The sequence below is a fragment of the Microcebus murinus genome, chromosome X, assembly GCF_040939455.1.
Source record: "Microcebus murinus isolate Inina chromosome X, M.murinus_Inina_mat1.0, whole genome shotgun sequence".
NCBI classification, from domain to species: Eukaryota; Metazoa; Chordata; class Mammalia; order Primates; family Cheirogaleidae; genus Microcebus; species Microcebus murinus.
Genome location: NC_134136.1, coordinates 122,015,689 through 122,069,357, shown reverse-complemented (window position 1 = coordinate 122,069,357; position 53,669 = coordinate 122,015,689). Strand labels below are relative to the sequence as shown.

At 48.1% G+C, this 53,669-nt stretch overlaps 3 protein-coding genes across 10 annotated transcripts; all 3 read right to left on the bottom strand.

Moving 5' to 3' along the window:
• Positions 1-2,655: 2,655 nt before the first annotated feature.
• EBP (EBP cholestenol delta-isomerase) lies at positions 2,656-7,407 on the bottom strand. Its single transcript, XM_012738094.3, has 5 exons — positions 7,296-7,407; positions 6,016-6,374; positions 4,018-4,054; positions 3,758-3,888; positions 2,656-3,141 (listed from the first exon to the last, which is right to left on the bottom strand). Exons 2-5 carry the CDS (start codon positions 6,314-6,316, stop codon positions 2,918-2,920), a joined length of 693 nt encoding a protein of 230 aa, XP_012593548.1. The 5' UTR covers positions 6,317-6,374; positions 7,296-7,407; the 3' UTR covers positions 2,656-2,917.
• A 1,303-nt stretch (positions 7,408-8,710) lies between these two features.
• Positions 8,711-21,025, bottom strand: PORCN (porcupine O-acyltransferase). Of its 8 annotated transcripts, XM_012738066.2 has the most exons (15): positions 20,879-21,025; positions 20,029-20,201; positions 18,574-18,766; positions 18,137-18,180; positions 17,565-17,746; positions 17,354-17,484; positions 17,221-17,238; positions 15,962-15,976; positions 15,738-15,863; positions 15,478-15,578; positions 13,990-14,066; positions 13,843-13,906; positions 13,664-13,749; positions 12,515-12,625; positions 8,712-9,298 (listed from the first exon to the last, which is right to left on the bottom strand). In XM_012738066.2, the coding sequence occupies exons 2-15, from the start codon at positions 20,162-20,164 to the stop codon at positions 9,197-9,199; spliced, it is 1,386 nt and encodes a 461-aa protein (XP_012593520.1). In that variant the 5' UTR covers positions 20,165-20,201; positions 20,879-21,025; the 3' UTR covers positions 8,712-9,196. The 8 variants fall into 8 exon arrangements, with proteins under 8 accessions (XP_075855423.1, XP_012593520.1, XP_075855422.1 ...); XM_075999307.1 differs by lacking the exon at positions 20,879-21,025 and having other exon boundaries at positions 20,029-20,435; XM_012738069.2 differs by lacking the exon at positions 20,879-21,025 and having other exon boundaries at positions 8,873-9,298; positions 18,574-18,695; positions 20,029-20,738.
• A 22,625-nt stretch (positions 21,026-43,650) lies between these two features.
• On the bottom strand, positions 43,651-49,276 carry FTSJ1 (FtsJ RNA 2'-O-methyltransferase 1). Its single transcript, XM_012738176.3, has 5 exons — positions 46,810-49,276; positions 46,470-46,539; positions 46,293-46,383; positions 45,888-45,966; positions 43,651-44,118 (listed from the first exon to the last, which is right to left on the bottom strand). Exons 1-5 carry the CDS (start codon positions 46,814-46,816, stop codon positions 44,042-44,044), a joined length of 324 nt encoding a protein of 107 aa, XP_012593630.3. The 5' UTR covers positions 46,817-49,276; the 3' UTR covers positions 43,651-44,041.
• Positions 49,277-53,669: the final 4,393 nt, after the last annotated feature.

The following is a 53,669-nucleotide window of genomic DNA, read 5'->3' as shown; positions in this document are numbered from 1 at the left end:
CAGCCTCACAAGCAGCTGGGACTACAGGCATGTGCCACCATGCCTGGCTAATTTTTTCTTTCCTTTTTTTTAAACTTTTTTTTCTTTATCTTTTTAGTTTTCTTTTTTTTTCTTCTTACTTTTTCAAGCTCCCCAGGAAATCGGCTAATTTTTTCTATGTATTTTTAGTTGGCCAATTAATTTCTTTCTATTTTTAGTAGAGACGGGTCTCCCTCTTGAACTCCTGACCTTGAGCGATCCTCCTGCCTTGCCTCGGCCTCCCAGTGTGCTAGGATTACAGGCATGAGCCACTGTGCCAGGCCAGGAAAATTCTTGGCCTATCCAATATTGCAAAAGCTGAAAGTGTGTTCTGGAGAGAACACTAAGGGTGTGGCTGGATAATCACTCTCTAAGGAAGGTCATGGGCGTGACCCATTGATTTAATCAGCCACCTCAGTAGAAACCAGGAATAGAGGTGGCATAATTTTTAGATGGGACAAAATAAAGAAAGGCTGTCAGATTTCTGGGATTCAACAGGACAGGACAGAAAAATCTTTCTGGCTGTGAACATGCACTGTCATTTATGAAAAAGGAAGAGTGATCCCAAAGGGGGGACTGTCTCCTCCTTAGTTCTAGAGAGCGGGGACACCTCCTCAGTTTCAGTGAGCCAGACTGCCACTCAGGGCAGAGAGAGCAACACTAACTCCCAGGAGAGCCTGGAAAGTCCCCCCCCCCAGTAGGCCCAGAGGACACAGTATCTGGCTAAAGGGGATTATTCTCAAGCCTTAATAATCTAATGGAATTTGCCCTGTTATGTTTCAAACTTACTTGGGACTTATAATCCCTTTCTTTTTAACAATTTCTCCTTCTTGGAATGGGAATATCTATCTTATGCTGTCCCATCATCACTGAATTTTGGAAGGAGATAACTTATCTGGTTTCACAGATTCACAACTAGAGAGGTGTTTTTTTTCTCTCAGGATGAATCATACTTTGAGTCTCACCCACACTTTTGATTCAGATGATACTTGTTTTTCTTTTTTGAAACAGAGTGTCACTCTGTTGCTCAGGCTAGAGTGCCATGGTGTCAGCCTATCTCACAGCAACCTCAAACTCCTGGGCTCAAGCGATTCTCCTGCCTCAGCCTCCTGAGTAGTTGGGACTACAGGTATGTGCCACCATGCCCAGCTAATATTTTCTATATATTTTTAGTTGGCTAATTAATTTCTTTCTATTTTTAGTAGAGACGGGGTCTCACTCTTCTTGCTCAGGCTGATCTAGAACTCCTGACCTTGAGTGATCCACACACCTCGGCCTCTAAGAGTGCTAGGATTACAGGTGTGAGCCACCGCACCCAGCCTCTTTTTTTTTTTTGACAGAGTCTTGATCTGTTGCCTAGGCTAGAGTGCCATGGTGTCAGCCTAGCTCACAGCAACCTCAAACTCCTGGGCTCAAGCAATCCTGCCTCAGCCTCCCGAGTAGCTGGGACTATAGGCGTATGCCACCACACCTGGCTAATTTTTGTATTTTTAATAGAGATGGGTCTTGCTCTTGCTCAGGCTTATCTTGAACTCCTGACCTTGAGGGAGCCTTCTGCCTTGGACTCCCAGAGTGCTAGGATTATAGGCGTGAGCCACTGAGCCTGGCCAAGATGATATTTAGATGAGATTTGGGACTTAAAGTTAATGCTGCACTGGGTTAAGAATTTTGGGCTGCTGGGATGGGGGTGAATGTATTTTGCACATAAGGACATAGGCCAGGCGTGGTGGCTCATGCCTGTAATCCTAGCACTCTGGGAGGCTGAGGCGGGTGGATCAGCTCAAGAGTTTGAGAACAGCCTGAGCAAGAGGAAGACCCTGTCTCTACTAAAAATATAAATAAATTAGCTGGACAACTAAAAATGTATATAGAAAAACCTAGCCGGGCATGGTGGCTCATGCCCGTAGTCCCAGCTACTTGGGAGGCTGAGGCAGGAGGATCGCTTGAGCCCAGGAGTTCAAGGTTGCTGTGAGCTAGGCTGATACCATGGCACTCTAGCCCAGGCAACAGAATGAGACTGTCTCAAAAAATAAAAAAAAAACAACAAATAAATAATAAATGAATGAATGAAGGACATGAAGTATTGCAGACCATAAGGCAGAATGTTATGGACTGAATTGTGTCTTCCTTGAATTCAAATTCATCCCTTAGTACCACAAAATGTGACTCCAAATGGAGATAGGGCCTTTAAAGGGGTGATTAAGTTAAAATGAGCCTGGTAGGGTGGGCCCTAATCCAATCTGACTGGTGTCCTTATAAGAGGAAATTTGGATACACAGAGATATCCGGAGCATGAATGTATAGCCTCTACCATACAGGAAAGACCATGTGAGGACACAGCGAGAAGGCAGTGACCTGCAAGCCATGGAGAGAGGCCTCAAAAGAAACCAAACCTGCTGGTACTTTGATGTTGGACTTCTAGCTTCCAGAACTGTGAGAAAATACATTTCTGTTTTTTAAGTCCTCCAATCCGTGGCATTTTGTTACAGCAGCCCAAGAAAAGACAAAAAGACTGTGGGGTCAGTGATAGGGTCTATGTGGTGACTTATAGCGTCTATGGTTTGTGAGGTCAGGGATAGGGGTCTGTGGGTCAGTTTTAGGGCATCTCTGGAGTTAGTAATTAAAAATCTCTCAGTGTTAGAATCAAGATCTTTTATTTCCTGATTTTAAAAGTTGCCACCATCATGAACCTCTTATACCTTTGTGTCCCAATGTCTCCTGGCAGTAGCTTCACACAGCCCCTTTCTTCCCCATCTCTGGCCCTTTCTGTGCCCACCTATCAGCTGGATTTTAACAGATCAATTATATTTGTCCCTCCAACCTGTGGAAGCAGTACCGGACCCTTCTGGCAGCTGGAGAGCTCCTGACTGGCCAGTGTTGGAGACTGGTCCACAGCTCCTTAGTTCTGCTTGCTCTTGGCTTTTGTGGCCTTGGCGTCCAGCACACACTGGGCATGTGTGAACTGCTTCACAGAATCGAGCACAAGGACTCCAGGAACCACCAGCCACAGTGCATTCAAGAAGACAAAGTAAAACCAGAAGTAGAGGGGGTGGCCTAGCTCCCCATGCTGGAATCCATCGCGGTACTCCGTCAGGAAGTAGAGTACGTCCCCGTACATCTGGCCTATAGGAGGTTGGAGGGGAAGAAAAAGCCCCTGTGAAGACCGGGAAGCTATCTCAAACTCTCTATTCCAAGGCATTTTCCAAGTCATAACTCAAGATCTCAGAGCTTAGGATCCCAAATGCAGAGAGCTAAGCATTCTGAAATCACAGAGCTGAAAATCTGAGAAATCAGAAAAGTGAGAATTCCAGAAATCAGAGAGCTGAGAATCTCTGAACTCAGGAGAGCTCATACCTTTAGAATTCAAGGAATTTTAAAATCCTAGAATTCAAGATAGGCTAGGGCTCTGGGACTACAGAGAACTCATATTTCTAGAACTACAGAAAGCTAATAATTTAGCAACACAAGAAGACTGACTGTCAGATAAAGGGATCTCAGAATCCTGATCCTGGAGGATGCAGGGCTTCTTGCCATCAAGGGCACCTCGTGTAACCTTTATAGGAGACTTTGTGATGGAGAAGGAGGAGCAATGGACCTTTCCTGTTTGAGAGCACAGGCTCAGAGAGGGGCACCAGAACCTCAGGGAATCTGTCAATTGAGATCCCACCTGCAGGAATACACCTGTATCTGTGGATCCCCCATCAATCCTTATAGTACCCAGCATAGGCCCTCTCCTCACCCATAGAGACCACGAACTGTAGGACAAAGCGGAGTGGTTGGTGGCGGAGAAAGGCAATCACCACCCACAGGCTGAGTGGTCCCCACAGGAAAGCCGTGACAGTCTCCATGCATACCGTGAAGTTGTCAGCCCTGCAGGAGAAAGGATGAAGGGACACTGGAGTCAGTGTGCTCTGCCCACAGGGTACCACATTAGTGCTCCCTGACTCACCACTCCCACCAAACCGACGCAGGTCTCCATTGACAGAGGCAAACACTTACAGGATGTATCGGCTGTCTCCCTTGGCATACTCTTTCCCTAGAGAAAACAAGAGAGATATATGAAGAATAAAGGGAGGAAAAGGAACTCACATTTGTGAGAGCTGGGCACTTCTGTAAGAAGACAGACTTCATAACCTCCCCGTGCCTCAGTTTCCTCACCTGTGAAATGGGGTGGCAGTTAGGATTGTAGAGGTTAGTATATAAAAAACAAGATACCGTATGCAAGCCTGACAGAACAGTGTTGCTGTGATTGTTTAGTACTCAAGAAATGTTTGTGGCATAAAGGAAGCAGGTGTAGATGATGAAGTGAAGTAGCCGGTGAGTGACAGAGTGTGAGTGAGTGCATGCAGGTGAACAGATGAGTGAATGAAAGTGTGAGCAGAGAATCAATAAGAAAAAGATCACCCAATATAAAAATAGGCAGGAGACTTGAACAGGTTCTTTAAAGAGAATTTCCAAATGGCCAATAAACGTATGAAAGGTGCTCAAACGTTCATTAGGCACTAAGAAAAACAAATTAAAATCATAATGAAATATTACTCACATCCACTAGAATGACTAAAATTGAAGAAATACCCAACCATACCAACTGTTGGTGAGGACGTGGAAGAACCAGAACTCTCCTATACTGTTGGTGGGAATGAAAAATCGTACAACTATTTTTGAAAACAGTTTGGTAGTTTTTCATAAAGTTATACACACATCTACCATAAGACCCAGACATTATATTCCTACATATTTACCCAAGAGAAATGAAAGCAAATGTCCACACAAAGACTTGTATTAAAATGTTCATAGCAGCATTACTCATGAAGCCAAAAAGGAATACTGTTTACAGTAGTAGAAGATTAGGGGAAAATGCCCAGCAGTACTAGATAAGTCAAATAATTCGCTAATATCTATGCTTTTTATGAACTGATGGACTGATTTCGTTAAAAAAAAAGCAAAGTTCCGAAGTATATATAGCATCTTAGCATTCATGTAAAATGAGAGAAATAAAAATAATGATAATAACAACAGTAAACAATTACATGACATCTATTGTTGGCCAAATTCTAAGTACCTTATGTATGCTGGGTTTTACAATTATTCCCCTTTCACAATTGAGCAAACTGAGGCTTATGTGTGTAATTTTTGTGTAAATAAACTTTGGAAGGAAACATAAACAATTATTAACAGTAGTTAATATTGTTTAGGGAAACTTGGTGGATAGAAGACAGATTTTCACTGCACATCTCTTTATTTTTTTGAGACAGTCTCAGTCTGTTGCCCGGGCTAGAGTGCCGTGGCGTCAACCTAGCTCATAGTAACCTCAAACTCCTGGGCTCAAGCAATCCTTTTGCCTCAGCCTCCGGAGTGGCTGGGACTACAGGCATGTGCCACCATGCCCGGCTAATTTTTTCTATACATTTTTAGTTGTTCAGCTAATTTCTTTTTTTTTTTTTTTTTTGAGACAGAGTCTCACTCTGTTGCCCAGGCTAGAGTGCCATGGCGTCAGCCTAGCTCACAGCAACCTCAAACTCCTGGGCTCAAGCGATCGATCCTCCTGCCTCAGCCTCCCAAGTACCTGGGACTACAGGCACGTGCCACCATGCCCGGCTAATTTTTTCTATATATCTTTAGTTGACCAATTAATTTCTTTCTATTTTTAGTAGAAACGGGGTCTCGCTCTTGTTCAGGCTGGTTTCGAACTCCTGACCTTAAGCGATCCTCCTGCCTCAGCCTCCCAGAGTGCTAGGATTACAGGTGTGAGCCACTGCGCCCAGCCTGCACATCATTTTAAATGTTTTTTTTTAAATTATTTTTTATTTTTATTTTTGACCTACATTGTGAACAAATCTTTAAATGGTTTGACCCATGTGAAATATATACACAACAAAAAAGTTAAATGAATTTTAAAAATAAATTAACGGAAGAATTGGTGGGTGGGTAAACATCCAAGCCAATCCCTGCCCAGAAAATTCCCTCCCACAGTACATGAAAAACTTCAGGACTCACAGAGTTGGGATAAGAAGGCTTGGTCTCCTAGAAGGTCCTTGTGGTAGAGACTGAACCAGCCCTCAATAACCAGGTGAATGAACCCACATACGGCAAACCAGCACAGGGACAGTCGCCGCCAAGTCCCCAGTGGGACAACTGCAGCACGACCAGACAACAGCCACGTGGTCACGACTAAGACCCCAGAGGCAGAGAAGAGGCCAGCCACCAGATGCCAGCCGGGGTGTTCATTAGGCACAAAGCTGTCCAGTTTTAGATGCCGAGGCCAGTATGGGTGCAAGGGGCCGGCGTCGGTGGTCATGTCTTTGCGGGCTGACGACTGCGTGTGGATAGGGAGGAAGAAAAAGGAACAGAAAAACCTGTACAAATATAAAGCACAGAATGAGGTAATAAAATCAAATCCAAATAGTTTTACTACCATAAGAAATGTAAGCGGACTGAATTTACCAGTAAACAGACTGTAAGACTGGATTGAAAATAATCTAAACATATGCTGTTTTACGAACATGATGACAAATATAAGGCCATAGAAAGACTGAAAGCTTGCTCCAACTCTATGGGAGCTGTATTGTGATGTGGTAGAAACAGGAAACAGGCCTGGTCCCAGCCCTCAGGGATCATGGTATGGTGAAGGACTCAGGGGAACGTGAGGCTTGATCCCAGACCTCAGAGGTCAAAGTCTGGTGAAGACCAGGCCTGCCCCATCCTTCATGGGTCACAGTCTGGTGAGACAGACGTGATCACCAAACTTGTTCCAGCACTCAGGGGTCACGGTTTGGCAGGAGACACAGGAACCAGGTGTGGTCCCACTGCAGGGGTGTCTTGCACCATTCAACGGAAAATTATTCCCTTCCCGGTAGTCTTGAAAACTGCAGTTGGGGGACGGGGAAGAGAAGACTAAACAGAACTACAACCCTTAGGCCCAGCGTTTAGAAAGCCAGAGCCTCCCCGCAATAACGTAAAATGCAGACAACCTGCTGGATAGATGAAGCAATCTGAAGGCAGGTGTCTAGCTTGCGGCGCTAAAGAAGGAAAGGAAGGGCAAATACAAAGATCACCAATCAGAACTAGAACCCTCCAGTCCAGCTGCCCAATGAAAAGGCGGATCTTTTGCCGTCTGGTCAATTGCGCGGTAACGGGGGTGGGGGGAGAGCTTGGGGGTGTCTCACGCAGGCACAGGGTGGGGTGGTGTGGGCGAGGGTCTCCCACAGGCACGCTAACGACTGGCTGTCTAGCCGCGTAGAGCCAGTGGAGAGGCAGGCCAGGAAGAGGGCACTCACTCAGTCGTGCAGTCGCAGCAGCGTCTCCCACAGGCTCCTGGCTCCCTCTAGGCTGGCTCCCCTGCTTCTTAACATGCCCAGCTCTGGCTCATATCCTCAGGGGTTCTGAGTGGGCCAATGGAGAAACAAAGGAGGCGGCCAGTGCCGCTGCCAACCAATAAGTGCTCTTTTTGCGCCGCCGGCTCCGCCCTCACGCGTGGTGCCATTTTTGCTGTTGGCTGAGACCGAGCCAGAGATGGAATGTGGGCGGGGACAGAGGTGGAATGTAGGCGGGGACGGACCAAGGTTGGTGGGCGTTTTTGGCCTGTAGCCAATCTCCAAGGTTGTAGCCAATGGAGCCTCGGTTTCAATTTCCCAATCTCTTTATCAGTAACTCACAACGGGGGAATCATTAATTAAGGTTCGTATTCTCTTCGTCTGATAGTGAAATCAGCGTTGCATTGTGTCCTCACCCAATCAATTTCCAGACCAACCTTCGATGCAAGAAACTTAATATTACAGGCAGATGACATCCTGTACACTGTAAACCCTAACCTACACCCGCCTTTTAAGCCCATCAGTACTCAGAACTTCTCAGTCCTAATAGCAGCGGTGATCTTCACCACTCCGGACCTCAAGTCAGAAGAACCAATCAGAACACAGGCCCTCGGCCCCGCGCGGTGGCTCAGGCCTGTAATCCTAGCACTCTGGGAGGCTGAGGCAGGCGGATCCCTTGAGCTCAGGAGTTAGAGACCAGCCAGAGCAAGAGTGAGACCCGTCTCTACTAAAAATAGAAAAATTAGGCCGGGCATGTCAGTTCGTGCCTGTAATCCTAGCACTCTGGGATGACGAGGCAGGAAGATTGCTTGAGCTCAAGAGTTCAAGACCAGCCCGAGCAATAGCGAGACCCCGGCTCTACTAAAAATAGAAAGAAATTATCTGGCCAACTAAAAATATATAGAAAAAATTAGCCGGGCATAGTGGTGCATGCCTGTAGTCCCAGCTACTCAGGAGGCTGAGGCAGGAGAATCTCTTGAGCCCAAGAGTCTGAGGTTGCTGTGAGCTAGGCTGACGCTATGGCACTCTAGCCCAGGCAACAGAGCAAGGTTGTCTGAAAAAAAAAAAAAAATCCCAGGCCCTCAGTCCTGCTGGCCAGTTGTCATGGAGACCCTAAATCTGCCGATGCTGATCCTAAAGAGCCAACCAGTACTCCATAACCCTTAATAAGTGGACACCCAGACCGAGCAATTAATCAGAATCCAAACCCATCCCAGACCTCTCATCCAATTAGAACCCACAATCCTACCTCTCTGACCCAGTCAGAACAGCCAATCAGAAAGGGATCGTTCAGTTTCCCTGCCAGTTTGTATCAGGCCTCCCCCCACCCCATTTCCAACTATGCAATCTGTCCCAGCCCCACTCAAATCAAGCAGGACCAGGACCCTGCCATTTTCAGGCTCATCATCTAATCATGAACAATCATAATTTAACATGAACCAATCACACTCTGCTCCCTCTTCATGGTTTCCACCTTCTAAACCTTTATCCATGTTGTACCCCCTTCCTCACTCACTCCTATTCCCCTATGACCAGTGAAGAAAGAGTCTATTATATATTTCCTACTTTTATTTGACAATAACAAACTGTATATAAAAAGGAAGAAGGAAGGCAAGGAGGCCCTGGATCTCCCCCTCTCTGCTTCCCCAAGCATCCCCCACCCCAGCAGGGACCAACCCCTTCTCGCCTTGTGGTTGGGTGGGGATTGACAGGCATGGAAATGGTGTGTGTGTGTGAGTGTGTGTGTTGGAGTGTCAAGGATGAAGAAGGTTCAAGGAGTAGAGAGAGGGCCTTCCCTCATTCCCCATCAGAGCTGGCACCCTGAGAGGGGTCTTGAGGGAGTTGTGAGGGTCTACAGATGTGCCTCAGCCTATGAGACGATAGAAGATCCAGCATCCAAACGTGACCCAGTGACTGGCCCAGCTGAGCTCTGACCACTTGTGGACAGTGTATGCCATGCCGTATCCCTGTGGGAGAGAAAGAGGTGATGGTCTTTCTCAGCAAGGAAGAAGAGGGTCTCAGGAAAACCCATCCTTTGCTCAAGGACATTTCTGTGACTGCATGGTAACCCTAGGGAGGCCCTATAGAAAGGCCTGAGTACTTATGAAAGGTGACCAGATATCGTTTTTGTTTTCTTCTTTAAAAATCATTTTAAAATCAGAACAAGACAGTCCTACTCTCTGCCCTGTAATCTCCCTTATATATAAAGACTTCCTAGAAATCAATTTTTTTAAAGATAAAAATTGCCAAAGGAAGAGAGTAGGCCATTCCCACTAAAGGAAAAACAAATAGCTCTTAAACGTATAAAAATAGGCTCACTCGTAATCTTCCTCTTATTGAACTGGCAAGCATATCCAGGAAGTTTGAGAGGCACTCTGTGTTAGTGGGGCAACAGGCAAGTTCGCACACTGCTGGTGGGAGGCCAAAAAGGTAACTACTCCATTGAGAACTGAGACTATCAGGAATAGATCCTACAAATCTGTCTGCACCTGTGTGGATCCACATGGGTATGAGAATTCTTGCTGCAGTATCATTTGCAATAGGAAAGGATTGGAACTCACCTGAGTGTCCACCAATAAGGGACAAATTAAACTGTGTCAGATCCTCACAGTGGAAAAAAATGAATGAGGACACTTTATATACTGATGTGGAAGATTTTTAAGAATTGTAGAACAATGTCATTCGTGTGTTACCTTTGGGGTAAAATCTAGGGAGATGGGTTCAAAATACATTTTTATATTTGTTCGATATGATTAAATTTTGAAAGGATGTTTTTATAAAATGAATAAAAGTGATTACCTATAAGAGGGAAGAGGGTAGAGCATGGGTGCTCTATCCTGAATGTCGTGAATACTGTTTTTGGCCATATGATATGCATTAACTACTTCAAACTAGCTTAATAAAAATAAAACAAAAACTTTATTTAAAAAGAAGTGGCTGGCCAGGCGTGGTGGTTCATGCCTGTAATCCTAGCACTCTGGGAGGCCGAGACGGGTGGATCGCTCAGGGTCAGGAGTTCGAAACCAGCCTGAGCAAGAGCGAGACCCCGTCTCTACTAAAAATAGAAAGAAATTAATTGGCCAACTAAAATATGTAGAAAAAGTTAGCCGGGCATGGTGGCACATGCCTGTAGTCCCAGGTACTTGGGAGGCTGAGGCAGAAGGATTGCTTGAGCCCAGGAGTTTGAGGTTGCTGTGAGCTAGGCTGATGTCACGGCACTCTAGCCCAGGCAACAGAGTGAGACTCTGTCTCAAAAAAAAAAAAAAAAAAAAGAAAGAAAGAAAGAAAGAAAAAGAAGCAGCCAAGCATGGTGGCTCAGGCCTGTAATCCCAGCACTTTGGGAGGTAGGTTGGAGTGTGAGGATCGCTTAAAGCCAGGGGTTCAAGACCAGCCTGGGCAACATAGTGAGACCCTGCCCCTGTCTCTAAAAAACATTAAGAAAATTAGCTGGGTGTGGTGGTGCATGCCTGCACTCCCAGCTACTTGGGAGGCTGAACCAGAAGGATCTTTCTCTCTCTTTTTTTGCGACAGAGTCTCGCTCTGTTTCCCTGGGCTAGAGTGCTGTGGCGTCAGCCTTGCTCACAGCAACCTCAAACTCCTGGGCTCAAGCGATCCTCCTGCCTCAACCTCCTAAGTAGCTGGGACTACAAGTGTCTGCCACCACGCCCAGCTAATTTTTTCTATTCTTACTTGTCTGGCTAATTTCTTTCTATTTTTAGTAGAGATGGGCTCTCACTCTTCCTGAGGCTGGTCTTGAACTCCTGAGGATCTCTTGAGCCCAAGAGTTCAAGGTTACAGTGAGCTATTATTGCACCACCACACTCCAGCCTGGGCCAGAGCGAGACTTTCTATTCTTTTTCTTTTGAGATAGAGTCTCGTTCTGTTTCCTGGGCTAGAGTGCCATGGCATCAGCCTGGCTCACAGCAAGCTCAAAGTCCTGGGCTCAAGCGATCCTTCTGCCTCAGCCTCCCGAGTAGCTGGGACTACAGGTGCTCACCACAACACCTGGCTAATTTTTTTATTTTTATTTTTAGTAGAGATGGGGTCTCAGTCTTGCTCAGGCTGGTCTTGAACTCCTGAGCTCAAGCTATCCCCTCCTGCCTTGGCCTCCTAGAGTGCTAGGATTACAGGCGTGAGCCACCGCACCTGGCCTGAAACTCTCTTTCTAAAAACAACAAGAACAACAAAATGAAGCTAAACCCTGAATTTTGCTCACTCAAACTGAATAAAAATTAAAAATTGCTTTTAATGTCAAAACCACAAAGTTTTGTTTTTAATTAAACATGAAAAACCTAACTAAAAGAGAAGCAAAAACTTGGATTCTGCAATGGCTATAGGAAAAAACATCATTTAAAAAATTATTCTTAATTTAAGAAGGAGTAAAATCTGGAATTTGCATACTTAGCATGAACAAAAATAGCATATAACATTTAAAATAAATTTTTTTTGAGACAGAGTCTCACTTTGTTGCCCAGGCTAGAGTGAGTGCCATGGCGTCAGCCTAACTCACAGCAACCTCAAACTCCTGGGCTCAAGCAATCCTTCTGCCTCAGCCTCCCAAGTAGCTGGGACTACAGGCATGTGCCACCATGCCCAGCCAATTTTTTCTATATATTAGTTGGCCAATTAATTTCTTTCTATTTATTGTAGAGACAGGGTCTCGCTCTTGCTCAGGCTGGTTTGAACTCCTGACCTTGAGTAATCTGCCCGCTTTGGCCTCCCAGAGTGCTAGGATTACAGACGTGAGCCACCGTGCCCGGCCTAAAATAATTTTTTTTTAATAAAATTTTAAAGTAGCAGGATCCAGAGTTTGCACACTTATCCTGAGCAAAATAAAATATGTTTAAAAAATTAAATAAGAAATCTTACAAATTCTACCTAAACAAAAATGAAATGAAATAATTAACAAAAAGTAAAACCTGGATTTTGTACTCTATCTCTATAAAATGCATTTTATGAGTAAACTAAGTAAACAGATTTTGCACACTTCACCCAAATAAATATCCCACCAGTGTGACTCAACTAAAGGGACAACAGGAAAAGACCAAGGACCACTGGCTGCACAAGCTAAGAAACACAATAGGAGGAGCTCATGCCTTGACCTTCCTGCCTTTGTCCTCATGGTTCCTACAAGCAGGTAGTACCATACCTGCTTAAACCCCCAGCCCAGGGCCCCACCTCACCTGCTCCTCTGTGGTGTCGTCCACATCAACATCAAACAGGGAGCCCAGGTAGGCCAGGTGGAAGATGGCCAGGGCCCCAAAGAGCAAGTTTAAGGTTCGTACCCCCAGGCCCTGTGGGGGACAGATGGATACACTTGGCAGCTGGACCTATTCACTGTCCTCCACCTGCACAGGGGACCCCAGGGAGACACATAAGGCACAGTGGGTCCCAGGATTGAAGATGCCCAGGTTATCCCCCTGAGACAGGAAGAGATGGTTCAGGGAGCCTCTTATGGCAGCTCAGAGGTAGCCAAAGATAAGGTGCCATTCACAGGGAGGGCATCCAGGTTAGGGGGGATGCAATCTTCAGGCAGAGGAGGAAGAACGGTGGGGCTTTGAGTCAGGGCTTTATGGTGACGAACATTGGTGTTGGGTGGGAGACAAATACGAGGTTGTCTGTACTCGTTATTGCAAACATAATGAAAAACACAAAACGAAACAAAACCAAATTCTCACCATGATCTAGAAGGCCTGTGACCCCACTATCCCCCTCACTCCCTCTGCTCAAGCCACACTGGCCTCCTCCCCGTTCCCCAAAGATTCCAGGCCTGCTCCCATCTCAGGGCCTTTACACTGGGTGTCACTTTGGCTGGAATGCTTCTCTCTCTCACCTCCTTCAGTTAAAGGACTCAAAAGTCACTTCACCAGGAAGGTTTCCCTGACCTGTCTATTTAAAACAGAAACCAACCTCCCCCGTAATTTCCATCCCTTTTCCCTTATGTATTTTTTCCTTAGCACCACTCACAATCTAACAAACTATTATTAGACTTTACTGACTTATTTCTTAATATGTACTGGCTCCCTGGTTAAAATGTCCCATAGGGCTGGGACTTTGGTTTGTTTTCTCTAGCACTTAGAACAGTGCCTGGTACCAGAAGGTGCTCAATAAATGTTCATTGGGGGAAATGAATGCTAGGTGTGTATACAACAGGTGCTTGATAAATGTCTCTTTAGAGAGTCAGATGCCAAGTGAATAGAGGTGAGGTTTTGGCGATGGCTCAGGCACTGGACGAGCAAGCTGGGCATCCTGAGAGAGACACAATGTAGAGATAGAAGGATCATTTTTGAGGGGGAGTGTGGGGCACGAAGTTGCCCAGGCTGAACCCTCACCAAGCGATGCCGGTGTGAACAGTCTGGCGGGCACGGCTTTGACAAGACGCAGGCACTGAGGATCCGAGCCAGGCGCTTCCGGAGGACTAGGGTGGTGGGTAGAGGTAAGGGAGACAGGTTAGCCTTAGGGGCCTCTCACCAACCTTCCGTCCATCTGCTGGGCTGGGCCCTGCACTCACCGTGCTCCACGTAAGTGATAAATGCCAGGGAGAGCAGTACAGCAGCCAGGTGGAAGCTGAAGCCCTGGGGGCCCGGGGACAATGAGATCAGTGAGGAGAAGGCCCTGCTATCCCCGCCCACCCTCCTCCCAGCTCTGCCTCGCTCACGTGCAGGAGGGCGCTGGCTGCATAGGTGACCAGCACGGCTGAGAAGGTCCCTAGGCGGAGTGCATTCTTGAAAACATCTGGAGGGGGAGGAGACACAAGTCAAGATTCCCCAGAGATTCCTACAGTCCTTCCTGGAGGGCCTTAGGCAGGATGAGGGCACCCACAACCTGTTGGAGCCTTCGGGATAAAATCCTAATGATGGCTTCAAGTTTCACTTGCCTGAAGCATATCTCCCATCTTTCCTCTCAACCTGCTCCTCTGGCAGTCCTCAAGTTCAGTCAATGTCAACCCCACCCTTCCAGTTCCTCAGGGCAAACACCTTGGAATCACCCTTGATCTGCTCTTCTCTCATTCCCACATCCAAACAGCAAATCCTGTCAGTTCCACCTTCAGAATATAATATACCCGAATCTGACCTCTTTTCCACATCCACTGCGGCCGCCACCGTCGCTCGCCTGGACTACTGCAGTGGCCTCCTCACTGCTTCTGTCCTCACCCCTGCCCTCAGTCTATCCTCACAGCAGCCAGAGGGATCATCTTTTTTTTTTTTTTTTTTTTGAGACAGAGTCTCGCTTTCTTGCCTAGGCTAGAGTGAGTGCCGTGGCGTCAGCCTAGCTCACAGCAACCTCAAACTCCTGGGCTCAAGCGATCCTCCTGCCTCAGCCTCCCGAGTAGCTGGGACTACAGGCATGAGCCACCATGCCTGGCTGATTTTTTTATATTATATATATTAGTTGGCCAATTAATTTCTTTCTATTTTTATGGTAGAGACGGGGTCTCGCTCAGGCTGGTTTTGAACTCCTCCCAGAGTGCTAGGATTACAGGCGTGAGCCACCATGCCCGGCCAGAGGGATCATCTTACAACCCAAGTCAGTGCATGGCCCTCCTGTGCTCGGACCCTTGCTATCCGTCTCTCTCAGAGAAAAAACCAAAGTCCTCTCTGTAGCCCAGGAGGCCCTACAGGACTTCTCTGAGCTCACTTCCTACCAGCTGCCCCTCTGTCACTCTGTTCCTGCCCCACTGACCTGGCTGCTGCTCACACTCACCACGAAAGTGCCCACCTCAGGGCCTTTGCATTTGCTGTTCCCTCATCTACCAGACTCATCCCCCACATATCTGCAGACCTGCTCCCTCACTTTCTTCGGGTCTTTCTGTAAATGTCACCTCCTCCGTGAGACTTGCCCTGGCTAATTTATTTAAAATTGAAACACCCCCTCTTTCTGCCAACATTCCTGGATCACCTTTACCTGCCATGTCATTTTTTTTTTTACAGCACCTCAGCTATTGTGTATTTTTTCCCCTCTCATTTATTATCTGTTCCCCGTACAAAATTGCAGCTCCACGGGGTAGCGATTTGGCTTTTTTTTTTTTTTATCCCTTATGTATCTTCAATGCCTAGCACATAGAAGGTGCTCAGGAAATGTTTGTTGTATGAATGTGTGAAAGGGCCTGGTTTACCAACTCCGCTGGAGTGAGGACTTGACTCACAGTTATTTAGCCAGTAAGACATGGGCAGGTTCCAGCTTGTGACAACTTCCACCATTGACCGGGGCAGCTCCACGTTCAGTGGTTTGGACACTGTCAGGTCCCTGTGGGCAGAAGAGACATGCAAATCCACTTGGGATCTCAACACATCTGACTGCCACACTTTTGTCTTGGCTGTTCCCTCCCCTGGGAGTGCCTTCCCTCCTCCCTGCGGCTTCTCTAGGCAGCGCCCTGTGGGAGAGGGGACCCCAAGCCCTCCCCACCATTCCAGGTGATCCTTCTCCTCGGTGAAGCCAGCTCCTGCCAATGTGGCTGTGGACTCGGACAGAAAGCCCACAAAATAGTTGCTGAAGTGGAAGGAGACAGCACTCTCGTAGGCTCGCAGCCACCTGGGGAAGAAGCAGCAGGGGAGAGAGGCATCAAGCTCAGGCTCTAGCATGACACCCCACCACGTGTCTGCATCCCCAGCCCCATTCTGTAGACTCACCTTACCATGGTACCCCTAGGGCCCCAGGGGTCAGGAAGGCAGCAGAGGAGAAAGAAAAGAGAGTCAGGGAGGCCTTGGTGGCTGGCCTGAGTTGTTCACAGACAAGACAGACAGAAATGCAGTGGCAAAAGAGGTGGATTGTGACAGCCACACACGGACATCCACCATCAGGCAGTTAGTTTCCTGTGGCTCAAATGGATGCATGAGCTGTCCTATAACATGGCATGGCCCTGCAGCCTCACATGGCCAGACCACCAGACTCAGCCACCATCAGAGGGCTGGCCTTGCAGCCCTGCACCCTCAAATAGCCACACCCCCAGACACAAATACTAGCAGACTCCTAGCCTCGCAGCACTCTTAACCTGACTCAGTCACCAGAAGACAGCTGAAAAACGTTTGAGCTAGGCACGAAGGCTGTCAAATGCCCTGCCATGCACACATGCACATCCTGCCAGCTGTCAAGCAGACATGAGCAAAAACAGGCAACATCCTGCACTGAATTTTTCTGAGGTTAGGCATGGGATCAATGCCTGGTTGCTCAGCTGGGTGACACTGGTCAAATCCTTTGACTTTTGGAGACTCATTCAGCATCAGAGCTAGTCAGTAGCCGAGGAGTGGGGGAGCAGTCATACACTCAGACAGCCAGATCAAACCCTGCAGTCAAACCAGGGGATCATCAGTCCTGCAGACAAGCACAGACACATGGTCAGTCACGATCCCTCAGCTAGACAACACAAAGCAGTCAGAGAGGGCAGATGCACAGGCAGAATCAGTCACCAAGAGGCATATGACATGCTAAAGTCACACCCATTCCTGGCCAAAGTTGTAGATAAGCCAGAATCATCAACATCCAATGACAGCCACATACCCCATCATTGACAATGGCACAGCCAGACAGCCAGAACTCACAGTCCCACATTCAGGGAGTCAGTGTCCAACAGATGAACAACCCATACATACCCCTAGCCAGAGTCACAGACAGGCTAGAGTCACCAACCAACACACACATGTCACTCTCCATTCCGGTCTTGTAACTTGTTTCTAACGGTGAGACAGGTAAACAGATGGACAGCCAGACACACGGTATGTGTTGGAGTGTTAGTCATACACACAGTCACCGAGCCAAGCTTGGTCAAACAGACAGCATGGTCTCTGTCTAGCCACAAGTGGACGAGCAGACAGATTCAGACTCACAGAACCCATGCCCCCTTCTCCCATCATCCCCACTCCACTCGCCCTCAGCACCTGCCCTCATTTACCTGGCTTTGCGTTTCTTGCTGTAGTAACAGAAGACAGACAGAAGCATTAAGAGACAGGCTCAAAGTTGGGGAGACCCCAGGTCCCTACCCAATCCCATCACTGCTGGGCAGGGGCCTCTAAGGCTGTGCTCACTTGCGAAGGAGGCGGTCACCGTCGAGGGGGATGAAGTACGGGAAGAGGTAGGGGCCCACGCAAGTGGACAGCACAAGGCACAACAGGGCCAGCACCAGGCTCCGGGCCACCTTCTGTAGCCATTGTCTGCTCTGTGGGGATCAAGGTTCCATGAGCACTTTCCCATGGTAGCTCCCATTGTCCCTACCCACCTGACCACCCAGGACCTCACCAGTGGGTGGCCTTGGACAGCCTGTAGGTAGCTGTGGAAGGATATCCAGGGCCCAAAGACGATGGTGCCCACGAAGTAGAGGTAGCCCATGAACTCCACAGGTGAGGGCACTGCACCCACCTCGCCCCGGTCCAGGTCGAAGCCCAGAGACACTGCCTTCATGGCCACGATCATCTGGGCCCCTATGTGTGGTGCCCATGGTCAAGTGGACCAGCAGAGAACAGGTCAGTGTGTCGGGGAGGGGGCACACCAGGTGACAGGTGGTAGGAAAAGGGGGTACAAGGATGGATAGGTGGGCACAAGATCAGATAGGCAGGGGGGCAAGTGAGCCCAGGACAGACAGGTGGCCTTACTGAAGACAGTCAGGCACATATATGAGATGGGACAGATAGGCTTGGGGAAAAATGCACAGTGGAAAGACACACAGACTCAAGGGAAATGGGAGACCTGCGTGTCAAGTGGGGTGGGCTAATGAGGGAGATAATTGGGGGGGGGATACAGGGTGGGGGAAGTTAGGAGGTGTGGAATGGGGCAGGAGGGCTGTGGCAGATGAGAGGGGCAGGGCTACCTACCTCGCATCTTGTGCCATGTCACGGTGTCCACCATGTGCATCTCACTGAGGAAAGAAGGTGCTGGTCTTGGCCCCATGATCCCCATGGCCTCCGAGACCACAGATGGGGGATGTCCACGTGCCAAGAGGGTTCTGCCTTCCCCTGTCCTCCACCACCTCATGGAGGAATAATTCTCCCAGGCTTTCCCCTCCAGGGGGAGCCCATGCCCAACTTGTGCAGTACAGTCTTTTGAAACCACAAGTCTCCTGGATTCTCTTCTCCAGGAACACTCCACACCCTCCCTGTTCTGTGCCTCTTCACAGGGGAATGGTTCCCCCAGACTCCCTTCTTTTTCCTGGGAATCTTACGGCTTTCCTGTCTTGGACAAGCTCATCAGAGACCTGGAGACCCACCCGCCCTTCCACCAACAGTGCGAGGATGAGGACACACACTCATACCCCATGAGTAGGTAGATGAGGATGGTGACGGAGAGGAAGACGCCGCGATGGGAGGAATGTCGGCAGAGGAACAGCACGAGGTAGCACAGGAGGCTGAGCAGCACGACCCAAACCATGTGCAGCTGGAAGAAGTGGTAGAGGCTGAAGAACCCGCCTGCCACGGTGCTTGCATGCTTCAGGTAGGATGGTAACCCTTTGGGTGAGAGGAAGAGAGAAAGAGAGAGAGAGAAAGAGAGAGAGAGAGAGAGAGAGAGAGAGAGAGAGAGAGAGAGAGAGAGAAAGGGGGAGAAGAGAGAAAAAGAGAGAGAACACGAAAGGGAAGGTTGGTGGGCTGGTAGGAAGAGGAGGACAACCTGGGCAGAGGACATTGCCTGGGCAAAGGTTGGAATGTGGTGGCATTGCAGGGGCCCAAAGCACGTGTTAGGGAGCTGGAGAGGGTGGCACAGCCTGGGTTTAAGGAAAAGAAACATCTATAAAGGACATTTGGGGGACCCTGGAAGAAATTCAAATATCAATTTATGTTGGATAATATTATCACATCCAGATCCAATTTCTTGGGGGGGGGGCTGATGGTTGTGGGGGAGGATGTCCTTATTCTTGGGGGCCACACACTGAAGGATTTGGGATGAAGTGTCATGATGTCAGCAGGTTATTCAAGTGATTCAGGAAGATGATAGATAGATAGGAAGATAGATAGGTAGAGCTAATGTGGCAAGATGTTGACAGTTGAAGAATCTGTTGATGCATATATATGGGTATTTATTGTACTATTCTTTCAACTTTTCAGTAGCTTTGAAAAATTTCAAAATAATAAACCTGGGAAAAAATAAAACATCCATTTAAAATAAACGAAAAAGAAAAAAGAAAGCGTAGAACCTTTGAATCTTGGATTTCCAGAAATCTCAGCATCCTATCGAAACCTCGGAGACTTGGAATCTTATCAGTTAAATACAAGCCTGCAGTGATTGTGGAAACATTCCAGAATCCTAGAATCCAGAAATCTCACCATGACCTGATTATTGAAATCCAGAATGCCAACACTTTGGAAGCCTAGAATGTGAGATTTTCAACTCGTCAGAATCTCCAAACCCTGTAACCATGGTACTTTGGGATTTCATAACCCTGTGACATCAGCTTTCCAAAGTCTTATAACCTCAGGATATATAGACATTTCAGGGTCTCAAGATCCAAGAACTTCAGATTTTTCACAATCCCAGAACGCAGGGATACTAAAGGGCATGGCTTGGCAGGATGTGGCTTGGTGTGTGCGGCCAGGCATAGTAGGATGTAGTGTGGTGGAATGGGTCTCAGCCTGGTGGGATGTGGTGGGGCTGGACATGTTCAGGCTTGGCTTGGCATAGCAGGATGTGGCAGGGTGAGGTGTGGCTTGGTATGGATAAACGTGGCAGATATGATACAGCCTGGCTTGGGGGCACATATGTGACAGGCACTTACCAAGCCTCCAGAGGAGGCGGCAGGCGAGGCAGATGGCAAGGAGCAGCCAGATCTGGTCAAGGCCCTGCTGGGCAGTAGGCAGAAGACAGCCCTGCAGTAGCTGCTGGAAAAATTCCTGGCGGCTGAAGGTGGCCATTGTGGACCCCAACGGATGGATGGACAGATGGATAGATCTGCCAAAGAGGGGACACAGAGGGAGCAGGTGTCCATCGGGAAGAGCATGATCAAGGGACGGACGTGAGCACTCGGATTTCACTTTGGGGCTTGCCCAACCCTTGTAGAGCCATGGTACTGGGGCCCTGGGGGAGGGTGTGAGCATCAGGTACATCATACTGAGTCGCCGACGTGTGTGTATGGGGGTTATGTATGCACACAAACACAGCCTGTGATCTGCAGTGAATGAAGGACCTCTATCTCTTGAATGCTCTGAACAGTCCGGTATGATGGTGGTCAAATACATTCCAGGCTCCTATATCAAATGGAGTGGGGAGGGGGGGTGTGGGGGCAGATCCCTGGTTTCCAAGGTAGAGTCGCTCCTTGTGGAGGGCAGAGAGGGGGATTCTGTGACACTTGGGGGCTGTGTGCATCTCTCCTTCTATGGATGTGGAGGGTGTCCTGTATCCTCCGCGAGCTCCATCTCACCCCCACCCGGCGAGAGGCCGTCAACAAAGTCCTGCCCAGGTCTGGGGGTTCTGCAGGGAGATGGAGGTGGTGTTGGGAGACACAGCAGGAAGGAGGTCCGAAAGGTGATGGGGAGGGGGCGTCCCAGGACCCGCGCTACAGATCCGTTCCAGGAGGCCGGCTCAGAGATGGGAGCTGGGGAGCCGTGCACGCACTACTGGCGACTTACCTGGCAGGAAGGAAGCCGTGGTCCTGGGGACCGGGGACGCGCTGCCGCCGCCACCGTCGCCGCCTCCTCCCGGCAGCCTCCCCCGCAGGCCGCAAGGCCAGGACCTGCAGCGGCTCCCAGGGCGGCGCGGCGCGAGCGGGCCCTTTAAATCCCGGGGAGGCCCGGCAGCCGGTTTGGCCAATGGGAGAGCGGGAGGGGGCGGGGACCGGGAGGAGGGGAGCTGGAGGATCGGGGGAAGGAGGAGCGGCGGGCTTGAGGGGAGCGGGGCGCGGGAGGACGTTGGCGCGTGGAACGTTTGCGCCCGCACCTTTCCGGCCTGCGGCCGTTCTAGCCTCGGAACGTTAGCGTCTGGAGGCTTTTTGGCCGTCCAAGAACAAAGTTCCCAATCGCCAAATTTCTAATCGCTGGGAGCTGAGATGGGAAAGATAGGGAAGGGAGGAGGGAAAGCCCCTGCTACCCCACACGCTCACCCGCGCACATCTTCTCTAGGTGTAGTGTCCGGGTCTCACAGATGGGAAAACAAACCTAGGTCTCTCATTCCCCATCCTTTGAGGCAACTGAAGGAAATTCCAAGCCTCCCCACCCCCGGGACCAGCCAGGAACATTTATAAGTAATGACTGTGCCACCTAGAAGCACGAATTAGGCGCCTTTGCTTCCCCCTAGGGACTAGCTGTGAGCACTTGGCTTGTGGTTGAGAACTGATTTGCCTGCTTAATTCCCCACCGGACCCGATCTTGCATTGAAGGTGACCCCAGCGACTAGTCAATGGTCCCTGTGAATCAAAAGGAGGCTAATACGGAGCACTTATAAAAGGAGCATTTATAAAGCACTTACAGTGGCCCCAACAAAGATCTGTGTTAGGCTCTAGTCGCATCAACACTAAGCATATATGCTGCACCTGCTGCCTACCTACCCTACCCTGAGGTTTCTGGGCATTCCACTTCGTCCCTAGGCTAAAGAAGGGTCTATTTTTCCAAAGGAGTGTTTATTTGGTACTTACTGCATGCTTAGCTATAATGTGGAAGGGAGAAGGAAGCCCAGGTCAAGTTGGACCCCACCCTGACCTGGCCAGCCAAGGAAAACAGGTTCTAATCAGATTAATGCCTGCTTGTATGGAGCCAGGCAAGTCATGTTCACTCATCCATTTCCATGTCCCTTTCTGTTAAACAAAAGAGTGGGATTAGCAGTTCTTTGCTTGGAAACACCAACGGTAATTGAAATCTATAAGTCTTCTCTCTCTCTCTTTCTTTTTTCATTTTTGTTTTTGTTTTTGAGACAGGGCCTTTCCCTGTCTCACAGGCTGGAATGCAGTGGCATCATCATAGCTCATTGCAACCTCAAACTCCTGGGATCAAGCGATCCTCCTGTCTCAGCCTCCAGAGTAGCTGGGACTACAGGTGCCTGTCACCACGCCCACCTAATTTTTGTAGAGACAGGGTCTTGCTATGTTGTTACTCAGGCTGGTCTTGAACTCCTGACCTCAAGCAATCCTCCCACCTCGGCTTCTCAAAGTACTAGGCTTACAGGTGTGAGCCACTGCACCCAGGCTTCTCCTCTCTTTTTAAAACAAATTTTAAGATGAAGTTAAATGGAGTTCTAGCTCATAAATTAATATTCATGTATTATAAATGAAAAATTTTTAACAAAGTAAGAATATATGTATTTATAAAACGAATAATTACATAGGCCAGATGCACAAATATCAATTCCTTTCCTTAATAGCAGAATACGGGCCATACATTTTATGAATTAAATTTCATCTTAATTGTTTTCTGAGTTGTCAAACACACTCAAGTAGAGTCAACAAAGACCCACAGTACCTGCCAGAAATAATTCCCGTAAGTTGTAAGACCTGGCATTTGAAACTGGAAGATCCTTACTTATGTGTGCCACTGAGCTTCATGGACCTAATTATTTCCACCTAGGCTTTTCATGTCCATGACAAAAAACTACTATCTAGATTCTAGGACATATAAAGAACATCAACAAATCAATAAGAAGAGGATAAACAATACACTAGACAATTGATAGAGGATACGATATAGACAGATAATTCACAGAAGACACCTGAAATGGCCGATATGTACAATATATGAAAAAATAATCTGATCCCTTTAGTTACCAGGGAAACGCAAAATTAAAACAATAGTGAGAGGCTGGGTGCAGTGGCTCACGCCTGTAATCCTAGCACTCTGGGAGGCCGAGGTGGGTGGATTGCTCGAGGTCAGGGGCTCGAAACCAGCCTGAGCAAGAGCTAGACCCCGTCTCTACCGTAAATAGAAAGAAATTAATTGGCCAACTAATATATATAGAAAAAATTAGCCGGGCATGGTGGCGCATGCCTGTAGTCCCAGCTACTCGGGAGGCTGAGGCAGTAGAATCGCTTGAGCCCAGGAGTTTGAGGTTGCTGTGAGCTAGGCTGACGCCACAGCACTCACTCTAACCTGGCAACAAAGAGACTCTGTCTCAAAAAAAAAAAAAAACTCAACCAAACAAAAGACCAATAGTGAGATACCGTTTCACATCTATCAGATGTGGTATTTTATATTTTTTATCATTGGAGCTTGGTAGCGAGCAGGCCCTCAGGAAACATCAAATTTTATAGCCTTTGTGGTCTTTCTGGGTTATAGTTTCCGGGGCATTTTAAATGGCCTCTCCATAATTAAAGAGAAGCAAGTTAAAACAGCGAGATCCTCTTTTTCACTTATGAGACCAGCAAAAAGATGCCAAGCCTTAAAATAATAACATATTTACTCTCTTTTGTTGTCTCTGTATGTCTGTCTGTCTCTCTCTCCACACACACACACACACACACACACACACACACACACACACACACATATATAATTTATATAATAATTTATATATGTATAAAATTTGTTTGAACTACACACAGTAATTTTTTTCTGAACTATTTTATAGTGGTTAAAGAAATGATGCCCTTTTAACTAAATATTTCAGTATAAATTTCCTAAGAACAAGGATTTTTTTTTACATTGCTACCAGCAGAGTATGAGGGTCCCGTTTCTCCACATTCTCACCAATCCTTGTTATCTGACATTTTGGTTCTAGCCATCCTAGTGGGCATGCCGATAGTGTCTTTCTATAGGAAAACGGAATCCTAGGTCATGATATACATTCTGTTATCAGGGCTCTTTTTTTTCTTGAGACCGAATTCTGTCACCGGGGCTAGAGTGCTAGCTCACAGCAACCTCAAATTCCTGAGTTCAAGTGACCCTCCTGCTTCAGACTCCCGAGTAGCTGGGACTACTGGCACACCACCACACCTGGCTAATTTCTTTTATTTTTAGTAAAGACGGGGTCTTGCTTTTGCTCAGGCTGGTCTTGAACTTCTGAGCTCAAGTGATCCTCCCACCTCCGCCGCCCAGAGTGCTAGGATTACAGGCGTGAGCCACTGTGCCTGACCAGCTTTTGTGATCTTAATGTTTTTGAAGTGCACAAGCCAGTTCTTTGAAAGAATGTCCTTCAATTTGGGTTTATCTGATGTCTCCTTGTGATTAGATTTGGATTCTGCATTTTTGGCAGGAATTCCACAGAAGTGACGCTGTGTTCTCAGTGCATCAGGAGGCTCAAGATATCAGTTAGTTTCGAAATTGTTGGTCTTAGCACTGATCTTTTGGTTAAGGTTGGTGTCTTCCAGCTTTCAACACTGTAAATTTACTATGTTCCCTTAGTAATTAAGCAATAGCTTGTAGGGAGATACTTAGAGACTATGTAACTCTCCATTTTTTTCTCAGACTTTTACTCACTAGTTTAGCTTCCATTGGCGATTCTTGCTTGAAGTAATCACTGCTCTGATTGTGGCCAAATGATGATTTTCTTTTACATGTATAGCTGGGATTTTACTGTAAGGAAGAGCTTTCTCTCTCTGTCTCTCTCTCTCTCTCTCTCTCTTCTTTTTTTCTGGGACTCATGGATTTTTTTTTTTTCTTGAGACAGAGTCTCACTCTGTTGCCTGGGCTAGAGTGCCATGGCGTCAGCATAGCTCACAGCAACCTCAAACTCCTAGGCTCAAGCAATCCTCCTGCCTCAGCCTCCCGAGTAGCTGGGACTACAGGCATGCACCATCATGCCCGGCTAATTTTTTTAATATATGTATATTTTTAGTTGACCAATTAATTTCTTTCTATTTTTAGTAGAGACAGGTCTCGCTCTTGCTCAGGCTGGTTTCCAACTCCTGACCTTGAGCGATCTTCCTGACTCAGCCTCCCAGAGTGCTAGGATACAGGCGTGAGCTACTGTGCCCGGCCGAGGGACTCACGGATTCTTATTTTAATTTACAGGTTAAAATCAGTTATTATAGTTATTATTTATTTTCAAAAATAGCTTAATTGAGATGTAATTTACATACCATGAAATTAACCTGTGTTAGGTGCACAATGCAATGGTATATATTTACAGACTTGTGTAAAAATCACCACAGTCTGATTTTAGGACATTTCAGTCACTCCAAAAAGAAACCTTGTGCCCATTAGCAGTCAATGTCTCTCTCTCCCTGGTAGCCCAAGGCAACTACTAATCGCTTTCTGTCTCTATAGATTTGCTTATTCTGGACATTTTATATAAATGGAATCATACAATATGTGATCTTTTTGTGTCTTGTTTCTTTCACTGAGCATGTTTTTTTAATTGTGGTAGAGTACACATAAAAGCTACCACCTTAACTATTTTTAAGTGTACAGTTCAGTGACATCAAGCACCTTCACATTGTTGTGCAACCAACGCCACCATCCACCTCCAGAACACTTTTCATCTTCCCAAACTGAAACTCCATAGCCATTAAACACTAATTCCCCGTTGTCCCCTCCCATAGTACCATCATTCTACTTTCTCCACAAATTTGATTACTAAGTACTCCATATAAGCAGAATTATATAGTATTTGCCCTTTTGTGACTGGCTTATGTACTTAGCATAATGTCCTCAAAGTTCATCCATGGTATAGCATGTGTCTTTCCTTTTTAGGCTGAATAATATTCCATGGTATGTGCAGTCATCCCTCAGTATCCATGGGGAATTGGTACCAGGACCCCCTAAGATACCAGAATCCATGGATGCTCAAGTTCCTGATATAAAATGGCATAGTATTATATTTGCACTTAACCTATGCACATCCTCTGGTATACTTTAAATCATCTCCAGATTACTTATAATATATAATACAATGTAAATGTTATGTAAATAGTTGCTATGTTGTATTATTTAGGGAATAATAACAACAAAAAGATCTATACATGTTCAGTACAAACACACTTCTTTCCTTGAATATTTTTTATCTCTGGTTGGTTAAATCCATGGATGCAGAGCCCACAGATATGTAGGGCTGACTGTATATACCACTTTTGGCTTATCTGTTCATCTGTCATTGGACACTTGGGTTGCTTCCACCTTTTGGCTATTGTGAATAATGCTGCTATGAACATGGCTATGCAAATATCTCTTTTGAGACCTGCTTTCAATTCATATATATATATATATATATACATATATATATATATATATATATATATATATATATCCAGAAGTGGGATTGCTGGATCATATGGTAGTTCTATTTTTAATTTTTTTTTTTTTTTTGAGACAGGATCGTGCTCTGTCACCCAGGCTAGAGTGCAGTGGCATCATCATAGCTCACTGCAACTTCCAACTCCTGGGCTCAAAAGATCCTCCTGACTCACCCTCCTGAGTAGTTGGAACTACAGGTGCATGCCACCACATCCAGCTAATTTTTGTATTTTTGGTGGAGATGGGGTCTCACCTTTGCTCAGGGTGTTCTCAAACTCCTGGCCTCAAGCAATCCTCCTGCCTCAGCCTCCTGAGTAGCTCAGCCTATTTTAATTTGTTGAAGAACTTCCCTTCATACTGTTTTCCACAGCTGCTACACTATTTTACATTCTCACTAACAGTAATTTCCCCCGTCCTTGTTAATTTCATTTATTTGTAAAGTATATGAAACACTAAGATGGTTTTAAAAGTCAGAACTAGACCAAAAGGTATACTTAGAGAAGTGTCACTTCTCTGTCCTCCTCCTTCCATCCCATTCCTACCCACTCCTTCTAGGCAACCAGTCTCAATAGTTTCTGCTTTATTCTTCCAATGTTTATTTTTGTAAAGATAAGCAAATATGTATATGTTTCCTTATATCATCTTGTTTCTTTTTTTTTTTTTTTTTTTTTTTAAAGCCAGTCAAATTTAGCAGTGGGGGTTGAATCATCTTGTTTCTTACATGAAGGCTTGTATACTATACATACTTTTTTGCACTTTTTCCACTCAGCAGTATCACCTGGAAATCACTCCTCATCAGTTCATGGATTTTTTCCTCAATCATTTTACAGCTGCATAGAACTCCATCATGTGACTGTACTACAGTTTATTTAAATCACTTCCTATGTATAGGAACTGATATTGTTTCCAATATTTTGCAATTATAAGCCATGCTGCAATGAAAACCCTTGTACATTTGTATTTTCACATTGTTGGAGGTGTATCTTCAGGGTAAATTGCTGGAAGTGGGATTGCTGGGGCGAAAGAGAAACACATGCATTTTTGTTAGATGCCAAATTCCCCTCCATTGGGGTTGTACAAAGGACTTTTAAAAAAGCACAAAGGAGAAAAGCTGATCTTTTTTTTTTTTTTTTTTTTTGAGACAGAGTCTCGCTTTGTTGCCCAGGCTAGAGTGAGTGCCATGGCGTCAGCCTAGCTCACAGCAACCTCAAACTCCTGGGCTCAAGCAATCCTCCTGCCTCAGCCTCCCAAGTAGCTGGGACTACAGGCATGCGCCACCATGCCTGGCTACTTTTTTTTTTCTATATATATTAGTTGGCCAATTAATTTGTTTCTATTTATAGTAGAGACGGGGTCTCGCTCTTGCTCAGGGTGGTTTCAAACTCCTGACCTTGGGCAATCCGCCCACCTTGGCCTCCCAGAGTGCTAGGATTACAGGCATGAGCCACCGCGCCCAGCCAGTAAAGCTGATCTTTACAAAAGAAACCAAACAGTCTTTCTTGCTGACATCCAATAGTCCATGGTGGTTTTAAGATTGAGGGATTTAATTTCACAAAGACTGGTTTTTACAGAGTGATTTAATTTCACCATTGTTAGAGCCTCTGCTAGTGGCTACCCACTCCCACACATGATCTCACACTGCCATAGGAACTGCCCATTTTAGAGAGGCAGCAACTGAGGCTCAGATGTGATAAGCAACCTGGGGGGCCATCTATGGGCAGGTATCTGTGACTCAAAGTCTATCTGGGCTACAGATGGTTTTAGAGATTAAGCATGTTTCTCTGTGGGATTCTGAATCTCCCAGAACATCTGATGAAAGCCAAGAGCCCTCTCCTTAAGAGCACAGTGAGAAAGAGAAAAACAGCCCTTGCTATCCGGGAGCTGGTCTGGTACCCATAGCTAGGGCTTGAGGTCCTCTTGCTGAACATGAACAATTTCACAAAACATCAATATCAGACAAGGCTTCTCTGCGACAGGCAGTGAGTGAGGTCTCAGTCAGAGGAGCCTCATCTTCCTTGTCCACCTGGACTGTGTCCTGGAGTCTGTACCTCATAGACCCTATCACTGGGAGCACAACTTGTTCCCATCTCTCACTCTCCCTTTGCATATCTCGCTGCCTTTGCTGGTGCCATGCCCTCTACCTGGAATGCCCTCCCTGCCCTTCTCATCCTTGAGTGCTCCTAGCTTTCCTTCAAGATCCAAGAGCTCAGTGTCACCTCCAAGGTGGGGGAGACCTTTCCCACCTCTCGCCTCTGGGACTCCCACGCCCTGGGCAGACCCTCTCTCCATAATCCTACCACACAGAAGTGTCTGGCTGTCTCCCACTAGGCAGTGCCCTGTCTCTGTCCTGTCTGGAGCTCCCAGTGCCTGCACTGGGCTTGCTGTCCAGGTGATGCCTGGCAATGTTGACTACAGGACTCCATCACTCAGCAAATAGCAGGGCTGAGGAAGGGGTACATGCTACTGGTCTCTTTGTGCCTGGAAAGCACTTGGAATGGGGCTGCCACAGGATTCTTGGGCTTTAGGTGGGAGGCCAAGGTCCGTCCTCACCCTGCAGACCCATTGCCCTTGGCCTTCTGCCCCACCCCACTTGCAGGCTGCTGTTCCCCTTCCTTCCAGAGGCAGCTGGGGTCTCCCCATAGCTCCTGGAACCCCAGGGTCTCCCTACACATCATCCCCTGACCTAGGTCCCTCTGGCACACCAGGATCTGACTGCACCACTCTCATGTCAAACTGTCAAGGCTGAGGGACTTTTCTGACCTGACACCTAGCAGGTTGGCAGCACCATGGGGGGGGGTGTTGGTTCAGCACTGAGCCCCATCCCCTGCCAGGGGTGTCATTCCTAGGACACATCCTTGACTGTCCTCTTGGCTCTTGCTTCCTATGAAAGACAACTGCATTTGACAGAGCCAGTAGCACCCAGTGCTCCTGAAGAGGCCTTGAATGTTTTCTTAGAATAAAAATTCAGCTACATTCCGAAAAATTCAGAAGCCACTGCCCTTCAGGAAATTCGTAGAGTCTCAGCTGGGAGAGGCCTTGACCTTCTGGCCCTCTTCCCTTGGCAATGTGGCTGTGCATCCTGTGAACCCTCCAAGCCCTGCAGAGTCAGGTACATTGGGGTGCACATGCCTGATGCCCCTGACCACACTGGGTCCCTGGCATCTGTCCCTGGAGTGTATGGTATGGACCAGAGTTCATGATTGCATCTGCACAAACACACGTCATCTAAGCATCCATCTGTCCATCTGTCTGTCCATCTTGGGGACAGTTCTTATAAATGGCATCCTTCCTGAGGTTTAGTGTCTTTTTGTTTCTTTGAATTGCAGGCTGGAGGTTGGTACATGTGTTTCCTTGAGGCCTGGAGCAAGAGCAGGCCAGCCACCCCAGGCTTTTGGTCATACTCTCTGGGTGTTGACTCTTTTGCTGGAAAGCCACCACTGACTCCCCAGGGCCAGAAATTAAAGGCCCCTTTTCAGCTGCCCAGTGCCAACTTCTGCCTTGTCCCCCCATCCACCTTATGCTTCAACCACATTCATTCTCTCTTACACCTTCCGGAGTCCACCTACTGCCCTCACTTCCAGGAACACCCTTCCTCCTCCTCTGTCCTGGCAAACACCAACAGATCTGTGAGCGCTCAGCTAAAATGCCACTGTCATAATCAAATGCTCCTTGGCGGGTATCCACAGCACTGATCACAGAATCATGCAGTGAGATACACCTGTGGATGTCTCTTCAGTTAGACTGGGAGGGCTGAAAGGGCGGGGGGTGTATATAACTTGTCTCTGTGCTCCCAATGCACGGCACAAGGCTGGATCCACAACAGTTGTCAGTTACATGATGCGTGGGTGGGTGGCTAGATAAATAGATGAATGAGTAGGTGGGTAGGTGGGTGAATTATGAATGGATGAATGGATGCAAGTCTAGGTGAGTGGTCAGGCAGGTGACTTGTGGGTGGATGGAAGAGCAGGGCGATGACAATTCTAATGTTCTAACCCATCCCATCTGCTTCTCACCCCTCCCCTCTGACCCTCTCACACAGAACTCATCCTTAATGGTCCAGAAGAACAGACCTCCCTCTTCCAAAAAATCAGTGTTAGAAGTTGATGTTCAATGAATACACACCTACACAACAGCTTTGGACCAGAGCCGAACTGACAGGCTGATAGCTGAACAGACAGATCCCTCAGAGGAAGGGGACAGAAGAGCCTGGAGCTCAGATATGCCTAGGAGGGCCATCTGCTCCAAATGGTGACAGAAGATGGGAGGGAGGCTGCTCTCTCCCCCTGGGCTGCCTTTGAGCTGCCAGGCCCATGGAGTTCTTGGCAGTCTCTCCAAGAGCTCCCCATCCTTCTGCCATACTGCCCTAAATCCCACCAGAAGATTAAGTCATGCCCAGAGAGGCTTTGCCTTCTTCAGACAGTCTCTGCTGCAAATATGTTTAATGGCTTCTGGTAGTCATTTGCACTTTAGTATAAATTACCTTTTAATCTGTCATGGAAGGCAGAGTTTCTGGTGGCTAAGGGAGATGGGGTAACTTTATGGTGTAAAACTGAGGACGTCCACATGGTGGGCAGAGAGAGACCAAGGCTGCCAGTGCTTTTACTTAAGAATGGTATGCCAGTGGCCTACCATGGCAGGCAGGCATTCCTTTTGCCAACTCAGCACCTCTTCTCTCTTCTATTAAATGCCATTCTCCACTTTCTTTTGACGACACATCTCACCTCACTCCAGTACATGTTGTCTTTATGGGGCTAACTCCCCCCCCCCGCCCCCAGCTCCCAACCATATCTTCAGGAGTGGACCCATGACTAGTCTGGCCCATCAGAGCAATCTGTCATCCCGACTACAGGGTCAAGAATGGTGTGTGACCCAAGCCAGGCCACATGACCTAAAACTGGAACTGAAGGGAAAGAGGCTTCTCTGTACGTGCAGGTTTCTTGCTCTTTGGGGATTGGTGAGGCAGCCACCACATGGGAGAGCTTGCTGAAGGCCAGGCTCTCAAAGAGAAAGCAGATCTCCCTTCTGGAGAGATGTTGATTCCTGGGCCGTGGTGTGCAGGCCCAAAGCTCACTCTGCCCCAGGTCTGTTCCATTACTCGAGTAAATCCCCTCTTACCTTAAGCTGGTTTGACTTGAGTTTCTGCCACTTACAACCCACAGATCCCTGAAGAATACATCTACCTTCTTGCCCTCTCAGCCCAAGTGGGGTTATCTTCTCATTTTGCAGATTGGTCCTCTGAGGTTGGAGCATGCCAATGCCACAGAGAGGAGCCTGGACTGGAAGGGACCTGCCAGGCTACTGAGTCCATCTCCTGTCCCCCATGAGACCCTCAGGCAGGCCTCAGGATTGGCCTGAACCCAAAGTTCCTCCTCACTAGCCAAGAAACTTGGGCAACTGGGCTCTCAATTTGCTGGGCAACCTCCCATGCTGTGGAGGGGGTGTCTGTGTACTTTGTCTCCAAGGGCAGGGCCTGGGCTGGGGGAGCTTCAGCTTCCAGCTGTTGTGCTCTTGCAGACCATCTGTTCTTCCCCAAAAGGTAGCTGCAAAGGTCTTCAGCAATCCACAGCTCCAAAGTGCTCACTGTGCAGATGGGGAAAGCAAGAGGCGATCTTCCCCAAGGCCCCCACTGTTACCTGCAGGGAATTAGCCTCTCCTTGTGCTGCACCCACTTTCTCCCCAGGGCCCCAGGATCCCTTGGATGGCAGCACAGGGGTTTCAGAGAGAGCAAGCTGGGCATGTCCTCCCTGGCCAGAGGTCTGACCTCCCTGATCCAGGGAGTTGGATGTTTTGTCCAAGGATAGAGCAGCTGGTCCTGCCAGGCCAGCATCTGGAAGGGGTCCCAAGCATCCCTTCAAACATGCCTGCCACTGGAAGTTCTGCAAAGCAACCAGACCTAATGACTAACAGCTGATATATACTGAGTGCTTACTCTGTGCTAGACGATTTGAAGAGCTTTGGGTGCATTATCCCATTTAATCTTCTCCCTATCACCATAAGGCAGGAACTGTAATTATCTGCATTTTGTAGATAAGAAAGCTGAGGCATGACAGTTGAAATAGCCTGCCTGAGAATAAAGTTCTTCCTATATGTGTCACCAGCACAGCAGCCCAGGATGGGGGCATTTCAGCACTGCCACTAGTCAGGAGGGCCTGGGGGAGGGCTTGGGGGCTGGTTATGTTTTGGATCTGAATCAGGGTCACAGCACAGAGGGTGGGAACTGACAGAAGGGCCCCTCATTCCAGAGAATCATTCCACATCCCCACAGTGGAGGTGTGTCACAGGCCCCCATTCCACACTCTGGACAAAGCAGGGCAGAGCCTACAACAGCCTGGTTTCAGCCCTGCTTCGAGCCTCAGTCCCTGAGAGTCACTTCAAGCAAGTCCCTCCCCTTCCCCCTGGGTGATGTCATCTGGACTATGAACTGGTAGGTGCAGTTAAAGGATCATTTCCAAAATGGTAACAAGACAACTCATACAAATATAAAGTGAACTCATGCCAAAGATTTTATATAGATCATTTATTAACGAGGGAGCTGGTAAGATGTTACAATGGGCTCAAAGGACAATCTGAAGAACAGACATCTAGGCTCCCGGAGATACCAAAAGGAATTTGCCAATAGATGCAATATATTTGGGACCATCTTTTTCTATAGGGTAGAAATCAGTTGTATCTTTGATATGGGACAAAATTCATTTGCATTTTTATGAATAGGAATCGTGGGCCCTGCACAGCTTCACTTCTACCTCTACAGAGTTTAAAATGACCCAGCCAAAGACAGAGGTACAGCCCCCTATAGAATCAGATAAGCCTTAAGGGTCTGCTAGACAACGCCCAGCATGTCATTGAAACGACGACTGGGAATAGTCTTGTCTGTTTAAAAGCCTTTTACAAGTTTTCCGGATGAGTGCACTAGACAATAGCCCAGCACTTTTCCAGCTCAGAGACATCCCCAGGCTAAGGCCTGCGCAGCCCTTGGGGCTATGTCTACTTTCTGCAACCTCTGCAGTCTTCCTTTGCTTTTAAAGACCTGGACACTGAGGGGTGCCAGCAGCTCACACAGTGCCTTTGTGAACTTTAGAAAAGGATGCCCCTTCCTCCCAATGGAAACAGCCCCAACACAGGCCCTAGGAATGCTAGAGGAGACCAGGCTGCATTTCTGTACCCACTTTCCTCCTTGGCCAGGTGTCCTTGTCAGGGCACAGCCTGAACAACTATGCACAGTGGCCCGCTGCTTCCTGGCATTCCACAGTCAGTATTGTTGATCCCCTGAGGAGCTAAAGGAAAGCTATCAGCTTAGGGTTAGGGTAAGAGCACAGGAGGGGCTTGGCCCTGCACCTGAGAGCTTTTTGGGGTGAAGCCAGGCAGGGCTGGGGTGCCAAGGCTGGAAGGGGAAATCCCTCTGCATTCTACAAACCTGCTCTACATCTGGGCCTTGGAGTTCAGGAGCAGCATCACCCTTCTCCAACCAGGGCCGGGTGGAGGGTTGCAGGTCCCTGTGCCTCCCACTGCCCCTGGGCCCCCTGCCATGCCTAAGTGGGCTGGTGGGTGACCAGGGTTAGCAGTGGAGGTATCCCCTCCTGGCCCAAGGTTGTAGCCCCACCAGGTCTGGCTTCCCCCACGCCAATAGGCCTGTGGGCATGGCTCCTCCAGCCCGCATCCAAGCTTTGACCCTGGGGCCAGTTGTTAGGACCTAGAAGTGTCAGAGGAGAGGAAGATGGCCCAATCTTGGGGAGTGGCCACCTGCCTGCTCACTGCCTGTAGGCTACTCTTTCAGACTAAATGCTTCCTTGGGCCTGGGCTGCAGACAGTGGCGAATACCAGAGGCCCAGGAAGAGCAGGCAGCTTACTCTGGGCCCCAGGGGTTTGTGGAATCCTGGACAGCTCTTTAAGCCTAAGCTGCCTGTTTCAGGGACAGAGAGAACCCTCACACACACCCCCTCACATACACCCACACACGCCACACTCATACACACACCCTCACACACCTGCACAGCCTCACACACACCCTCATACACCCTCACACACACACCCTCACATACACCCACACACACCACACTCGCACACACACCCTCACACACCTGCACCCCCCACCCCCCCACACCCTCATACACCCTCACACCCCCCACCCCCCATACACCCTCACACACCCCCACACACACCACTACATACCTGCACACACACACACACCCGCACACCCCCCCCCACACCCACACACCGTCATTTGTCTCTGGACCCCTCTGAGGCCTGGGCATTTGCTCTTTTACAAGTGATGGGAGAGCCAGACACAGCTTCCTGGCTGAACAGACACTGCTTCCCCACTCCTAGGCCCTTGCTTCTGAGTGTCCCTTGCCTTCTCATCTGTTCTCCAACCCCATCCCTGCAGGTCCAGGTCCTCCCCAGTGCCACAGGCCCCCTTCCCTGCATCTTCCTACCTCACCCTCTAGGAAGCCTCCCCTGAGTCTCCAGGCACAAGTCTCTCCAGCCTGCTTCCAGTGGCTGGGTGTCATGGTGGCTCACAGCATTGCTCATCTTCCTGGTCCTCTGGAGTCTGGCCACATTGTCTCTGGGTTGCCACAGAGATCAGCACAGAGCACAACTCAGGGGGAGGGGGTTGAAGGAAGGAAGGGGTATTTTCCAAGCTCTAGCTTTGTCCCGAGTGACAAGGTTTGAGACAAGTAAAACAGTCCCGAATTTCACTCCCTTGGCTGTACCCAAACCTGGATTCCTAGAGGAAGCACATTCCTTGGTTTCCTTTATAATCCCCAGCCAGGTGTAGGTGGAAGTGAATCTGCACAGCCATGCCCCACACAGAGTCACATATGCATGCACAAATACCATAGTGGTCCCCCAAGGGTACACATGCATACACACCAAGGTCCAAGTCCATTGGCACAACATGAACACATGAGCATACCCATGTATGGGCCACTGTACATGGGGACATGTACACACATGCCCAGACCCACCTGAAACCATGCACACACACATGAATGGGCACATAGAGGTACCCATGCATAGACACTGAGGCGTGCCCATGGGCCCACCTGATCACATCCACACACACAGGGTATACGTGCACAAATACCCAGATCCAGGCCCATGGACAAACATGCATCCATGCACACACATATATTTGTGGGCATGAAGGGGTACATGTACACAGACACCCAGGGCCAAGTCTATGGGCACACCTGCACTCATGCACACACACATGCGTGGTGCCCAGAGGTCTAGACTCCTGGCCACTTGTACACACACACATGTGTATTCATGGGTGCCCAGGACAATAGAAATTCCTGAAGCCACGCACACATGTGTATGGACATCCAGACCCAGGCTCCTGTGTGCACCTATTCACTCACACTTGCATGTGCACAGACACCCAGGGGTATGCATGCATAGACACTAGACACTAGTCTGTGCCAATGGGTTTCCCTGTACCTATGCACTCACACACAGCCATGCATGTGGCATACGCATGTATAGGCATGTACACACAGACACACAGACACAAACCCTCAGGCTAACACCCATGGCCATAGGGGTTTGCACATGGAATCTCACACATGAGCACATCCTCATGCACATGTACAATTGCTTTTCACAAACACCTTTGTCAGGGTACAGGTCCCCATGTACCTGCTGCACCCTAGCATTTCCATAAGTGTGCACACTTGCACTTGTGTTGTACACATGTGCTTATAATCATACCAACATTCAAAACAGCAAAGCATGAATACACACACATGTAGCATGTATGCATGCATGCAAAAAAGCATTGTAAATGTGCACACACACAAACATAAGCACACCATGCATGCATGCACATAACTTCACACATGCCGGTATGTGTGCACACCTGTGTGCAGGCATGCACACCCAATTATCCTTTAAGGCTTTTATCCATCAACCCTGCCTGGCTGGTAATGGCTCTCAACCCCTGCATCGAGCAGAACTTCCTTGTGAGTCATGGGCTGTGACCCATGATTCATTCCTGCTTTCCCCAGCCCCTGTGTCACCTAGAGAGACTCAGACACTTGCCCCTTCCCTTGGGCTGCCACAAGCCTGAAATTACACCATTACACTTATTCTTCTGAACCAAGGCATCAGTGGCTCTAAACATGCACATGTGTTCTGTCGGAGAACAACCTTGCATGAACCAGGTGTGAATAGAGCGTTAGAGGAAGACTCGAGGCAGTTCTGGAAAGCTTCCCAAGTAATTATTACTCATCTTGCAATGTGGCTGAGAATGTTCCGTGGACACAGCTCCCAGAACCTGCAGCAGTGCTGTAGCTCTCATCCCTAGCTTTTTCTGGGCCACTCACCCCTCCCTTGGCTCCACAGCCCTCTTCAACTAGACAAGGAGGATGTGCTGAATTTTCCTTCCTTCACTTGAGCACCTGCTCCCATCACACACGGTTAAGATGAGTCTCCTGAAATCTGCCCTGAACCTGAGAGGCAACGTATTAGTTGCTCCGGTTGCCATACAAATTATCACAGACTGGGTGGCTTAAACAACAGACATTTATTCCCTCACAGTTTTGGAGGCTGAAAATCCAAGGTCAAGGTGCTTTTAGAGTTGGTTTCTGGTTAGGCCTCTTTTCCTGGCTTGTAGACGGCCACCTTCTTTCTGTGTCCTTACATGACCTTTCCTCCACGTGTGCATAAGGGGAGAGAGAGAGAGCTCTGGTGTCTCTTCCTCCTCTTATGTTGACACCAGTCCTGTCGGAGTAGGGCCTCACCCTTATGGCCTCATTTAACCTTAATTACCTCCTTAAAGGCCCTGTCTCCAAATACAGTCACATTGGGGGTTAGGGCTTCAACATAAGACTTTGTCGAATTCACAATTCAGTCCACAGCAGACAATAAATGAAGTGCTACCCCGAGCAGCCACAGAAGGCCACAGCTCCTCCTTCTCCTCAGGTGCATTCTTTTTTTTTTTTTTTTTCTCAGGTGCATTCTTGAGACATGTCTGTGCAGAAAGCACAGGGAGAGGAGGAGTAACAACAGGCACAACCGCAACCTCTCTTGTAGACATAGAATTCTTTATTGCTTGCAAAGCATTGCACTTTTTTTTTGAGACAGAGTTTTGCTCTGTCACCCCAGCTAGAGTGCAGTGGTATCATCACAACTTACAGCAACCTCAAACTCCTGGGCTCAAGCAATCCTGCTGCCTCAGCCTCCTGAGTAGCTGAGACTACAGGCGTGTGCCACCATGTCTGGCTATTTTTTCTATTTTTAGTAGAGACAGGGTCTCACTCTTGTTCAGGCTGGTCTCCAACTCCTGAGTTCTAGTGATCTGCCAGCCTCAGTCTTCCAAAATGCTAGGATTACACATGTGAGCAAATATTGCACTTTTTGAAAAAGTTATAATTTAAATATAAAAAGAGTTACAAAAGAGAACATACAGTAATGTTCACCCTTTTAGTGTTCTCTGAGTTTTCACAAATAAAAACATTTGGGTAACCACGCCACAGCACCCACAGGGATCCTCTTACAACGCAAGCCAGCCCTGGCCCTCCTGCACTTGGAGCCCTGCCATGGCCCCCGTCTCTCTCCGAGAAAAAGCCAAAGTCCTCTCCTGGCCCACAAGGCCCTATGGGACCTCTCTGACCTGACCTCCTACCAGTGGCCCCTCGGCCACTCTGCTGCTGCCCCACTGTCTACTCACTGTCCCTCAAATGTGCCAGGAATGCTCTTGCCTTAGGGCCTTTGCACAGGCTTTCCCCTTTGCCTGGATCACTGTTCCTCTAGACACATCCCTCTTGGGGTCACACTGACTGGGAAGAGTACACTCCTGGGTTCACACTAACTGGTGTATGGAGCCTCCCAGGGTTACACAGTCTGGGGTGTGGACCCTCCTGGGACCACACAGGTGAGGGTGTAGACACTCATGATGTCACTAGATTTGGGAGTAAGAAATCCTGGGGTCATGCTAATTGTGATGTAGATGCTCCTGGGGTCATATATTAGGGTGGAGACTCTAGGGGGTCACACAGACTGGGATGTGGTCATATGGTGGGTCACACAGATTCAGATGTGGGCATGGCTGAGGTTACACAGACCCAGCTGTGGATATTCTTTGGTTCACACAGATTGGGGGATGAATGCTCCTTGAGTCACAAAGATTATGGAAGAGACATCCCTGGGTCCCAGAGACTCAGTGTAGATACTTTTAGACTCACACTGACTGGGTCAGGGACATTTCTGGAGTCAAGAAAACTGTGTTGTGGATACTGTTGGGGTCACACCCACTGGCATATAGACACCTCTCAGGACATGCCAATAGGTGTGGGCATTCCTCTGGTCACACTGACTAGGGAATTGACTCCCCCGTGGTCACAGACACTGGGGTGTGGAAACTCCTTTGGTCACACAGATGGGGATGTGTCCTCCCTTGGGTCACTTGGATGGAATCTGGACCACCAGCAGTCACAGGCACTGGAGTTTCACACTCCTGTGGTCACATTGACAGGGGAGTAGTCTCCTGGTTACAGATGGGGAAGTGTACCCCCCTGAGGCCATCAAGACTGCGGTGTAGATACATCTATGGCCAGAGACTATGGGTTTTGGACAACAGCAGGATCACATACACTGGGAATGGGACATTACTTGTCACAAAAACTTAGGTATGGACACTCTTGGGGTCACAGAGATTGGGGAGTGGATGTTCTTGAGGTTGCTGGACTGGGGCAGAACCACTCCTGGAACACCAGACTGAGCTGTGGACACCCGTGGGGTCACATGGACTGGAGTTTGGACACCGTCATGGTCACACAGTTTGAGGGTGTGCACACTCATGGCACCACCAAGACTGGGCTGTGGAAACTCCCATGGTCTCACAGACCAAGCCATTGCCACTTCTGGACTCATAGAGCGTGGGTCTTGCACGAGTCAGCACTGCTGGATTTGCACTGCAATGGGTGTGGATGCATCTGCAATCACACAGCCTTTTGTGTGGACACTTCTGCCAAACATCCCTGGGGCCCACACAGACTGGGGTATGGACATTCCTGTGATCATACTGGCTTAGGTGAGAAGACCCCTGGGTTAAATCACTGTGGTGTGGACACTCCGAAACTCACATAGAGTGGGGTTTGGGCATTCCTGGAGTCACACAGATTGGGGTGTGGTTATTCTTGTGGTCAGAGACTGGAGTGTAGACACACCTATAAACACACTCCAGTGTTTAAACATCACTTCTGACTGGGGATTGGACACTGTTACAGACTTGAGTGTGTACACTCCTGGGGTCACACAGACTAGGGTGTGGCAACTCTTGAGGTCATTGGACTGTGATATGGATAGTCCTTGGGTCACAGAGAAAGTGAGTTTCTAAAGACATGGAATTAAGCTACAGAAAACAGTTCTGTATAGATGGGGACTTTCTGTCATCTCTTGTTTGCTATTGTAGAAATTCAGGACTGCAGTCAATGCAGACTTGCTGACATTTCTTTTCTTTTCTTTCTTTTTGAGACAGGATCTTGCTCTACTGCCCGGGCTAGAGTACAGTGGCATCATCATAGCTCACTGCAGCCTCCAATTCCTGGATTTAAGTGATCCTCCTGCCTCAGCCTCCCAAGTAGCTAGGACTACAGGTGTGCACCACCATGCTCAGCTAATATACATATATATATATGTGTGCATATATATATATATATATATATTTTTTTTTTTTTTTTAGAGATGGGGTCTTGCTATGCTGCCCAGGCTGGTCTTGAACTCCTGGCCTCAAGTGATCTTCCCACCTCAGCTTCCCAAGGTGTTGGGATTATAGGTGTGAGCCACTGTGCCTGGCCCACTGACATTTCTTTAGGAGAGGGGTTCTTAACCTAAGTAATTTGTTCTGGGGAACACTTTGGCATCTGGTTAAATCTGTTGACCCCTTCTCAGAATATTTTTAAAAGCATACATGCACGCACACACACAAATACACAGGATTGCAATGGAGCCAATTACACTGAAATGCAGTTATCACCATATATTAAAGTGAAACAAAACTGAGATGCAGTAATATATGGGCTATTTTATTAGTACACCAAATTATAAGATCTGCTATCATTCCAAGTGGTGATGAATGTGAACAATATTTCAAGATGCCTGCAACAACTGTAATGTCACATAAAAAGTAACAGTCCTACATTGGTGGGAAAATTGCAGGTACTACTTTTACTATTGCCATTTGTTGTCAGCATTTGCAACTGGGAGTAAGGCTACATTTCTGGTACATTAGTGAAAATAAAGATGTAACGTTTTCCTCCATCAAGTTCATGGATACCCCAGACTTCTTTCCAGGTAAGAACCCCTGTTTTCAGGGGAAATTCTAGATGTAATCAGGACATCCCCGAGGAGGTTTAGAGAAGAGTTAAGACCTCACTCAAGGCCGAGTGCAGTGGCTCACGCCTGTAATCCTAGCACTCTGGGAGGCCGAGGCGGGCGGATTGCTCGAGGTCAGGAGTTTGAAACCAGCCTGAGCAAGAGCGAGACCCCGTCTCTACTATACATAGAAAGAAATTAATTGGCCAACTAATATATATATATAAAAAAAATTAGCTGGGCATGGTGGCACATGCCTGTAGTCCCAGCTACTCGGGAGGCTGAGGCAGGAGGATTGCTTGAGCCCAGGAGTTTGAGGTTGCTGTGAGTTAGGCTGATGCCACGGCACTCTAGGCTGGGCAACAGAGTGAGACTCTGTCTCAAAAAAAAAAAAAAAAAAAAAAAAAAAAGACCTCACTCAAGAATTCCCATTGTAGCAGAGACAGACTTCTGCAGTATTTCCTTCCTTGTTGTCTTAATGCTGGTTGTTGCAGATTCCTACTCAGGGCTTGTTCATTCAGGCCCCGTTGATGAGATATTTGAAAACAAGTTCATCAACCCACGTTCTGGTTTTCCTGATAGCAGGCAGTTTCTGAGTTTTATTGGCATGCCAGCTAACCAAAAGATCAAAGGAAAAGGAAGTTTTAAACAAAAACATGTGTTCCAGTTTTCTTTTACTATATTCACTGTTCACTAAGCTACTAACATTTTTGTGACTTCCCCCCTTTTATTGTGAACCGTAACACAGAGAAAAATGCATAAAACATATATGATGTGTAGCTTAAGGAGTAACTATAAGGTGTTATCTTGTATAATTATAGGATATCCATTCTCATTGCTGTGTAGCTCTTCATTGCAAGTATACCATGACTTAATGGAGGTACTATAAGTAGTACTGCTAGGAACATTCTAGTACTGGACCTGGCATACATTCAGCTTTGGTAGACAATGCCTGACAGCTTTTGACAGTGGCCGTACCATTTTATGCTCCTAGTAGCATGTACAATGGTTCCAATTATTGCAGGTCTTTCCAAACACTTAGTGTTGTCAATGTTTTTAGTTTTAGCTTGCATTTCCCTGGTGAGAGCAGCTTTTCATGTGCTTATTGGCCATTCTCATGTTTTTTCTTATGATTTATAGGACTTTTTTTTTTTATTTTGCCCAGGCTAGAGTGCCACGGTGTCAGCCTGGCTCACAGCAACCTCAAACTCCTGGGCTCAAGTGATCCTCCTGCCTCAGCCTCTCGAGTAGATGGGACTATAGGCATGTGCCATCATGCTCGGCTAATTTTTCTATGTATTTTTAGTTGTCCAGCTAATTTCTTTCTATTGTTAGTAGAGAGGGGTCTCACTCTTGCTCAGGCTGGTCTCAAACTCCTGACCTCGAGCAATCCTCCGGCCTCGCCCTCCCAGAGTGCTAGGATTACAGGCGTGAGCCACCATGCCTAGCCCTATAGCACCTTTTTAATATTAAAGATGCTACATGTAGGAGGTTGACCCTATAGGACCTTTTTAATATTAAAGATACTACATATAGGAAGCCGGGCGTGGTGGCTCATGTCTGTAAAAAAAGGACTCAGACATTTTGCTGAACTTTTCCATTCTTCATGCTTGGTTTTACCTATTGATTTTTATAGCTATTGGGAGGCAGGGAAGAGAATTTTGGCCCCAGAAACCATGTGATTTGGAGGCAAACTGTGAAGGGGTCAAATGTGAGCTCAGGCCGGGCGCGGTGGCTCACGCCTGTAATCCTAGCACTCTGGGAGGCCGAGGCGGGCGGATTGCTCGAGGTTGGGAGTTCGAAACCATCCTGAGTGAGACCCCGTCTCTACTAAAAATAGAAAGAAATTAATTGGCCAACTAAAAATATATATACAAAAAACTAGCCGGGCATGGTGGCACATGCCTGTAGTCCCAGCTACTTGGGAGGCTGAGGCAGGAGGATCGTTTGAGCCCAGGAGTTTGAGGTTGCTGTGAGCTAGGCTGACGCCATGGCACTCACTCTAGCCTGGGCAACAAAAGTGAGACTCTGTCTCAAAAAAAAAAAAAAAAAAAAATGTGAGCTCAAAGCCATGTTTCCAGACCTCATGAGCCAGCAGGGTGTGGGGCTGAGGGGTGGCCAGGGGCTGGGGCTAGGTGTCTACTCTGTTGATGGGGCAGTCCTGGGGGTGGATCTCCGTGGCCGGCTACCCCTCTTCATCAACGTGCAAGCCTCCTGGTATGGTGGCGAGATGGGGAGCTGTGTTGTGGGATATACTTGTACTTTGAGTTATCCTCTAGCTGCAGGGGCATAAGAGGTGAGAGGTGAGGAGATGGCAAGGACCTGAGAACCCAGGACACCCTCCCCACACCCCCCACCTAACTGTTGGTCAGACACTCACATCCAGTAGGTAACTTTGGTCCAAATCATAGGCACTCAGGTCCCCACAGGTCACAAAAGGCACAATGACGCGGGTAGAACCATCTAGCTCAGGTGTCCTCAAACTATGGCCTGTGGGCCACATGCGGGTGTTTTTGCCCATTTGTTTTTTTACTTCAAAATAAGATATGTGCAGTGTGCAGAGGAATTTGTTCATAGTATTTTTTTTTTTTTTGAGACAGAGTCTCACTTTGTTGTCCAGGCTAGGGTGAGTGCCGTGGCGTCAGCCTAGCTCACAGCAACCTCAATCTCCGGGGCTCAGCGATCCTACTGCCTCAGCCTCCCGAGTAGCTGGGACTACAGGCATGCGCCACCATGCCCGGCTAATTTTTTTTTTTGTATATATATTTTTGGTTGGTCAATTAATTTATTTCTATTTTTGGTAGAGACGGGGTCTCGCTCAGGCTGGTTTCAAACTCCTGACCTTGAGCAATCCGCCCGCCTTGGCCTCCCAAAGTGCTAGGATTACAGGCGTGAGCCACCACGCCCGGCCTGTTCATAGTATTTTTAAACTGTAGTCCGGCTCTCCAATGGTCTTAGGGACAGTGAACTGGCCCCCTGTTTAAAAAGTTTGAGGACCCCCGATAGCTGGTTGCAATCTGAGTCTTAGAAAAAGGGCAAGATAAGACTGAGGACAAGGCTGAAATGCCTGGGGACAGTCTACAGCAAAGTGCTAAGTCCTCTCCACAGATCCACCAGCTAGTCTCTCATGCCTCCACCAGAAATCTGTCATTTGGTTCCGATCACCTCCTCAGGGAGGTCCTCCATAATCACCCCTTCTAAAACTCCCTGTTCTGACATTCTAATCCATGTTGCCTCCCTCGAATGTGTCTCCACAGAGCCTGGGGGCAGGACAGATGGCTAAGGCTGAGGTGGAGACAGCCAGGAGGGGGCCCAGGTAGGTCAGGGGAGGCCAGGGTTACTCACGGCTAGGAGAAGCTGGGCCTGCATATACTCATCGACATCATGGAGGCCAGTTACTGCGGTGAGAGGAACAGCGTTATGGGGTCCCGTCTGATTCTATGCATCTTCTTGTACCAGAGAGATGAGAAGCTTACAAACATTTCCCAGGCTCTGTTACTGTAAAGTTTCTGGATGCATATCATTCTCTGCCATCTAGATACCATTCTGAGTTCCTAATCCTTAGGAACTCATTTTAATTCCCAAACCACCACATGCACAAGCATCATTATCATTCCCACCTCCAGCCCAGACTGCTCCTCTGAAATCCAGGTTCACACTCTCTATCTTCAACATGTCCAAACCAAACTCCTGACCTTCCTTCCCCACGCTGCTCCTCCCATGGACTTCCCCATCTCATCTGATGCTTCTAGTTGTTCAGGTCCAAAACCTTAGTTACCTTTGACAACAATGCCCCATGTCCTCTCCTCATACCCACATTCAAGCCACTAGCAAATCTACTGTCAAAAGATGTCCTGAGGCCGGGCGCTGTGGCTCACGCCTGTAATCCTAGCTCTTGGGAGGCCGAGGCGGGCGGATTGCTCAAGGTCAGGAGTTCAAAACCAGCCTGAGCAAGAGCGAGACCCCGTCTCTACTATAAATAGAAAGAAATTAATTGGCCAACTGATATATATATAAAAAATTAGCCGGGCATGGTGGCACATGCCTGTAGTCCCAGCTACTCGGGAGGCTGAGGCAGGAGGATCGCTTGAGCCCAGGAGTTTGAGGTTGCTGTGAGCTAGGCTGACGCCACGGCACTCACTCTAGCCTGGACAACAAAGTGAGACTCTGTCTCAAAAAAAAAAAAAAAAAAAAAAAAAAGATGTCCTGACCTGACTCTCTTCTCTCCGCTATTGTCTCCACTGTCATCACTTGTCTGGACCGCTGCAGCGGCCTCCTCGTTCCCTGGGCCCCTGCTTCCACCCTTGCATCCCTCAGACGGCTCACAGCAATTCGAGGGGTCCTGTTACAGCCCGAGCCAGACACAGTCCCCCTGTGTTCACATGGTTTTCTCCGAACTCTCATCTCAGCGAAAAAGCTAATGTCCTCACCATGGCCCATGAAGGCCTTTAGGACCTGTCCCCTGTTACCTCTCCAACCTCACCTCCTACCACTCTCTCCCTCACTCTGCTCCAACCCTGATCTCCTCACTGTTCCTCACACATACCAAGCACCCTCCTTCACATGGGCTGGAACTTCACCTGGATCAGTCTTCCTCCAGACATACCCATGACTTACTTCCTCACCTCCCGCAGGTCTTGGCTGTCAAATCAGTGAGGCCTTCCTCATCCACTGTATTTAAAATCCCAACAGGTACCCCTGTTCTGGCCCTGCTCACTGATTTCCCTCTGGTACCTAGCGCCTTTTAACATGCCACTGGCACAATTGTCTATTTTCTTTTCCATTTCCTCCCACCAGAACATCAACTCCATGAGGTCAGACATTGGCGGAATTTTATTCACAAATGTTTTCCCAACACAACAGGTGCTCAGTAAATGTGTGTTGAATGGCTGGCTGAAATGATGAATAAACACTACCGTGGAAATGGACGTTTGCAGAGGGATGAGAGGAGGGAAGAGTGAACAACAGACACAAAACTCAAAGGGTGGGATATGCAGGGGAGGAAGACAGAGGTAGGTAGAAGTTGCCAGATGTGGGGAAGGCTGGGTATGGAAGAAGGGGAAGGGAGTAACTGAAGAGGCAGAAGAAGTCAACCGAGGTGGGAGATACAGAGAAGGACACACATAGGGGCCTGCGCCTGGCCTCCCACCCCCCTGCGGCTATTTACCATCAGGAGCCCCGTCGCACACTACTAGGTCCACAGGGCAGCCCTCAAAGTGCTGGATGATCTCCTTGGCAGTGGAGAGCTATGGAGAGAGGGAGGATGAGTGGCCCCAGAGCCTCCCACTGCTGTCCTTGAACCCCACCTGCCCATGGCCTTGGCCCACAGCCCCTGGGTCAGCCAAATTCTCAGACACTGCCCATCTAAGACCTGGCTCCAACTCTAGGGACCCAGTGCCATCATTTTTTGCTGCCTCTCTGTGATGATGACCTGTTGGCTCTGTTTCTCTGCTATTGTTCTCTGTCTTTCCCAGTCTCTGTGGCTATCACTCTGTCTCTCTTCTACTTTCTATAGCCCCCAGTGGGGGCCTTCACCCAGGATACACCCCAATTCCCTCAGCCATGCTCTCACCTGGGTGCTATCTCCCTGGATCTGTAACACAACTGGTAGTGGAGCCATAGCCTGCAGGTCCATAGTCACCACGTGGCCAGACCCCTGGCCCCTGTGGAGAACATGGTCCATGTCAGCCCAATTTCACTCCTGGGCCCCCACCCTCCTGGACCTCCCATTGGGGATCCCCACACTTACCCAATCTTCTGGCTCAGCACCTGGCTCCAGCTGCCCGGGGCTGCACACAAGTCAACTGCCCGTGTCACACCTGGGCATACACAGCAAAAGTATACTGGTCAGCTGCACTACCTTCTCTAACCTGGGGACCCTGCAAAGTTCACCCCTCTCCTCTGGGGAGCACCCACATCTCTCCACTGCCAGGTGCCCAACTTCCCTTGGGTGTTCTGCCCATCTTCCTGCCTGTCTCCCTGCCCCAGGTGCCCATTTGAGTCAGCCCACCTACCACAGGAAGCTCTGCAGACCCAGTCCACTTGTCTGCCTCCTGTGCCCACCCCCCACCAACTTCCCAGTGACTCACCTGCCATTTAGGGACCTTGGAAGAGCTGGAATTCTTCATCAAGTTGTACTAGCTTGAAGGTGCTGTGGGCACGCCAGCCATTCTCCTTGGCCAGGCGGTAGTAGACATCCTGCTTGTCCTTTGATGTCCATCCCATCTCACACACAGTTTGCCCAAGGACCTGCTGACAGTCAGCTGACGCCACCCAGTATCAGTAACCAGCTAAATGGGCTACCTACCACCTACCTCTGCAGGGTGGAGAGAACCACACAAACCAAACTGGGCTCATCTGACCCATGTGATGGTTTGCTCAGCAGATGAGCCAACTGAAGTCCTGGCACTGACCCGACTGACTTTATAGGGCCCAGAGGACCCTATCACTGAGCTCTCAGGCTCCGTTGCTCATCACACAGATCCCGCTTCCTCCATCACTTACCTCATAGCTTCCACTAAAGACCCCACAAACCCAACACTTATCCCACAGATGACCAATCAGTGACCCTGTGTACTTCCCATCACTGTCAAGCACACTCTACACATTAAACCCTGTAACTCCCACTATCAACCCTTTCCTGCCCACCTCATCCCTATTTACATGTCAGTGACATCTCCCCAGTTGTCACCATTGCCCCTAGATTCATATAGCCCTATTAGTCCCCAACTAATCTCTTTTCATCTCCATTATCCTAATGCTACCTCACTGCACTTCCCATCCCCTTGATCTCTCTGTCCCCCCCATTCCCAATTAATCCCTCAAATGATCAGGTACCCAGTAATTCCTTTATTATTAATATGTACTTATCAGCCCCTGTTAATGCCCAGAGGATCATGTCCTTTTAGCTCCCCATAAACACTCAATCACTGATTTATCAGCCCTCATTAACTCAGCCCTCCAACTGACCCCTCACAGACCATTCCACTACCCTGTAACCCCTTCATTAACACATACTCCTGTTACTCCCTGATGATCACACGTCAATTCCCCATTCTCCCCTCACTGCCCAACTGTGCCCTCACTGATAGATCACTGGATGATCACACCCACAACAGCTTACTAGTACCCTCTCTTTGCTCACTGTCCCCATTAATTCCCAGATGGTCATGCCACCATAGCCCACATTAACCCTCTGACTACAATACCCATCAGTTTCTCATTATCTCTTCTTTCACCACTACCTCCACTAGTCCCTTTTTTTTTTTTTTTTTTTTTTTTGAGACAGAGTCTCACTTTGTTGCCTAGGCTAGAGTGAGTGCCGTGGCGTCAGCCTAGCTCACAGCAACCTCAGACTCCTGGGCTCAAGCGATCCTTCTGTCTCAGCCTCCCAAGTAGCTGGGACTACAGGCATGCGCCACCATGCCCGGCTAATTTTTTCTATATATATTAGTTGGCCAATTAGTTTCTTTCTATTTATAGTAGAGACGGGGTCTCGCTCTTGCTCAGGCTGGTTTTGAACTCCCGACCTCGAGCAATCCGCCCGCCTCGGCCTCCCAGAGAGCTAGGATTACAGGCGTGAGCCACCGCGCCCGGCCTCCACTAGTCCCTTGATCGACCTCCATCCTTCTTTATTATTCCCTTGATAGCCTTGCCACTATCCTTTCAATTACCATGCCCCATTGTTCTCCATTAACCCATTGAGTGTTATAATTCCATCAATCCCTCGGGCATCACACCTCCATCCACCTCCCATTAGATTCTAGATGTCCACTTTACTACCCCCTCAGCTAATCAATGAATATATCCCAACAGCCCCACATTGACTAAAACACTCTTATTAGTCCCCACTGATTAGCCAGTAACACTCCACTTGACCTCCGTTACTCTAGCATGGTCCACCCAACTTCTCATTAACAGCCCTCTGACCACACCCCCGTCCCTCCTCATCAGTACCTTAAAACCATGGCTCCATCGGGATCACCAGATCCCTCTTAAGGAGGCTCCGCGGATATCCGGACAGCGGACCCCATGCCTGCTCAACCCCGCATACTGGTCCCCTTCTGCTAAAAAATCTTGGGTCTAGAGCCCACCTGATGCCAGCTGCCTGGACTATGAAGCTGCAGCCGAGGGTGGACCTCACTCCTTCCCCCTCCGGCAGGACAGTGCAGGCGTGCCTCACTGTCTCAGCCTGTATCCAAGTCCTCCGCGCTCCAGGGCCTACCTCAGCTTTCAGAATAGGGAGAAGCGGGAGGAAGGAGGGTGGTCCGCTAGCAGCCCAAGCCTTGGTGGGAGCGCAAACACATGAGAAGTCGTAGGGCTTCCAGTTTGTGTTCGTGGTTAACCCGAACGCCCGTCATGCATGCCTAAGGGTTACTGCTGCAAGGTAAGCTTGCCATCCTGGAAAGCCAGACTCGGGCGAGGCCCAGACCTGATGTGAACGTACAACGTGTGTCCCGTCATTTTGTGTCGACGTATCCGGGTCATGAGACCTGCCGTTCCCAACATGCAACGGGCACTACCAAAGCGACGAAACTCACGCGCAGCGTGGCTGAAACGTCGTGGCCCACAGAAGGGCTTCTTTGTTCTTTTGTTTCAAGGCCATGACCGATTTACTCCCCTGCCCCTCCCTTCTGGGACCACGATGGTCGTTGAGCCTGTGGACTACATTTCCCAAGATGCAAAAAGCACGAAGGCACCTATTCATTTTACTTGTGCCGTGAAGCGAAATTACCGCTGCTGGCGTAAACGTGAGAGTAAGGCTAGTGCTTCGATCAAGTGCGCGAGCGTGCGGATGCCGCTCTGCTGCAACGCCGAATCCTGCTTCTGCTCATGGATGGCACTGCAGGAGTTTTATCGTCTCAGAATCTCAGTTTCCCCATCCGGAAAATGGGGACAATCAATAGTGCTGACTTCACAGCATTCTTCGGAGGATTAGATAGGTGTAGGTTAGCACACTATCTGGCCTTCTGTAATTCTGTTTTTTCTTCAAAGATTTTTAATTCTGACCCACACACGTAAAAGACTATATACACCGCGACCCCAGTGGACAAACATAAATATAGTAATGGAAACATTTTTCGTAGCATTTACCGTGTGCGAGGCACTAAGTGCTCTCAGTGATGTGCTGGTAAATGCTTAACAACTGACTTTTGTAGGGGAGAGGAGTCTTGGTTTCTAACATTTCTGCTCCCCTTTCTCTTCCCCTCCCACCTCCCCTCTCTTTCTTCCTCCCCACTCTTCCCCCCTCCTCTTCCCTCTCCTCTCCCGTCCCCTCTCCCTTCACCTCCCCTCTCCTCCTCCCTTACAGGGGAGTGCACTGGAGTGCACTGCAGGATCATAGCTCAGTGCAGCATCCGGCTTCCGGGCTCAAATGATCCTCCCGCCTCAGCCTCCGGAGTAGCTGGCAATTTCCACGATTTACATATTGTCATCTTTTCAGATCAAGTTATATGTAGACACTGAACAGGGAATTCAACAGAGATGCAGTGTACACCATTATATACTCTTTCAACAATACGGATAAAATGGGAGTAAATGACCTCAAGAACATAGAAAATAGTGAAATGCAGTAAAATAATTAGGAGGTGATGAATTTTGAGTATTTATTACCTTTAATGTATAATTTATTTAATTGTAAGTTTTATCATTTTATTTTTAACAACAGCTGTTTAACCACCAGTCTGCAAAATTTCTGAAAGTTGAACAAGCAGCTCCTTCAAACCTGTACAAGTTGGCTCCAGCACATCTTTTCCTTTGTTCATTCATAATCCTGACAACATCCATATGAGTATTAGCTGGGCACGCTGATGCACGCCCGTAGTCTCAGCTACTCCAGAGGCTGAGGCAGAAGGATTGCTTGAGCCCAAGAGTTCAAACCCAGCCTGGGCAACATGGAGAGATCCATCTCTTAAAAAAAATGCTTATGAGGTGGTTACTGTAATTATCCCCAGTTTACAGCTGAGGAAATTGAGACAAGGGAGGATATATATTATTATATTAAGTATATAAACGGGGCAGACTGCAGTGACTCAGTGTAATCCCAACATTTTGGGAGGTCAAGATGGGAGGATGGCTTGAGACCATGAGTTCAAGACCAGCCTGGGCAACATTGTGAGACCCTGTTTCTACAAAAAATAAAAAGAAAATTAGCTAGCTGTGGTGGCATCCAGCTACTCCTATGGCTGAGGTGGGAGGATTGCCTGAACCCTGGCATTAGAGGTTGCAGTGAGCTGTGATTGTGCCGCTGTACTCCAGCCTGGGCGACAGAGCAAGACGCTGTCTCTAAGAAAAAACCAAAACTATATAAACATATATGCCATTTAACAATTTATAGAAATAGTGATGTATATTTACTAGTACATAAATTACATAGTAAACACATGTAATAAATAGAAATGTGCCATTATATATTAATATAATGATATATATTTTATGCATTTTGTAAGTTTTTAAGTTTATTTATTTTTTTAAATTTTTTATTTTTATTATTTTTTTTTGCTATTTTATTTCTTTTTTTTTCCTTTTTATTTTTTTTCCAGCATATTATGGGGGTACAAATGTTGAGGTTATGTATATTTCCCTTGCTCTTCCTCCCCCCTTGAGTCAAAGCTTCAAGCGTGTCCATTCCCCAGTTGGTGCGTATCACACTCATTATGTATGTATATACCCATCCCCTCCTCCCCCTGTTTATTTATTTATTCATTTTGAGACAGAGTCTCACTTTGTTGCCTGGGCTAGAGTGCTGTGGCGTCAACCTAGCTCATAACAAACTCAAACTCCTGGGCTCAAGCAATCCTTCTGCCTCAGCCTCCCGAGTAGCTGGGACCACAGGCATGGGCCACCATGCCCGGCTAATTTTTTTTCTATATATTTTTACTTGTCCAGCTAATTTCTATTTTCAGTAGAGACAGGGTCTCGCTCTTGCTCAGGCTGGTCTTGAACTCCTGAGCTCAAGTGATCCTCCTGCCTCAGCCTCCCAGAGTGCTAGGATTACAAGCGTGAGCCACCGCGCCCAGCCTTTTTTGTATAGTGTATGTATAAAAATCTATGTATCATCTTATACATATGACATATAATGTATATGCTAATGGAAATACTCTATTATCTCTATACATTTACTTACTAAGTAATTGTGTTAAGTATATACTATTAAATATATAAATATGTGACATGTCAGGTGGTGATAAAAACTATGAAGAAAGGGCTGGCGAATAACAGAGTCAGGAAAGCCTTCTCTGAGGAGGTGACATTTGAGCTGAGACCTGAAGCACACCATAGAAGTATTTGGAGGAAGAGCATTCTAGGCAGAGGGGACCCTGAAGTGGGAACCATCTTGGTGGACATTCAAAGAATTGACTGATTGGTCATTTCTTAGCACGGGAGCTTCACTGGGTGGGGGTTCTTGTTCTGTCATGTTCACTGCTGCCTCCCAGGGCCTAGAACAGGGCCAGCATGGCATATAGCTGATGTTTAATAAGTGTTTGTTGCCTTTACCCTTTTGTTGCTTTGTTCCTTCATTCTTTCCTCTGTGGTGCACCCTGAACTTTTGTGGAGCCCTGGGCCAAGGGCCGAGGCATAGACAGAGACACAGAGCCTCCTGAAGGAGTCCCTGAGAGCTTTGTCAGTGTCAGCATCAGTGTGGGCAGAGCTCCAGGGCTTTGTGGGGTCTGTGGGACTGTGGCCCCCCTGCAGAGCTGAGCAAGTGTGAGAAAGGAAGGGTTCAAGCCACCAGGCTGCTGTTCCACAAGAGAGGAGAGGGTGCCAGGCATTGGGGGCCTGTGTTCACCCTGGGACACTTCCCACGTCCTGTTTTCTTGCTGCTCACAAAGAGGATGTTTAATTTTCAGCAAAGAAACTTGTTTCCTCCAGCAGAACCAGGGTCTTAGGGGACAGAAGCCAGGCTCTGAACTCCCCAGGCTCTTCCCGAAGTAGGGTGTTGGCCTGCAGCTCTCACCCTGCACCCCACTGAGTATAAAGGTGTCCTCCCCTCAGCCTCCTGAAGAGGTCAAGAATGGGGAAGCTGCCAGGCCAGCTCTTTCCTGGAGGGGCATCGCAACAGTGTGGGGGAATGAAGGAGGTGGGCCAGGGACATGGGACTAGAGCTTTGCTGCCCAGGGGCTGCTTTGAGGGACTGAAGCAGCTAGAAAGAGAGTTACTCTGCGAGGAGTCTACATGAAAGGACAGATTAGAATCCTAAATGTGCAAACTGAAAATAATCCATTAATTCCATTCACACATACATATCGAGCAATTACTATGTGTCAAGCATTGTTTTCAGTGCCTTGCCTGTGTTAATTCTTTCAATCTTCCCAATAGCACTGTGAGCTAGGCATTATCATGCCCTTGAAGAAACTGAGACACAGTGAGGGTTAGTGGCCAGTGAGGCACTTGTTCCTGGCCACACAGCTAATAAGTGGCAAAGCTGAGAAAGCTTTGCTGTTAACTGCTCCCTTTCCTGAAGGCTACCAAGCAGTGACCTGTTTTAATGAAAATCAGGAGTCCCCTTGAGAAGAACTGACAAGAACTCCAAATTACTTTGAATAGACTAGATAAGAATCCCAAATGTCACGCAAGGGTCTGCTTTACTGAACCAACAAAATCCTTAAATGTCCCTGAGAAGGGGCCCTACTTTTATGAACTAACAAAGCATTCTTATCCCCGGCCTTGGTCAGTTGTGCTTACGGACAGCTGCTCCATCTAAAGCAGGTTGCCCTTGTGCAGCCAGCCCCTGCTTTCCCCTTGTTTTTCCTGCTACCAGCATATGGTGAACACTTGCTATTTGCAGTGCCCTGAAACTTAGCAGAGCTATGGGGTGTAGAGCTGGGTGGAGGTTCATCCCTCCCCTAAAAGACGTCCCTTGGCAGACATAAAAATGATAATGATAATATTATGACACCTGATAAGTGACATTCATTGAGTGCCTGCTGTGTGCCTGGTAGCCCTGTGC

Coding starts and splice junctions, on each gene's coding strand:
- EBP (XM_012738094.3), bottom strand. CDS start 6,316: ATGACCACCGACGCCGGCCCCTTGCACCCATACTGGCCTCGGCATCTA. Junction 3,889..4,017: donor GGAGACAGCCGATACATCCT/GTAAGTGTTTGC, acceptor TTTCTCCTGCAG/GGCTGACAACTTCACGGTAT. Junction 3,142..3,757: donor ACAGTTCGTGGTCTCTATGG/GTGAGGAGAGGG, acceptor AACCTCCTATAG/GCCAGATGTACGGGGACGTA.
- PORCN (XM_075999307.1), bottom strand. CDS start 20,359: ATGATGTACCTGATGCTCACACCCTCCCCCAGGGCCCCAGTACCATGG. Junction 15,579..15,737: donor GAGAAGGATCACCTGGAATG/GTGGGGAGGGCT, acceptor TTCTGCCCACAG/GGACCTGACAGTGTCCAAAC. Junction 13,750..13,842: donor TATCACTTACGTGGAGCACG/GTGAGTGCAGGG, acceptor CCACCACCCTAG/TCCTCCGGAAGCGCCTGGCT.
- FTSJ1 (XM_012738176.3), bottom strand. Junction 46,384..46,469: donor GTGCTGAGCCAGAAGATTGG/GTAAGTGTGGGG, acceptor TGTTCTCCACAG/GGGCCAGGGGTCTGGCCACG. Junction 45,967..46,292: donor TCCAGGGAGATAGCACCCAG/GTGAGAGCATGG, acceptor CTCTCTCCATAG/CTCTCCACTGCCAAGGAGAT.